At 45.1% G+C, this 72089-nt stretch overlaps 1 protein-coding gene across 2 annotated transcripts; it reads left to right on the plus strand.

Annotated features, from left to right (window-relative positions):
• The first annotated feature begins 21391 nt into the window (after nt 1-21391).
• Nucleotides 21392-50358, plus strand: LOC119288428 (fatty acid desaturase DES2-like). 2 transcript variants are annotated; one of them, XR_005141207.1, is made up of 3 exons: nt 21392-21572; nt 21804-21908; nt 50253-50358. XR_005141207.1 is itself a non-coding variant. In XM_037568079.1 (3 exons), the coding sequence occupies exons 2-3, from the start codon at nt 21871-21873 to the stop codon at nt 23221-23223; spliced, it is 342 nt and encodes a 113-aa protein (XP_037423976.1). In that variant the 5' UTR covers nt 21392-21572; nt 21804-21870; the 3' UTR covers nt 23224-23352. The 2 variants fall into 2 exon arrangements, 1 of the variants encoding a protein (XP_037423976.1); XM_037568079.1 differs by lacking the exon at nt 50253-50358 and adding an exon at nt 22920-23352.
• Nucleotides 50359-72089: the final 21731 nt, after the last annotated feature.

Below are 72089 nucleotides of genomic sequence, written 5' to 3' on the forward strand. Positions count from 1 at the left end.
ACTACATATGCATCATTATCAACAAAGGGATGGTGGGGTTTAACTGCAGCAAGCCAGCTTTGACTCGGTGGCTATCCTAAACTACGACTGCAAGCGACACTTTTGAGGTGGCGCACACGAGTCCACATATTCACCATATCAATACACCACTATGGATCCGCTCCCGTCTCCCTACGAGAACGCCATCCATAGCACTCACGCTTATCTTTCGTATTTTAGAGTATCCATTTTCACTTGTCTATGAACTGATATAAGCAACCCAGAAGTCCTTTACCGCGGACACGGCTATTCGAATAGATGATGTTAACCCTGCAGGGGTGTACTTCTTCATACATGTTTCCACCACTTAGCGTCTGCACACGACATGTGCTCGGCAGACTTCAAGCGAAAGCCGACGTGGGTGTAGACCACGACCTACCTAAACACTCAAGTCTCTAGTCCAGGTTTATTGCCTATTCGGGTTCCATCCATGAGGAGATCCGGCCGGAGTTTCGCTCACAGCCCCAAACGATGTGAACAGGGTTCCGTGACACCAAACGGGCGCCCGGTATACCCGGCCACGTGCCTACCGCATCACAGCCCACCCCTACGGTCAACGCTGTCCACGGCCTCCAGCATACTACAAACACCAGAAACTACTTGCAACTCCTGGACAGAGGACAAGGGTGAATAAGAAGTCGAGCGGGGTCATATTTCAGGGCCCAATGTATGGTAGTAGCTGAATCATGGATCACAAACACAGAACTCAGTTCCTGAGGACGGCTTCAATGAGACAACCCACCATGTACTCCTACATGGCCTCTCACCGACACCTTTTACCAAATCGTGTTCACACACTTAGCTCACACACAGTAGGACATGTTCACCCGCCTCTGATTCATCCCCGATGAATCAGACCTGACTCAACTCTAAGCAGTAGCAGGCATGACAAACAAGCATGAATGAGTAGGCACATCAGGGCTCAAACAACTCCTACTCATGCTAGTGGGTTTCATCTATTTACTGTGGCAATGACAGGTCATGCAAAGGATAAGGGGTTCAGCTACCGCAGCAAGTAACAAATATGTCGTTGTTGTCCTAATGCAGTAAAAGAGAGCAGGAGCGAGAGAGTGGGATTTTATCGGAATGAACAAGGGGGTTTTGCTTGCCTGGCACTTCTGAAGATAACATTGAGTCTTCATCAGTGTCAACGATCACATCATCGGTATCACGTCTATCGAGAGGGGACAAATACCGGCAACACAGAAAGGAACACAATCAATGCAATGCACAATATGATGCATGCTCATGACATGGCAATATGAATGTGTTTTGGGCTAATGCAACTAGCAACAGATTAAATGAAGTTGGTTTGAATACAAGATTCAAATTCAAACTCCATATGTGATTATTCAAATGCCATTTAATTGATTTGTGCTAAACAGCAGCTATAAGTTGTTCTAACATGCATGAAAATGGTACAGATGGATTCCTTGAATTTTTCTGATAATTTTTCATATATAAATTATTTAATTTGGAGTTACGATTGAATTTCTATGATTTTTAGAAGTTTATACAATTTTCTGGAATTTTCTGATTTATTTTAAATCCAGAAAATCATTTAATGCGTCAGCATGACATCACCTTGACGTCATCAGGTCAACAGGGCAGGTTCAGGTCAAACCTGACCAGTGGGGTCCACTGGTCAGTGACACAACTAATTAACCAAGTTAATTAGCCTTAAGTTAATTCTAACTAAACTGTTTGTGGGGCCGGGGCCCACTGGTCAGCGACTAATCAGCTAACTAACCTAGGTTAATTAGTGTTAAACTAATACTAACTAAAATGCCAGGGGGAGGTGGCCCACACGTCAGTGACACACGGGGAAGGTCAAACCTGGGTCAACTCGCCGGAGTTGACCCGCGGCTCGTCACCGGCGGAGCCAGAGACGGCGGAGGGGTGCGGTTTCCCTCCTCCGGCGACCAAATGGCCGGCGGAGGGCGTCTACGTGACGCAGGCACTCGTCCGCGTCGAGTAGTGGCAGCGGCTGGGCCTAAGATGGCCGGAGTCGTCACCGGCATCGACCGTGGCGGTCGTCGGAGCTCGGGCGAGCTCGGGGTCGACGCTACGGTGGCCGGGGAGGCTCGTGCAAGGCACCTACGTGCTCTAGGCAGCGCGGGGAGGAAGCTGAGCACGACAGCCGGGCCACTAGGTGGCCGGAGGCACGTCGGCGGCGATCACAGGCGGCGGCGGGTTTCGGTCATCAAGGGGGCGACGGCTACGGCAATCAAACAAAGAGGGAAAGAGGGGGAAACGGTGGCGGAGCTCACAGGGGTTGCGACGGTGGCCTCGGGGAGCTCGGGGAGGCGTCGGAGGCGGCGAATCGACAGCGGCGGTCCTCGGTGGCCGAGGAGGGGGAAAACGTCGGGACGGCGCTTCGAGGCTTCTCCGGTCGCGTGAGCCGACGGGGAGGTCGAGGGAGGCACTGCGGAGCTCAGGAGCGCGTCGGGGAGGAGAAGGGGTGGCGGTGGCCGCGAGGAAGCTTGTCGGTGGCGGCGGCTCCGTTCGGTCCGGGCGAGAGAGAGGGAACAGAGGAGAGATGGGGACGAGGGAGTGAGCGGGAGGGTTCCAGGGGTCGAGGCGGCGCCGAGGAGAAGGCGCGAGGCGTCGTGGTGGCCTCAGGCGAAGCAGACGAGCAGGGTGGTGGCGTGGCGAGCTCGGGCGCGTGCGCCGAGTCCCTCCTCTGCCTACTGGCGCGAGGAGGAAGGCGACAGGGAGGAGGAGGTGGGCTGGGCCGCACAGTGCTGGACCAGCACAGGAGCTGGGCCGGCTCTGGTGGGCTGCACGGGTAAGGCCAGGTAGGCTTTCTGCTCTGTTTTATTTAATTCTGTTCTGTTTTTTTCTTTTATTTAATTCTTTTGCCACTGTTTTGAATTAAAAATAATTCAAACAATGCCAAAAACTCCTCTGAATATTTTATATTGCTAGATGGATTTTTCCAAAAGCTTATAAAATATTTCAGGGGTATTTGAAATTATATTCTAATTATATGAATATAATTCAAATTCAAATAGCTAATGAATTAAATCCAAAGTCCCAAAAATAATTCCTTAAAAATGTTCAATATTTTGGTTGGGACCAGAACCCTTACCAAAAATTATCAAACATTTAAAAAGGCATTTTTGGAGCAATGAATGAGATTTCTAGGGGTTTTGCCCCTCTTTTATTTAGGGTTTTTTGAGGCTTCCAAAATTCCTCAGTTCAAGTTTTAGAAATATAGACATGATGCACACATGGAAGCAAGCACAGAACAGGCCAGAGCTAGGGATGTGACAACTCACCCCCACTAAACAAGAATCTCGTCTCGAGATTCAAGCGTAGGGTAAGGTGAAGGGGTAACGCAGACTAGTATAATCTTCACGATCCAGTTGCACTTCAAATGGACTTTGATTCGTCCACCATCATTGTCTCGAAGTCTTGCTCTGAGAACTCCAGCTACCCTAAAAGAATTGTTCCTCTCGAAGGTCGAACAACTCAGGATTAACCCACGGAATGAGACATAACAACATCTCTCGAGCTGAGAGACGAAGCACACCTCTAGAGGGATGGAGTGGAACAGATGACGAGGGTTCACTAGGTAGACAACAATTTCACGCTTAAGAGGGTGGTGAACGGTTGTCAACGTAGCGAAGAGTTGAGTTTCCATAATACCATAACGATGCACCTTAGGGAAGGTGACTCATAGAAATATCCCCTTAAGTGGCAAAAAGAATTACCTTTGATTCAGAGATCATTGAGACTCTTTAAACCAGCTTAAGGCAAATCATAATCGATCATTTAGAGGGGTTCGGTAGAATGGCATACCCGAACTTGGATGATGTGGATTACCTTGTTAAAGACAACGTAATGGATGATTTTTGCTTATCACCGGAAATGGAAGAGACCCATGGTAGAATGGCACAATGGCGGTGCAAGCTGGGAACAAAATGCAAATGCTGGGAATGATTCTGGTAACTGGGGAAGAACCCAACAATAGAGAGTTATCCCACTATTGGACTGGTTATAGCATAACCGAGGAAACTGAGAGCGCTATACAGTTAATGCCGACGATCAAACCTAGCACTTGCGCGTGCTCTCAAGAACTTGAGCAATTCCATAATCATCAAGGTTTTACCAATATCCGTGTCAAGGGTCCGGTAACACAACTTACTACCATGATGAATGGTGATGGAGGATGCAGATGCAAAGGAAGATAACACCTTCTCAGATTTCACCCTTGGCGGGGCCAAGAAAATAAAATCTGGATGATCGACCGAGAGACATTTAGCACTCCGCTTCTAATGTTCTCCTTGATGTGCTAGTGTAACCCATTCATAGATATGGTTTGATATCTAAAACATCAAGTAAAAAGGTCGGACTTCGGGAACACAAAAATCCATAGGGCAACTAGGGAGTAAATCCTACGAAATCCCTATGGGGGGGTGGCCAACTTCCTCAAACAAGATACTATAATAACAGGTCTACCGGATGGGTGTGTTGGCCACGACATCCACCTTACCGGTTATCGAGAGACCAATATTATAGTTCTTAGGGAAATGTTCCAACCATCATATCTGCCTGAGATTCAGCTCTGGTTGGTGTTAGGATATTCCAGGCTCATCGAGTCTTAGGAAGAAAAATGAAAGTTTGCAACACAAATCGACGAGATGACGTTGCGGGATTCTCGGGAGATGAACTACGATAGCAAGCTCCAAAACATGAGCTGGTTCTGCTACAAACATGTGAACACGTTGTCCCAGACAAGCATGACCACGTGGTAGTCTTATAATAAAACACTACCGAGTTCAGGAGGGGGAACCATCAACGAGGGTATCGAAGTCCTTACATAAGTCCGGATTAGCTCTTATGAAGGAACTCCTTCTCCTTGAACAAATCAATCAGTGGCTTGGTGTGCTAGGGATACATATAGATTGAAGGTTGCAAGTCTTCAAACCACAGCATTCTTCGCACGTGTGCATGACTGATTTGGAATGATTCCAAAGAAAGCAACATTGACTTTCTCGAATCCACGGCGGCAACTTGCATCAGATGCACATGAACTGGAGGAAGTCACTTCTTACATCCGAACATATGCTTCATGAACTAGCATGAACAAATGCTTTCAAAAGTTTCCAACACTAGCTTAATGTTCAACAAAATCATGGAGGAGATAAGGATGTTGTCAATGGGCTCAACAACAATTCATCCGGGTTTCCTTTTAAAAGGAATTCCATAGTTAAGTGAACACGGTGATAGCATTGGTCAGACCAAAGATGTAATGGTGTATGCTCGAGGGATCAACCACGAATAAGACAACATTACGAGCATCGTTGGTACTGATTTGACTTGACGATGGCCCACACTCAAATCAAAGGATTGATAAAGACAATAGGTCCAACAACTGATCACAGGGACCAATCGATGAAGATATCATCTTTCTTCAACACACACTACACAAGAATATCCCTTTGGAACGAACTAAGTCAGGCAAGATTTTATCTTCCAACTCTCCAAGTTGTTGTCTAGCTTAACCAACTAGCTCAGGGATATCTAACACCGATCTTGGAGAGAGGGTGGTTCACAAGAAACCAACTTGATCACGAACTCAACATAGCGGTCAGGTGACAACCCGGTAACACCTCCAAGAAGATATTTGGAAAGTCACGAACCACCGGTATGTTACTAAGCTCGAGAACAATCTTGCTTTTGAGGGCAAGACGATATGATCAAATGAGTGAGGACTTGACAAGATCCTAACTCATCAATCGAAGGGTGCACCGAAATAAGGACTAGGTAGCACGATCAGTCTTAGAAGGATGATTCGAAAACCAACATACTAAGAATGAAATTATTATCCTTTAACTACCAAGCAACAGAGTTGCTAGCAGTATTGATTTCACACATCACAATTCATTTGTCGGTATTCCGGTTGCATCAACACGAGGGCCGAGGAATGAACAGTGATGGCAAGAAGTATCACTGTACCAAGAGTTCATGGGATGGTGTGCAATTCCTATAACAATCTCGATATAAAATATGTAATACTCCAAGGTAGAGCAGAACCAAAAGCTGGATTGGCATTTGATCTGCGGAATACAACTACTTTGACCCAATCCTAGATATGGAAGAGGTACTGGAGTTTGTTTCTCCTAGTCATTCCGGAATAGAATGGCTTGACAGACCACAAGAGTCATAGGCATCGATAAACGAACGCACGCATACTCTTGACTATCAATTGATAGACGAGGGTCAGAATGCAACTAAAGAGAACAACTCAAAGGAACATATAACTTTCTGAGTTGTGGATGCATAGATTAGTATGTCGAACCAAGTTCAACATATTTCTTCCGGATAACCCATGCAGAAAGGTAGAACTGGCAGAGTCACGATTTATGAATGGAGAACTCCTCAAGAGTACTCTAATTGTGATGATTTTTTTTTGATCCAATAAACATCTGCCATAAGTAGTTCATGGTATTTGGAAGAAGAAGATACCACGGACTTCAAGGACTATCGCAAAGGTTACTAATATCCTAAAGGCACTAGCAATTACTATCCACATGAAGTAGGTAGAGTGAATCTCGGGTTCAGAACCCAGGAGTAGAATACCTACTACTAAGTAGCATCACGGGATGCTTCCGAGAATAAAGGCCAGAATCTTCACACTAGGACACAAATCATGGCTAGACCACTAGATGATCCCCTAAGCACTTAGGGTCATAATAATAATTCCAACATATATGTCGAGGCAATAATTACCTCAACACACCGATTAGTGTGGTTAATCTGGCCCATGGGAACATCGGAAACAGAAGGAAGGGATTTGCAAATGCATCGGACTATTTAGAAACCTGGGATGACTCGGACAGCATAACGGCTGTAAATGCTCAGAAAAGACTTGAGACATTCACAAAAATGGTGGCATAACCACTCAGAAGCACAATATCAAGATTTCGAGATCAACAATTAACATACGGAAGTAGTAGAAACTGAACTCAAGCTTAAATCCAACAATCTTATAAGTCTACGAATTAGTAACGCGTGATCCTAATAGAAAGAAGGGATAGCCTAGTTCTTAATCCCCGTAGAAGAGAAGATGATGACTCAGATCAGAAGGGCATGAGGTAAAGGAGTAAAAAGAGCCTTACGTTCCATCCCACAATCAATTCCCTTATATAACTAAAGAATTTCTAGACTCAACTTCGACCAGTTTGGCTTGGTAATCCTACAGGCAGTCAAGCTCTGATACCAATGCTGTCAGGACCCCGACTCAATGTCACATCGATCTAGCCGGTAACACCTCATATCACTTTGCGGCCTCACGCACGGTATCCCCACGGTGTCGCCTTACCTTTTCCCGGGACCGTTTGCGCATTTTGGCTCACGTATATAATAGTGTCGCTAGCATCCATATGATAAAGAGCCCGGGCTGACATGGCTAGTCGTAAACCCAAAGTGGCACAGACTTACAGGGACAGGCATCCATGACCCAGCATCGAACGTGTCGGTCATCAGCAAGTGGGTCCGGGCTGTAGCACTGGGCTAGCAGGACTCCGGTAAACCGGGCTGTAGCGGGCTAACAGGACTCCGGTACTCAATGCGTGACATTTCCCCGAAGGGACAGACACAGGAACGAAGAAGGACACATGCCGGCCAGCCTAAGTGTTCCAGAGCAGTAGCAAGCTACCATGGCTCAGCGGTAACACTAGGAGACATTTCCCGGTAAGAGAGGCTACTAAAGATAAACAACTAGGTAGTCAGATCTCACACATACCAAGCATTTCAGTAGCATACACACAATATGCTCGATATGTGCAAATACAACGAAGCATCACAACATGACTCTACGACACAAGTACTTATTCAATAGGCTCCGAGGAACGAGATATTACAAACAGGGGTCTCATGACCCAACAATCAGAGCATACAAGTCAAAGCACAAGCGGAAGCTATCATGTCTGGGTACAGACATCTATAAATGAAAAAGGCTGAGAAGCCTGACTATCTATCAGATCCTGCCGAGGGCACAAGATCGTAGCTGAGGTAACAAGCTAAACGTCGAAGTCCACGTGGAACTACTAGTGAGACCGAAGTCTCTCTGCAAAAACATAAAATAGGCAAACGTGAGTACAAATGTACCCAGCAAGACTTACATCAGAACTAACTACATATGCATCATTATCAACAAAGGGATGGTGGGGTTTAACTGCAGCAAGCCAGCTTTGACTCGGTGGCTATCCTAAACTACGACTGCAAGCGACACTTTTGAGGTGGCGCACACGAGTCCACATATTCACCATATCAATACACCACTATGGATCCGCTCCCGTCTCCCTACGAGAACGCCATCCATAGCACTCACGCTTATCTTTCGTATTTTAGAGTATCCATTTTCACTTGTCTATGAACTGATATAAGCAACCCAGAAGTCCTTTACCGCGGACACGGCTATTCGAATAGATGATGTTAACCCTGCAGGGGTGTACTTCTTCATACATGTTTCCACCACTTAGCGTCTGCACACGACATGTGCTCGGCAGACTTCAAGCGAAAGCCGACGTGGGTGTAGACCACGACCTACCTAAACACTCAAGTCTCTAGTCCAGGTTTATTGCCTATTCGGGTTCCATCCATGAGGAGATCCGGCCGGAGTTTCGCTCACAGCCCCAAACGATGTGAACAGGGTTCCGTGACACCAAACGGGCGCCCGGTATACCCGGCCACGTGCCTACCGCATCACAGCCCACCCCTACGGTCAGCGCTGTCCACGGCCTCCAGCAAGCTACAAACACCAGAAACTACTTGCAACTCCTGGACAGAGGACTAGGGTGAATAAGAAGTCGAGCGGGGTCATATTTCAGGGCCCAATGTATGGTAGTAGCTGAATCATGGATCACAAACACAGAACTCAGTTCCTGAGGACGGCTTCAATGAGACAACCCACCATGTACTCCTACATGGCCTCTCACCGCTACCTTTACCAAATCGTGTTCACACACTTAGCTCACACACAGTAGGACATGTTCACACGCCTCTGATTCATCCCCGATGAATCAGACCTGACTCGACTCTAAGCAGTAGCAGGCATGACAAACAAGCATGAATGAGTAGGCACAACAGGGCTCAAACAACTCCTACTCATGCTAGTGGGTTTCATCTATTTACTGTGGCAATGACAGGTCATGCAAAGGATAAAGGGGTTCAGCTACCGCAGCAAGTAACAGATGAATCGATGTTGTCCTAATGCAGTAAAAGAGAGCAGGAGCGAGAGAGTAGGATTGTATCGGAATGAACAAGGGGTTTTTGCTTGCCTGGCACTTCTGAAGATAACATTGAGTCTTCATCAGTGTCAACGATCACATCATCGGTATCACGTCTATCGAGAGGGGACAAATACCGGCAACACAGAAGGGAACACAATCAATGCAATGCACAATATGATGCATGATCATGACATGGCAAAATGAATGTGTTTTGGGCTAATGCAACTAGCAATAGATTAAATGAAGTTGGTTTGAATACAAGATTCAAATTCAAACTCCATATGTGATTATTCAAATGCCATTTAATTGATTTGTGCTAAACAGCAGCTATAAGTTGTTCTAACATGCATGAAAATGGTACAGATGGATTCCTTGAATTTTTCTGATAATTTTTCATATATAAATTATTTAATTTGGAGTTACGGTTGAATTTCTATGATTTTTAGAAGTTTATACAATTTTCTGGAATTTTCTGATTTATTTTAAATCCAGAAAATCATTTAATGCGTCAGCATGACATCACCTTGACGTCATCAGGTCAACAGGGCAGGTTCAGGTCAAACCTGACCAGTGGGGTCCACTGGTCAGTGACACAACTAATTAACCAAGTTAATTAGCCTTAAGTTAATTCTAACTAAACTGTTTGTGGGGCCGGGGCCCACTGGTCAGTGACTAATCAGCTAACTAACCTAGGTTAATTAGTGTTAAACTAATACTAACTAAAATGTCAGGGGGAGGTGGCCCACACGTCAGTGACACACGGGGAAGGTCAAACCTGGGTCAACTCGCCGGAGTTGACCCGCGGCTCGTCGCCGGCGGAGCCAGAGACGGCGGAGGGGTGCGGTTTCCCTCCTCCGGCGACCAAATGGCCGGCGGAGGGCGTCTACGTGACGCAGGCACTCGTCCGCGTCGAGTAGTGGCAGCGGCTGGGCCTAAGATGGCCGGAGTCGTCACCGGCATCGACCGTGGCGGTCGCCGGAGCTCGGGCGAGCTCAGGGTCGACGCTACGGTGGCCGGGGAGGCTCGTGCAAGGCACCTACGTGCTCTAGGCAGCGGGGAGGAAGCTGAGCACGACAGCCGGGCCACTAGGTGGCCGGAGGCACGTCGGCGGCGATCACAGGCGGCGGCGGGTTTCGGTCATCAAGGGGGCGACGGCTACGGCAATCAAACGAAGAGGGAAAGAGGGGGAAACGGTGGCGGAGCTCACAGGGGTTGCGACGGTGGCCTCGGGGAGCTCGGGGAGGCGTCGGAGGCGGCGAATCGACAGCGGCGGTCCTCGGTGGCCGAGGAGGGGGAAAACGTCGGGACGGCGCTTTGGGGCTTCTCCGGTCGCGTGAGCCGACGGGGAGGTCGAGGGAGGCACTGCGGAGCTCAGGAGCGCGTCGGGGAGGAGAAGGGGTGGCGGTGGCCGCGAGGAAGCTTGTCGGTGGCGGCGGCTCCGTTCGGTCCGGGCGAGAGAGAGGGAACAGAGGAGAGATGGGGACGAGGGAGTGAGCGGGAGGGTTCCAGGGGTCGAGGCGGCGCCGAGGAGAAGGTGCGAGGCGTCGTGGTGGCCTCAGGCGAAGCAGACGAGCAGGGTGGTGGCGTGGCGAGCTCGGGCGCGTGCGCCGAGTCCCTCCTCTGCCTACTGGCGCGAGGAGGAAGGCGACAGGGAGGAGGAGGTGGGCTGGGCCGCACAGTGCTGGACCAGCACAGGAGCTGGGCCGGCTCTGGTGGGCTGCACGGGTAAGGCCAGGTAGGCTTTCTGCTCTGTTTTATTTAATTCTGTTCTGTTTTTTTCTTTTATTTAATTCTTTTGCCACTGTTTTGAATTAAAAATAATTCAAACAATGCCAAAAACTCCTCTGAATATTTTATATTGCTAGATGGATTTTTCCAAAAGCTTATAAAATATTTCAGGGGTATTTGAAATTATATTCTAATTATATGAATATAATTCAAATTCAAATAGCTAATGAATTAAATCCAAAGTCCCAAAAATAATTCCTTAAAAATGTTCAATATTTTGGTTGGGACCAGAACCCTTACCAAAAATTATCAAACATTTAAGAAGAGCATTTTGGAGCAATGAATGAGATTTCTAGGGTTTTTGCCCCTCTTTTATTTAAGTTTTTGAGGCTTCCAAAATTCCTTAGTTCAAGTTTCAGAAATATAGACATGATGCACACATGGAAGCAAGCACAGAACAGGCCAGAGCTAGGGATGTGACAGTTAGGAACTCTTTTTACTCCTCAGTCCCTTCGTCGCTCTGGTGAGGCATCCTGACGTAGAGATTTGACTCTTCTCTTCTCAAATTTCACTAAAAAAAAATTAGGATCACACGGGTATCTTGGAATCGTTCTGATGGTTTTGTGACGAGAACATTGTTCTTGGTGCCTCCTGACATTTAGGGGTTGTGGCAGTGTCCCGAGGAGTTGAGCTCCGAGGTGTTGTCGTCACAATTTTATCGTTGCAGTTCTGGAATACCTGAGTTTAGTTTCGCCGACATCGAAAATCTCTTTTATGCAGTTGTTGGTGAGATAACCTCGACACCACCCAGTACTGGGCGGGAGTTCAGGAATATTGCCATAACTCGTATAACAGATGCTTTTCGAAGGTTGAGGTAGGCGCTTTCCGAAGGTTTCTTGGTTATGTGTTGAAGGATGGATACAGCTGGATGTAGGATTTGCTAGTTTGGGTGAGATTTTATGCTTCCCCTGTATCCCCAACACCCGATTGCATAGCCGAAAAATTTCGGGAGTTTATAAGTGGGAATTCAAGTAGCTCTTAGGATATCTTTCCGACAGATGTATGATATGAAATTGGGGTTCGACGTCTAGTGGTCCGCCTATTCACGGTTGGTTTTACAGTGGTCTCGTTGTGTCTTAAAGAGTCCTTGGCTATGTCGACTCGGGGACGCTTCGTATGTCATGTGCACTGCCTTGTACATGATGGTGCTGTACGATCGAGCCCATGTAGGCCCCACCATGAAAACTTCGGACGAAATCTCTATCATATGTTTGTTCCGGCTTATTCTGCAAGCCAATCCTTTGTTTTTGTTTTGAGTTGTGGTATTCGAGTTGCTTCGAAGTCAAATGTTGATTCCATACCTTTTCCTAAGCGGTGTTCTCATACCCCGATGTGAACACTAATCCTTCTCGATCATCGAGTTTTTCATGTCAATCCTTTTCAACCGGCATATTCCTCTTCAAGTGGATCCGATCAACATCCGCAAGTTCAACTCAAGTTTTTCTCAATGTTGTTTGTTTCATCCATCTCCAAGTTGCCTTTGTTTTCCTGCCCACCCACCCCTTTTTTATTCAAGGACTAAGATTTCTTTATCAAGTATTTATCTTATGATTATGAAGTCTCTCCATTCTTTTTTCGTCAATGTTCTTACCCGGTGATGCTCATGAAGATTCTAATGGAGCCTCAAGTTTATGATTCTTTGTTCATTTATGCTCTCCGATGGATTCAATTCAAGCTTTGTTGATCACATCCTTTCCTCGTTTCAATGCTTTCTCATGCCGGTGCACCTCTTAATCTTCCACTTCTCTCTATTCAATTGTTCCGGAGTGCTCAAGATATCTCGGAGATTCGTGTTTCCACTCTGTTTTCGTTCCAGCTCTTTCAAGGTTGTTATCTCATTCTAGCCATTTAATTCAACCGGTGCTTTCTCTCTTTTAAATCTTTCTACGGTGTTTTCTTTTGAGTGGGCCCTAACCCACAAGTCTTTTTCCAGGATCTTACCCGACTCTTCTAATTTTTACCAGAGTTATTCTCAAATCCATTTCGAAGTTTGACGTAAGAATGAATTATCATCAGTCAAATGTCTTCTCCAAGATCTTTCAAATTATTTTCATTGTTGGTTCAACCTTTATAATTCTCATACCGGAGTGTCTCAATAATTCATGGTGGTATTTTCTCGTCGTCACTCTCAGCATTTGAAGACCGAAGAAAAGTTTCTCTTTAATCTTGCTCAATTCTCCTCAAGATTCGTGATTCTAGTTTGAGGCCATCCTCTCATAATTGTTTTTGATTGTGGGAAATCTTTTCATCCTTCCGGAGCAATTCAAGAGTGTTCTCAGTTTGCTATTCGGAGTTGATCAGTTCAGGTTTATTCATTCTTAGCCTTCAGTTGTCATTCTCCAATCCTACCGGTGCATCGTTCAAGTGATCCCTAATCGGCTCGTGATCTCTTCGTTCTCATATATCTAAATCCTTTCAAGCATCTTCGTTCATTTTATAATTCTTCCCGGTGTTTCTTTATCTTCTGTTCGTTCATTTTCAATTCTTACGGTGGTTCGTTCAAGAGTTCCTCTTCCTTCGTTTATCATATCAATTCATTCGTTGTTTCCTAATCCTTCCGGTGGTTCGTTGGAGACCTTCTCAAGTTTATGTTATATCTCTCTTAATCTTTTCTACGAGAATAAGTAATATGTCAAATCCGTTCATTGTCATCATTTTAATTGATGAAGGATAAGCATAATGTAATTCTTATTCTTGTTTCATCCAAGAGATTAATTCCTTATTCCGGAGGCTTATCAAATTCTTAGTTTCATTTGTTTCATCTTTTCTTTCCCGGAGTTCCAAGCTCTAATTATCACGGAGATCCATCTAAATCATTGCAAGGATTCACCTTGTGTTTTCAATTTCTCTTTCTTTTCATTCCTTTGTTTACCGGAGTTCTTCATGGAGGCTCGACATGGTGATTCATCAAGGATTTAATTCCTTCTCAAAGTTTTCATCGAGATTCATTTCTAGGGAGCTCAAGCTTTCTTCATCTTGCAATCCGGAGTGCAATTTCTTTCTACCGTATCTTTGGAGGTGGTATTATGTCATTCTTGATAATTTGAGTTCATGTTTCATGATTCACATGTTATTAAGAATGAGGTATTTTAAATCCATCAATCTCGTCATTGGAGTTACCTTGGGTTATATTTCACCTAAGACTTTCCCTAAGGATTGTTGCTATCTATGGTGCTTATAAATGATCCAATTTCTTCATTGATCCTTTCCGGTGCGATATACTTTCTCGTCAATTTGTTCATATCAATCCAATTCTTTTCCCGTGAGTGGCAGGTTGTCACCTCATAATTTGAGATGTATTCCATAAGACCATATCAAGCTTATTATTTTCGTTGTTGGTTTTCCAACAACTCCGTTCTAGCTTTTGTTGTAACGTGCTACCTCGAGATCTTGTTTCCCTTCGTTCATCCCATTCCATTCTTACTTTTGTTCCGGAGGCATTGCGATGTTGCTCTTTTCAACCATCATCTTGTTTTGTCAAGATCATGCTTCTTTCTTTGCTTAACCATTTACCGGAGTGTTCTGTCCTTTTTACTCAAGTTCTTTTCGCCTTATCTATTCTTGCACCCCTTCTAAACCGGAGCGCTACCCGAATCGGTTCTTTCTTTTCCCTTTTCTTAACGGAGTGCTTTTAACTTTATTCTTCTCCGTTGCTTTTTTTCTTTCTATTTTCTCAACCTTTTCAAGGTTCTTTGGTTTCACTTGTTTGTCAAAGAAGCAACTTAGTTTTACCTATTCTATTTCTCTTCCGTTTGTCCCTCCGGTGCCATTCTATATCTCGAGACGAGATCCTCTCGTAGTGGTGGAGTGTTGTAACGCCCCGAGACCGATGCGCCAGGTGTATTCCAGTTATTCGTTGTTGTTGCCTTGTCATTGCTTGTGTGTCATGCATTGCATATCATGTGCATTTCATTTGCATACATGTTCGTCTCATGCATCCGAGCATTTTCCCCGTTGTCTGTTTTGCAATCCGGCGCTCCTATGTCACTCGGTGTCCCTTTCTACCTCTTTTCGAGTGTGGGTGCTAAACGTTTTCGGATTGGACCGAGACTTGTCATGAGGCCTTGGTTTACTACCGGTAGACCGCCTGTCAAGTTTCGTGCCATTCGGACTTCGTTTGATACTCCAATGGTTAACCGAGGAACTGAAAAGGCCTCGTGTGTGTTGCAGCCCAACACCCTTCCAAAGTGGCCCAAAACCCACCTAAACCCTCTCCATCATCTCGGTCGTTCGATCACGATCGCGTGGCCAAAAACCGCACCTCATTTGGACGCTCCTAGCTCCCTCTACCTATAAATAAGTGATCCCCTCCGAAATTCGTGGACGAAACCCTAACCTCCTCCTCCGCGCGCCGCCGGACATGTTCGCGCCGCCCGCCGCGGCCAACCACGGCGTGCCACATCAGCGCCGCCGTCCTCTCTCTCCTCCTCCACCGTGCCAGGCCCGCCGGGCCCGGATCGGGCCCGCGGAGCCCAAACGGCCGCCGCCGCCACCTGCGGGTGAGATCCCGCGACCCCGCCGCCATGGAGTCGTCGCCCCGCCGCCTCCGAGCCTCGTCACCGGCACCGGCCATCGCCGCCGAGCCCGCGCGCCACTGCGGCTCCTGCCCGAGATCCGCCCCGCGCTGTCGGAGCTCACCCACCGGAGCAGCCCGCGCCCACGGCCATCTTCCTCCGCCGCGCAGACCTCGCCGGTGACCGTCGCGCCCTCACCTCCGACCGGAGGCCTGCCGCCTCGCCGGACCTCGCTTTCCCCGCCGGAGTCTTCCAGCACCTCCGCCGCCATGGATCGGGAGGAGCCCGATCCAGTCATTCCCTCCCCGGCTCCGTTGACCTACCGCATGGGCCGGCCCAGCTCCCTGGCCCAACGCAGCGCGCCAGAGCAGGCCCAGCTCCATATCCGGCCCGTTGACTTTTCGTGGGGTATAATCTCACTAAGTCCCAGATCCTGTTAATTATTTTGCTATCTTCATCATGTCACAACTTATCACCCGTTGCTCCGATTCTTGCGTGTAGCATATCAAAATGTTCGTCTTGATGAGTATATCATTTCATCTCATTGCATCATTTTCATTTGAGCTCATCTTGATGCCCAAAATGCTGTTAGAAGAGGGCTATGTGAGGAATTTGTCAGATCTGTTTCAGCAAATGGCATTTTGTCATTTTTGCCATGATTAATGTGTGCATGCTATGATCCTGAGCTCTACATGTGTTTTGTTATATGCCATGCCATCTTTACAGAGGTGCTTGCCATGTATTTTTGTGATATTTGTGGTGACTAGCACAAGTTTGCAAAGTAGCGTAATCGGTAATGCTGATTTTAGGGACATAGAATTTCACTAAGTCCTTGTCCTGTTTTTGTTATTATGCCATATGTTCATGTTGTTTCCTAGTGATCCGTGCCTCTTTTGAGGATGACCAGTAAGGATGCTTTGTTAACATTATGGTGCTCTATCTATCGTTTCTTTGTTTGCAATTATGGAGCACCCTAGCTTGAGTCAATCGAGCTCTACTTTTGCTATAAAATGTTCCTGGCAGATCATTGACATGTTTAGCGATTTTGCCGAGGTCGTTGCTATTGATCCGTGCATGCTATGTTGTTGTTCTTGCCATGCCTAGCTTCTATGTATGTCTTCTTGATGGGTGTATGCTTAGTTTGTCATGCCATGCTTTGTAGTGAGTGCATCGAGCTCGTAAACATGCCTACTCGTTAATTGTTTTGCATGCTTCAGTTTTTCATAAAGTCTGAATCTGTTTATGTTTTTGCCATGTTCACATGCTTGCAATTGTATTTTCTGATCCCTTTTGGCTCAAGGTCACTAAGGGACTTTTGTTAAGTGCTCTGAGTAGCTTCATGCCATGCCTTGCTTTGCCATCTTATGTTCCTGTAGCTTGTACTTTCCATGCTCTAAAGTGTGCTTCCTGATGATAAATTCCATACTTGTGTTAATTTCACTAAGTCTGAAACCTGTTATCATTTGCACTTTTGCCATGCTTGTTTGCACCTGTTATTGAGTGATTTAGCCATAGCTCAGTGTTTATCTTTTGTTAAGCTTCTTGAGTGGATCCCTGCCATGTATTTTTTTGCCATGTTTGAGTGCTGTAGCATATTTAACATGTTGCATTTAGATGGCTACTTGCTGATTATCGCAGACCGGTGCCATATTTGTTTTGCTTGCCATTTCCAAACCGTGCATCCGATTCCGGTGATCTTTATATCGATTTGAACCGAAATCACCTCACCTTTCCAGTGGCACTCTTTGATTTCCAAGTTGAGGCCAGGTTCAATCATTCCTTTGCAATCATGCATATGCATCGCATACCGCATCCCGCATATCATACCATGTTCATGTGTTGGTTGTTTACTTTGTTGTGTGCTTCTTTCCGGTGTTGCTTCTCCGGGTTGGTTTCGATAACATCGCGTTTGTGAGGACCCGTTCGACTATGTCCGTTTGTCTTCTTCATGGACTCGTTCTTCTTCCTTGCGGGATTTCAGGCAAGATGACCATACCCTTGAAATCACTTCTATCTTTGCTTGCTAGTTGCTCGCTCTTTTGCTATGCCTATGCTGCGATACCTACCACTTGCTTATCATGCCTCCCATATTGTTGAGCCAATCCTTTAACCCACCTTGTTCTAGCAAACCGTTGTTTGGCTATGTTACCGCTTTGCTCAGCCCCTCTTATAGCGTTGTTAGTTGCAGGTGAAAATTGGAGCTTGTTCCATGTTTGGAACATGAATATTTTGTTGGGATATCACAATATCTCTTATTTAATTAATGCATCTATATACTTGGTAAAGGGTGGAAGGCTCGGCCTTATGCCGGGTGTTTTGTTCCACTCTTGCCGCCCTAGTTTCCGTTATATCGGTGTTATGTTCCCGGATTTTGCGTTCCTTACGCGGTTGGGTTATAATGGGAACCCCTTGATGGTTCGCTTTGAATAAAACTCCTCTAGCAAGGCCCAACCTTGGTTTTACCATTCGCCACCTAGCCTCTTTTTCCCTTGGGTTAGGCCAGCCCAAGGGTCATCTTTATTTTAACCCCCCCGGGCCAGTGCTTGTCGAAGTGTTGGTCCGAACTGAGTATACTGCGGGGCCACCTCGGGAAAACTTGAGGGCTGGTTTTACTCGTAGGATGTCTCATCCGGTGTTGCCCTGAGAACGAGATATGTGCAGCTCCTTTCAGGATGTCGGCGCATCGGGCGGTCTTGCTGGACTTGTTTTACCATTGTCGAGGATGTCTTGTAACCGGGATTCCAAGCCTGATCGGGTCTTCCCGGTAGAAGGAATATCCTTCGTTGACCGTGAGAGCTTGTGATGGGCTAAGTTGGGACACCCCTGCAGGGATTTGAACTTTCGAAAGCCGTGCCCGCGGTTATGGGCAGATGGGAATTTGTTAATGTCCGATTTTAGAAAACCTGAAGTTGATCTTAATTAAAATACATCAACCGCGTGTGTAACCGTGATGGTCTCTTTCCGGTGGAGTCTGGGAAGTGAACACGGTGTTGGAGTTATGCTTGACGTAGGTTGCTTTAGGATCACTTCTTGATCATAGTTTCTCGATCGTGCTTTGCCCTCTCTTCTCGCTCTCTTTTGCGTATATGTTAGCCACCAAATATGCTAGTCGCTTGCTGCAGCTCCACCTCATACCTTTTACCCTTCCTATAAGCTTAAATAGTTTTGATCGCGAGGGTGTGAGATTGCTGAGTCCCCGTGACTCACGGATACTTCCAAAACCAGTTTGCAGGTGCCGATGTTAGCGAGCAGGTGACGCAACCAAGCTCAAGGAGGAGCTCGATGAAGATCTTGTCCTTTGTCTTGTTTCATTTTCAGTTGATCAATAGTGGATCCCAGTTGAGGTCGATCAGGGGACCTTGTCGCATTTGGGGTTGTTCTTTATTTTGGTTCCGTAGTCGGACCTTGATTGTATTTGGATGTTGTAATGCTTTATTCATGTATTGTTGTGAAGTGGCGATTGTAAGCCATCTATGCATCTCTTTCCCTTATGTATTACATGGGCTGTGTGAAGATTACCTCACTTGCGACATTGCTTTCAATGCGGTTATGCCTCTAAGTCGTGCTTCGACACGTGGGAGATATAGCCGCATCGAGGGCGTTACAAGTTGGTAATCAGAGCCTTCCCCGACCTTAGGAGCCCCCTGCTTGATCGAATCGCTGGCGTTATTGAGCCTAGAAATGTTTTGAGTCACTTAGGAATTATATATATTGGAGAGTTAGGAACTCTTTTTACTCCTCAGTCCCTTCGTCGCTCTGGTGAGTCATCCTGACGTAGAGTTTTGACTCTTCTCTTCTCAAATTTCACTAAAAAAATTTAGGATCACGCGGGTATCTTGGAATCGTTCTGATGGTTTTGTGATGAGAACATTGTTCTTGGTGCCTCCTGACATTTAGGGGTTGTGGCAGTGTCCCGGGGAGTTGAGCTCCGAGGTGTTGTCATCACAATTTTATCATTGCAATTCTGGAATACCTGAGTTTAGTTTCGCCGACATCGAAAATCTCTTTTATGCAGTTGTTGGTGAGATAACCTTGACACCACCCAGTACTGGGGCGGGAGTTCATGAGTATTGCCATAACTCGTATAACGGATGCTATTCGAAGGTTGAGGTAGGCGCTTTCTGAAGGTTTCTTGGTTATGTGTTGAAGGATGGATACAACTGGATGTAGGATTTGCTAGTTTGGGTGAGATTTTATGCTTCCCCTGTATCCCCAACACCCGATTGCATAGCCGGAAAATTTCGGGAGTTTATAAGTGGGAATTCAAGTAGCTCTTAGGATATCTTTCCGACAGATGTATGATATGAAATTGGGGTTCGACGTCTAGTGGTCTGCCTATTCACGGTTGGTTTTACAGTGGTCTCGTTGTGTCTTAAAAGAGTCCTTGGCTATGTCGACTCGGGGATGCTTCGTATGTCATGTGCACTGCCTTGTACATGATGGTGCTGTACGATCGAGTCCGTGTAGGCCCCACCACGAAAACTTCGGACGAAATCTCTATCATATGTTTGTTCCGGCTTATTCTGCAAGCCAATCCTTTGTTTTTGTTTTGAGTTGTGGTATTCGAGTTGCTTCGAAGTCAAATGTTGATTCCATACCTTTTCCTAAGCGGTGTTCTCATACCCCGATGTGAACACTAATCCTTCTCGATCATCGAGTTTGGTATGTCAATCCTTTTCAACCGGCATATTCCTCTTCAAGTGGATCCGATCAACATCCGCAAGTTCAACTCAAGTTTTTCTCAATGTTGTTTGTTTCATCCGTCTCCAAGTTGCCTTTGTCGAGGACTTGTTTTACCATTGTCGAGGATGTCTTGTAACCGGGATTCCGAGCCTGGTCGGGTCTTCCCGCTAGAAGAAATATCCTTCATTGACCGTGAGAGCTTGTGATGGGCTAAGTTGGGACACCCCTACAGGGATTTGAACTTTCGAAAGCCATGCCCGCGGTTATGGGCATATGGGAATTTGTTAATGTCCGGTTGTAGAAAACCTGAAGTTGATCTTAATTAAAATACATCAACCGCGTGTGTAACCGTGATGGTCTCTTTCCGGCGGAGTCCGGGAAGTGAACACGGTGTTGGAGTTATGCTTGACGTATGTTGCTCTAGGATCACTTCTTGATCATAGTTTATCGATCGTGCTTTGTCCTCTCTTCTCGCTATCTTTTGCGTATATGTTAGCCACCAAATATGCTAGTCGCTTGCTGTAGCTCCACCTCATACCTTTTACCCTTCCTATAAGCTTAAATAGTCTTGATCGCGAGGGTGTGAGATTGCTGAGTCCCCGTGACTCACAGATACTTCCAAAACCAGTTTGCTGGTCCCGATGTTACCGGCAGGTGACACAACCAAGCTCAAGGAGGAGCTCGATGAAGATCTTGTCCTTTGTCTTGTTTCATTTTCAGTTGATCAGTAGTGGAGCCCAGTTGGGGTCGGTCGGGGGACCTTGTCGCATTTGGGGTTGTTCTTTATTTTGGTTTCATAGTCGGACCTTGATTGTATTTGGATGTTGTAATGCTTTATTCATGTATTGTTGTGAAGTGGCGATTGTAAGCCATCTATGTATCTCTTTCCCTTTTGTATTACATGGGCTGTGTGAAGATTACCTCACTTGCGACATTGCTTTCAATGCGGTTATGCCTCTAAGTCGTGCTTCGACACGTGGGAGATATAGCCGCATCGAGGGCGTTACAGCCTACTCCCCATCCTCCTGCGGTTCCCCTCCCTTTCTTCCTTGTCCTCCCTTATGACACACCGTCTGTCTCCATCCCACGTCCTCGTTGCCGCCATAGCCTCTCTAGGAGGCTCGCCCTCCGTGCTGCAAAGCAGGAGGCCCGGATCCGCAGGAGGAAGAGGAGATCCCTGGGTCCAGGCGGTGGCTCGGTCGATGCGAGGTGATGGCGAGCCGATGAGTGTGGGCGGTCAAGACTGCGGTCGCAGCTTTGGTGGTTGCGCACATGTCAGTGATTGCATCTGATGTCACACACCGAGGTGAGCTTCTCTCTCTCTCTCTCTCTGAACTTGTACAACACTGCATAAAAATAGCTTCTCTTTGGCCTTGTGTTATTTGGAGATTTTTGCTCCATGTTGTTTCCCTTGATTAGGTTTAGAAGATGATTGTAGCACTTTGTGCAATTAGTATTTTTTTTCATATGCTTTGAATAAAATTGTGTTCAGAGATCATGTTGTATACACTTAGGATGCATACAATCATTTTTGCAGGTTCAAACAAGAGAAGAAGTACTATCTTGCCTGCCTGAAATTAATAGGAGCTCAGCCTGAATGTTGGATGTTCTTGAAGAAATACCTGGAATGTAGGATGGAGAGGTTAGCATGCTTACTCCATGTGTAATAATTTTAGAACTACTGTGTTGTAGTAATGTGTTTAGCTAAACGTCTTATTTGGCACATCCATAATTCAAACCAGTTTATGCGTGATGATTTAGGGTGTGTTTTTCTTTTTTTGCTACTTTAAATTTAAATGCTCAAGAAATTTGATAAGCGTAGATTGCAGTTGCAGAGAGTATGGTCATAAAAGTTTTGAAGAAATTTGTGAAGGTTGTCATTAAGATCTTTTAAGAGAGATATCTCCTTGTACCAAATGAAGCAGACGCTACAGGGCTTCTACAGATGGGTGCATCAAATGGCTTCCCTGGTATTTGTGGAAGCATAAAATGTGAGGTGGAAGCGTTGCTAAAGATCTACATATTGTAGCAGTAGTTTTTACTGTGAAACATAAGCTCTTTTTACAGTGCAATTATTAAATTGTAGTAGTAGTTTTTCTTGCAGCTTGTAGTAGTAGTTTTTCTTGTCAAAATCAGTCCTTTCTCTGTACTTGTTGATCTTTTTAGTCTTAATTTTCTAGCCAATTCAGGATTTTTGTTTTGCAACATTATGGATGACGCATGTCTTTTATATTGGCTCAGATTGCAAGCTCTTCTTTACATTGGTGACACATATGACCTACAGTGTTGAATCAGTTGTATTTTTGGTTGAATTTCAAATCAAAAGTCTTGAATTACAGTTTCAGATCTTTTTTACTTAGCTTGGCAATCAGTTACAGTTTCAGTTCTTTTTTACTTAGCTTGGCAATCAGTTAACTATCCAAGTACAGCTTACTGAATGACATGTGTTGTCATGAATGAAAGCTGGTCCAGTCCAACCTGTCGTTTTTTTATTGGGTCTAAAACTTGATTGAACCTGAACTGAAGTTTAGCTCAGCCTCATTTGACAAACAGATACACACACAACGCAGAATATATATTCGTTCTTGAATTATATACTATATATATATACCTTCATCCACACTGTCTGATCACCAGTGCTTTTTCTTGTCAGCGACATCATGGCTGTTGGCGGCAGAATGATGGAGAAGGAGCGGGAGAAGCAGGAGATGCTCGGCCGCGCTAGCGCCAGTGAGATCTTCCAGTGTGCGCCGACGGACAAGCCGGCATTCACGCTGGCCCAGATCAAGAGGGCAATCCTGCCTCACTGCTTGCAGTGCTCGATGATCAGGTCCTTCTCCTATGTGGTCTATGACCTTGTCATCATCGCGTCCCTCCTATACGCCGCGTTGGTCTGGATCCCAGCACTCCCGAGCATGCAACAGCTGGGCGCCTGTCCGCTCTACTGGGTCGTGTAGGGCTGCGTCATGAACGGCATCTGGGTGATCGCCCACGAGTGCGGCCACCACGCCTTCTCCGACTACTTGCTGCTCGACAACATGGTCAGAAGCTCATTATCGTCTTGTCTAGCATTGCTATTATTCCGAACCTGGTATGGCCTCAAAATAAACTGTAATAGGGGAGTTGTTGGTCAAACAAATAATTCTGCATGTTTGGACACTCAGTTTTCTGCACTTTAGTCATCTATATGGGTTGGGTTCATGAATAATCAGTGGTTGGCATCATTTTACATTTGCATCGTTTGAGTGCTGATCACAGTAGGTCTACATTTTTTAATCAAAGTGTTTTTATGTTACTTTGTTCTTTCAGTTTTCTGTCAGTAGTTTGTTCAATTCGTACGCTTGGGATTTGTTTGATTGACGGACCTTAAAGCTGATGCAATAATGCATGAACTATATTCTGCCCTTTTTATGCCCAAGGTATAGTTCTCAAATTTTGATGCTATAAACATGACTACATGAGGGAGAGTAGAGAATACGACAAAGTTAGATGAGATTTGTAGTGAAAAGCTTTCTTTCTTTTGTTTACCTACATATCTTGATTGCATGATTGATTCTTTTGCTGGATGTTAGGAAGCTTGAAAGTTCGGTTTTCTGATGGTGAGTTATGTGTGGTTTCAGGGTTACAGATGCCACAAGGCTTGCATAACAAGGGTGGATTCCCTAAAAGGGAAGGCTTACCAACCAAAAGGTGGTTCTTTCTTCTGTTAATTGTTTCGATCCTATTTTTTTATTTATGCAAAAAGGAATGCTATTGCTTATGTTCTCTGACGAACTGTACCTTGAATTCTTGATTTTGCAATTCATTGAAGAATCGTCCATCACAAACTCTGTTCATTGAGAACTTTACCTGGATATGCTAAAGCTTGCACACTGACATTTGTTGTTTAGTTAGCGCTGGAGTTGTGCAACTCCCATGTAGTTTTCTAATGTGTCAACAAACCGAAAATTGTTGATCCTTCTCACTACAGATCGTGTCATGAGCTCGGAGACATTAAGGCACTGTTAGTTAGATGTTCCAATATTATCACGATCTTCCTTTTTTGTTTAGCCTAGCAAAGGTCAAATTGTTTCTTCTTTTCAAAATGTAAATTTTGGTGTCTGAAGTTCGTTTGGAACACTATGTTATGAATTTACTCTTAGTTCACAGGTTGTTGATTATCTATAGCCTACTCTGCTACGCAGTGATCCGGCCATTTTTTCTTCTCTTGCTGCCCTGGTTGTGCTTCTTCCTTATGGTAATGCATTGCTCCTTAGCTTCTTTCTTTGTTTTTCTTATGAGTGCTGCGTTTTGCGTATGCTGCTCCCTCTGTGTGCATATACCATGGGTTGTTCCCTTGTGTGCTGATGATGGATTAGCTTACAATCAGATTCGTGTAATGGAGCTAAAAATATATTGGCTGATTGTATCTCTTAGTTTGGCAGAAAGCACAGCATATCAAATTGATCGGTGACCATCTTCCTCAGTTTCTGCATATTTATTATTGGGAAGAGAACCAGGCTACTCATCGATTAATAAAAACTTTCTAGCTCTATTCTCCTTCAAATCATTTCTTTAGTATTATTCTCTTAGATTAAAGGTATTATTGTGATGTTGTGCTGTTGTTCTGTATGTATTGGATGGCCATTCAGACATGTTTTAATGCGCTAATAGATAGATGTGCTTTATGTTTGCACATTTGTTCCTGTGTTCTTGCCTTTTTGTTTGTGTTTATTTTGCAGGTTAGACGAAATGCTCTGTTCCTAGACCTGCAGCTTGTTTCTGCTCCTCAAGGTTTGCTCTCCTTTTCTGCATGTGCATTGTTTGTGGTTGTAGATACATTTATCTTCCTGTGCGTAACTGATGTCTAGCATTGCTGAAAACACCTTTATCAGAGCTGGTGTCCACGCCTTCATCATAGTTGGTGTCCACATGTTCATCAAAGATCGTGTCCACGGCTTTAGCGGAGCTGCTGTCCACACTTTCATCAGAGCTAATGTTCACGGGACCATCCATGCAAGCACTGGCGGAGCTACGTGTTACAAAAATAGGCCACGGCGTCCCGCCGGTAGCAAATGAAGTGGAGGATTGAGAGTAGGCTGACCTGTGAGAGAAAAATAGTGGATTCCTTTGTACTGGCATGCCCACCTTTGACAGTGTAGCTCCGCCACTGCATGCGAGCTCCCCTCATGCTCAGCCGTGCTGGAAGCCTAAAACAACATAGATTATCAATCAACACATACTAACCAAGTCACATTACTGTGATGATGTGTAAATCTGCCAGAGGTTTTGAATGGGACTTTACACCACCAAATTAGAATGTGTACAAGACACCATTTTTTCGACTAAAGGAGATTATGTTTATTATAATATGTACTTGCCCACTGTGGTCTTTTATCATTGGGACGACAAGCCATCATTTTTTCTTCTATTAAAGGAAATTAAATTTGCTCAATATATGCCTTCCCACAACTAATAAGCCAACTAAATCATGGATTTTGTTTCGGGTGCAACTCTGTGCTACCAAATTAAAATGTGCATATACGTCTCATTGTAGATAGAAGCCACCGTTTTATTTCTTGAAGGAGATTACAATTGTTGCCATATGTGCTTGCCCGCAACTAAACCAACAAACTACGGATTTTCTTTTCAATGTCCATATGGATTCAACGGGTCTCTGCACCATCTTAGACTTCATACAACCAAATAAGAATGTGTATATATCGTCTCATTGTACACGGCAACACACCATTTATGGGGCCAAAGTATATTTCATTTATTATCACACGTGCTTGCCCAGACATTTTTTTTAAATGAGACTCTATACTATCAAGTTAAAATGTGTTCATTCATCTCATTGTGCATAAAAATCCATCGTGTTTTGTATTAAAGGGGATTAAACCATGCAATTGTTTTTCATCGTGGACATGGCTTTAGCGTGCCTCTGCTAATTTAGTGACCACTCTATGATTTTTGTGAAGTTTGCAACTAAGAGAGATTAAATTTGTTGTCATGTGTGCTTGCCCGTAACAAAATCAATTGAACCATGTATTTCTTTTCATCGCTAACATGGAATCAGCAGGTCTCTGCGCCACTTGGCGTAAAAAAATCAACTAAACCATGTTTTTTCCCTTAGGTTTCTTATCCTTTTCCCTCTTTTTTGCAGGAAAATATGCATGGCCAGGTTTCTCATCATGATAACCAAGTTTTCAAACTTGCTAAAAAAATACAACCATGCCATCTTTACTCTATCATCATAGTGCCCATATTTTCAAACTGACCATATTCATATTATGCAAAGCTCCCCTTTTCCCAGACTATTATTTGACAACGTAATAAACATGTTTAAAAAATAGTATGATTTAGTTGAAGGTTCTTGCAGCATGAAACTATTTTCATCGACAACATGTCTTCAGTAGGTCTCTGTGCCATTTGGCGCAATGGGTCAACTAGTATTCCTTAATAAGAGCAAACTTCTCCGATATAGTGTAGTTTGGAGAATTCAAAAAGATAATAGGACTATCATGTGTGGGTGCATTAGCAACAATTTCATGTTTAACATAAGGAACTATAGCAAGTTCATCTCCATAAGCATAATTCATATTGGCATCTTGGCCACAAGCATAGCAAGCATCATCAAAAGGGATATTTCAAAAAAATCAACGGGATCATAATAATCATCATAGCAATCATCCTCCGGTAAGCACGAAGGGAAATTAAACAATGTATGAGTTGAAGAGTTACTCTCATTAGAAGGTGGGCCCGGGTATCTAACCCGCTCTTCCTCCTTTTGTTCTTCGCTCTCCTCCTCATCTTTTTCATCCAATGAGCTCACAGTTTCATCAACTTCTTCTTCCATATATTCCTGCAAAATATTAGTCTCTTCTTGGACAGCGGAGACTTTCTCAATAAGCGCATTAATTTCGTAATTGTATTCATAATTCTCATAACAATATTTCAAGATAGCTAAATTTTCAGGTCTATAAACAGCATCATCAAAATCTGCAAACTCTTTAAACATAGATTCAATTTCATAAGCACCCTTAAAAGAAACAAATTCTTCTATTTGTTCCACATCATAGTAATCATATATACCATAAACATAAGAAGCTAAGGTTTCATTATCATTAAATTCACATGAAAAGGGAAGGTGTGGAGCCTTCACCTTAGAGCAGCAAGTATAATCATATCTCAAGCATAGTTGCCTAGCATACCAATTCAATATATGAATTTGAACCCATAATAGTTTCCCTTTTTGTGTCAAGCGGTAATCCCTAAAGTATTCACGTTGATCCAACGTTACTCCCATTACATAATTGAATGGGGTTTTCTCAGGATTATTAAAGTAGTACATAATATTTTTCACATAACCAGCATCGAGGGTTTTAGGAGGTTCCCCATCTCCATGAGCAGAAAGTACACCTAATTTTTTTGGTATTTCGTGTTCCATATCCATAACAAAAGATAAAGAACAACTAAGAACAGCAAATAAAAATTACTTAGTGATAAAGCAAACAAGCACACACGAGAATATTCACCCCGCGCTATTGCTCCCCGGCAACGGCGCTAGAAAAAGTCTTGATAACCCACAAGTATAGGGGATCGCAACAGTTTTCGATAAGTAAGAGTGTCGAACCCAACGAGGAGCTAAAGGTAGAACAAATATTCCCTCAAGTTATATCGACCACCGATACAACTCTACGCACGCTTGACGTTCGCTTTACCTAGAACAAGTATGAAACTAGAAGTACTTTGTAGGTGTTTTTGGATAGGTTTGCAAGATAATAAAGATTACGTAAATAAAAAATAGGGGCTGTTGTAAGTAAAGAAGCAATAAAGTAAATATAGCGAGTGTGGAAAAGTGGTGGTAGGAGTTGCGAAATTGCCCCTAAGCAATTGACTACTTTACTAGACCGATAGCAAGTATTATGTAGGAGAGGCCACTGCTAACATGTCATCCCTGACTTGGAATTCTATGCACTTATGATTGGAACTATTAGCAAGCATCCGCAACTACTAATGTTCATTAAGGTAAAACCCAACCATAGCATTAAGATATATTGGTCCCCCTTGAATCCCGTATGCATCAATTTCTATGCTAGGTCGAAGCTTCTGTCACTCTTGCCATCCAATACATAGTCCTATCAACATACAACTAACCCTAGGGTGTGATCCACGCGCGCAATCATATGATGGGCACCAAAGGACAGCAACATAACCACAAGCAAATTAAATCAATCATAGCAATTCATCAACCACCGATAGGACAACGAAAATCTACTCAGACATCATAGGATGGCAACACATCATTGGATAATAATATGAAGCATAAAGCACCATGTTCAAGTACAGGGTACAGCGGGTTGCGGGAGAGTGGACCGCTGTAGATAGAGGGGGGAAGGTGATGGAGATGTTGGTGAAGATGGCGGAGGTGTTGGTGTAGATCGCGGTGATGATGATGGCCCCTGGTGGCACTCCGGTGCCAGCCCCCCTCCTTCTTATTCTTCCTTGACCTCCTCCCTAGATGCGAGAAGGGTTTCCCCTCTGGTCCATGGCCTCCATGGCGTGGGAGGGGTGAGACCCCCCTCCGAGATTGGATCTGTCTCTCTGTCTCTCTCTGTTTCTGCGTTCTCAGATTCTTCCCTTTCACCGTTTCTTATATTCCCGGAGATCCGTAACTCCGATTGGGCTGAAATTTTGATACGATATCTATCCAGAAATTAGCTTTCTTGCGGCGAAAGAAGGGAACCAAGCGCCTTACAGGTGGCCCACGAGGGTCAAGGGCGCGCCCAGGGGGCAGGCATGCCCCCCTGCCTCGTGGCCACCTCTGGCACCGTCTCACGTGGATTTTTCTTCCCAAAAATCATATATATTCCAAAAAAATCTCCATCAGTTTTATCCTGTTTGGACTCTGTTTGATATGGATATTCTGCGAAACAAAAAACATGCAACAAACAGGAACTGGCACTGGGCACTGGATCAATATGTTAGTCCCAAAAATAGTATAAAAAGTTGCCAAAAGTATATGAAAGTTGAATAATATTGACATGGAACAATCAAAAATTATAGATACGACAGAGACGTATCAGTCATCACATGGTCGTCTCGCCAAGTATTGCTTTTGCAACTATTGCTATCACATAGCGATAAAGTAAAGCAATTACATGGCACTTGCATCTTATGAAATAAAGAGACAACCATAAGGCTTCTGTCAGTTGCCAGTAACTTTAACAAAACATGATCATCTCATACAACAATTTATATCTCATCACGTCTTGACCATATCACATCACAACATGCCTTGCAAAAACAAGTTAGACGTCCTCTACTTTGTTGTTGCAAGTTTTACGTGGCTGCTACGGGCTGAGCAAGAACCGTTTCTTACCTACGCATTAAAAACCACAACGCGGTATAATGATTGCCTTTTGATCTTCAGAAAGAACCATGTTCATTGAATTCGATTCAACTAAAGCTGGAGAAACAGACACCCACTAGCCACATGTGTGCGAAGCACGTCGGTAGAACCAGTCTCGCGTAAGCGTACGCGTAATGTCGGTCTGGGCCGCTTCATCCAATAATGCCACTGAATCAAGAATCAACTAGTGATGGTAAGCAATATGTATATACCCACGCCCACAACTCCTTTGTGTTCTACTCATGCATATAACATCTACGCATAAACCTGGCTCGGATGCCACTGTTGGGGAACGTAGTAATTTCAAAAAAAATCCTACGCACACGCAAGATCATGGTGATGCATAGCAACGAGAGGGAAGAGTATCGTCCACGTACCCTCGTAGACCGTAAGCGGAAGTGTTATGAGAACGCGGTTGATGTAGTCGAACGTCTTCACGATCTGACCGATCCAAGTACCGAACGCATGGCACCTCCGAGTTCAGCACACGTTCAGCTCGATGACGTCCCACGAACTTCGATCCAGCAGAGCTTCACGGAGAGTTCCATCAGCACGACGGCGTGATGACAGTGATGATGTTGCTACCGACGCAGGGCTTCGCCTAAGCACCGCTACGATATGATCGAGGTGGATTATGGTGGAGGGGGGCACCGCACACAGCTAAGGGATCAATGATAAACTTGTGTGTTCTAGGGTGCCCTGCTGCCCCCGTATATAAAGGAGCAAGGGGGGAGGTCGACCGGCCCTCCTAGGGTGCGCCAGGAGGAGTCCTCCTCCTAGTAGGAGTAGGACTCCCCTTTCCTACTCCTAGGAGGAGGAAAGGAAGGGGGAAGGGGAGAAGGAAGGAGAGGGAGGAAAGGAGGAAAGGGGGGCCGGCCCCCTAGTCCAATTCGGTTTGGGCTAGGGGGGCCGTGCGCCATGCCTCCTCTCTTCCACCACTTGGCCCATGAGGCCCAATACTTCTGCCCCGTATTCCCGTAACTCCCCGGTTCTCTGAAAAATACCCGAATCAATCGGAACCTTTACGATGTCCGAATATAGTCGTCCAATATATCGGTCTTTATGTCTCGACCATTTCGAGACTCCTCGTCATGTCCCTGATCTCATCCGGGACTCCGAACTACCTTCGGTACATCAAATCACATAAACTCATAATACTGATCGTCACCGAACGTTAAGTGTGCGGACTCTATAGGTTCGAGAACTATGTAGACATGACCAAGACATGTCTCCGGTCAATAACCAATAGTGGAACCTGGATGTTCATATTGGCTCCTATATATTCTACGAAGATCTTTATCGGTTAAACTGCATAACAACATACGTTGTTCTCTTTGTCATCGGTATGTTACTTGCCCGAGATTCGATCGTCGGTATCTTAATACCTAGTTCAATTTCGCTACCGGCGAGTCTCTTTACTCGTTCCGTAATGCACTATCCCACAACTAACTCATTAGTTGCATTGCTTGGAAGGCTTATAGTGATGTGCATTACCGAGAGGGCCCAGAGATACCTCTCCGACAATCGGAGTGACAAATCCTAATCTCGATCTATGCCAACTCAACAAGTACCATCGGAGACACTTGTAGAGCACCTTTATAATCACCCAGTTACGTTGTGACGTTTGGTAGCACACAAAGTGTTTGTCTGGTAATTGGGAGTTGCATAATCTCATAGTCATAGGAACATGTATAAGTCATGAAGAAAGCAATAGCAGTAAACTAAAATGATCAAGTGCTAAGCTAACGGAATGGGTCAAGTCAATCACATCATTCTCCTAATGATGTGATCCCGTTTATCAAATTACAACTCATGTCCATGGTTAGGAAACATAACCATCTTTGATCAACGAGCTAGTCAAGTAGAGGCATACTAGTGACACTTTGTTTGTCTATGTATTCACACATGTATTATGTTTCCGGTTAATACAATTCTAGCATGAATAATACACATTTATCATGAAATAAGGAAATAAATAATAACTTTATTATTGCCTCTAGGGCATATTTCCTTCAATTACACCTCCAAGCCTAACTTGAGAGATTTTATTATGCATCACCTCGGTAGGTAGCACAAGCAACCGAGGGGAACTATTGTTGTGGGAGGCATAGTGACTCAGCTTGCCGAGCACTTCGGCCTCGATATTGATGCTATTCAACACGTCCCAGGAGCTACGAAATTCAACCGTTGAATTATGACATACACTCACTTCATTGGGACTGTGCAAGGCGAGCATTGCTACAAATGCCCCCTACCTAACACACAAAGTGTTGATGTTCGTTTGCCCTTACTGTTTCTACGCGAGATATGTGGGTACTCTCTATTGACGAGATCAACGAGTAACGCCATAAGGCTGGTTTCGGGAACATCGCTCAACTCGAACCCGCTCCAAAGTGGGACACTGCAGCAGCAGGTCCGGTCCAAGGTTGGGATGCATGGGGAAATGCACCTTAGCGCGCACCCAACTTTCCACCACAATATGCACCGCAGGTTCATTTTTGGTAGCCTCATGACCATGTGCTTAGGTTTGAGTTTCAACAGCTACAACAGCAGGTAGGAGGGATCCGTACGGACCTCCGTGAGGCCAACAACAACATTAACCTACTGAGTGGGAACATGCAGTCCCTCTTTTCTTTCTGGCAGCCACACCCTGGAGCAGGAGGTCCGTCCTCTAGTGGCCCATCCTTCCAGTGGCCACACTTTGGCCAAGGGGACAACGATGACAAGGACATGGACTAGATAGTAGGCCAAGAGTCTAAGCTTGGGGGAGCTCATCCCCTAGTTATCCATGCATGCATATTTATTTTTCTTTTATTTGTTTTGTATTTTTAATGTTTATTTTCAGTTTGCGTAATAGGATGAGGAGCACATTTTGGTCTTGCCTTGTTGTAGTTCTCTTTGGTTTGTTTTCTTGGAGCCTACAGGTTTGTTCTCCGCTAGCGAGAGGAAATGAAGAAGATGAATTGGGACTTGATGAAGGGGAAGAATGAGCCAGCGTGAGAAGGTATAACATATACATAATCCCCTGTCTCGCAATATTATTTGAGAAGGAATTTTCAGTAGACTGGCTGCACTTGAATTAGTTCCCCGTGTTAGTTGAATATCATCTAGTCATAACTCCCAATTCTAGATTTTGCTAGTCAAACCTTGTGGGAAAACATGTTTTATTTAATGAAAGATTAATAAAAAATAGAGGACGGGAGCTTTCGAAGAGAACAAGTACTTAAACAATTCAACTCCACACGCTGATTTTGATTGACTTGATGACACCTATTGATGGAGTTGTTTAAAGGGCTAAATATTTGAAGTGGTTGAGGTTATGCCAAAATTTATTTGCAATACATAAATCATGGAGCTCCAGCCCAAGGCTGGCTTTATGTCTCATTGCTATATGTTGAGATAATCCGCATAACTGGAGCTCTATCACAAACTTGGGGATTGTGTGGTAAATGATCGACCTTCCCCAAGGAAGTGTGTAAGTGGTAAATAAAAGCATTGATCACTAAGCTCGAAAGAGACAACCATTCTTGATCCATAGTGCATGAAATTAAACCATGACGGAACCCAATTGCATATAGTGAATGTTGGCATAACCTCGTTACCTAGAGTTGAAATCTTGAAGAATAATAACTGAGAGAAGTGTCGGAGAGCCATGACTAGGAGGCATTAGTGGGTGGTAATGAAAAACTTGAGTTTGCTATCTTCGATCTCCAAACCTTTTAAATGTATTTTGACAATTAAGCTTAAGTTGAATATCAATCTAATTGAAGAACACCTTCATTTTCCTAAAAACTTGGTTAGCGAAGAAAAAATGTTTTAAGAAATTATAACTAATGGTATGAGACTATACGTGGTTAGGCAACGAGTTTAGGTGCAGCTATTCAATTGCAAATATTTTCTTTAATGACCTTGCAGGATAAGAGAGGATGGATATGGTGTATTTTCCTGAGTCGGTAAAGTTCTTTCCATTCAACCAAGCTCCTGTTCACTCTCTTGATTTCTTGTTTGCTCAGGGACGAGCAAATCTTGAGCTTGGGGGAGCTGATGGCTCGAGAATTTACGATGTTTTTCATAGTGATTTCCATTTGGTTTCATCGGATTTTTGTTATTCTTTGGATATTTATAATGCTAATCAAACAAAAGGGAGGAAGATCTACTTTGTCCTTTGGATGGTAGAAAATATCACATTTGGAAGGAAATCAAAGGAGATTGGTGCAAATCAAGTCAATTGGAGCAACTTTTCTGAAGAGAGCACTGTCAACAGGTGTACCAGAGTGAAAGATGACGTTTCATACAACTGCACGTGCTCATTTGAGCGGTCGTTTGGAGTGCCCACGACCCCTCCTCATCTATACAAGTAACTTTCGTGAAGGGGCCATGAGGAGAAGAGAACTCTAGCCGGCGCCACACCATCCAGAATAGGAGAGGAGAAGATCATCGTAGTTTTTGGTCCTTTCATCTCCATCATCATCATCATCACCTCCTTCACAATCGTAAGAGGGATTGGAACTTGTAATCTCTGCTCCATCTCATCTCAGATCAAGACTATTTGAGTACCATTTTATCTCATTGTGGATCCCCTCAATATTATCGATATGGTTTTCATGGTTTTTCTTTCTGTTGTGATTGACTCCCCTCTTATGTTGTGTGAGTAATTCCCGTAGGTGAAGGAGATATAGGTGAGTGGTAAGATTCTTATGTGCCTATCTTATATGTTTTCATTTGAATTCGTAGTAGTACAGTCTATTTAGTATGCTGTTATATTGTGGTGAACTCTATGCGTGTTGCCAATTTAAGGGCCCAGGCAACATGATCTCAACACCTACACATGTAACACATATTGTTTAGGAACTCCGTGATCTCTGGTGTGATGGGTAGAGATATCTATGAGAACTGAAGAAAATATGAGATAACAACTATCCACTGAACTTAATGCTTGGTTCCGGTCTTATGACCTTAATTGTGGAAACGACCACTTTGTGGCAGCGGAGAAGCGGGACCATAGAATGAAATGTAAGCCTTAGTGGAGGAGTTTCATGACTCTAGGGAGAATAGCCTATGGAAAGTTTATATCAAATACCATGAGTACAATACAAGGTAACTGGTATTACCGTCGCACTGCCAAAATTCATATATTCTTACCATGAACTGAAATCTCTCCGCACCTAATCTCTTCATTGCAGGAAACACCATTTACATTCTAAGCTCTTGTTATTTACTTTTATTAGTTATTTAGTAGACACCTGTAAATCCTCTTTTTACTAGCATATTTAGTTTATCGTTTACCAATGATAGTAATAGTATTTGTAGAAGCTCAAGCGATACTTCACACTAGAACTATGATACCTTGTGTGTGATAGAAATGCCTCCATAAATACTCTCCTCCGCTCTTTGTTTGGACGGTTACTCATTGGGATACTTCTGCGAAAGTGCTACATTACCCTGTTTGGTGTGCAGGTACCAGGTCGCTCATGCCCTCGTATATATACATAGGCCTCACCCTCTCCCAAAGTGGCTGATAACGACGAATGATAAAGACCTCCAGCAGGTCAATACCATCAACGCCAACCCTCTTTATGCCGACAAAAGCGTCCAGCAGGATATCAACTTTAGTTTTTTCGATCTTAGCAAGCCTAAGCATTTTCGGAGGCTCAACTCTATTGCAAGTATAGATCGGGAGACCTATTTGAGAATCACTGGTCAGAATGTCCTTGCTGTAGAACCAGGTATTCTGCCACAACTTGATAGTCCCCGGAAATCTAATTGCCGGAAAAGTGCATGAGCTCTTCACTTGGACTCCTAACCCGCGCATAATTGGATAACTTTGGTCTTATCATCACTCGGACAATTTTGTCTTATCATTTGTCCTCCCCATTCGGCCTTTGATGGTTTGAGATTGACAAGAGAAGATATGTTTGAAAAAGGCCCAATGGGGAGGACATCCGATGTATTTTTTGCAAAGAGAACTGAATGCAAACAGATAAACCATGGCATTCGGGGGAATGTGATGGAGCTGCGATCCGAAGTAATTCAGAAATTCACAGAGGAATGGATGCGGAAGCAACTAGAAGCCCCTATCTATATTGGAAGTGAGGAGTGATGGAAATATGCCCTAGAGGAAACAATGAAATGGTTATTATTATATTTCCTTAATCATGATAAAAGTTTATTATTCATGCTAGAACTATATTGACCAGAAACTTAAATACATGTGTGTGGATACATAAATAAATACTGTTTCCCTAGTGAGCCTCTACTAGACTAGCTCATTGATCAAAGATGGTTAAGGTTTCATAACCATAGACATGATTTGTCATTTGATAACGGGATCACATCATTAGGTGAATGATGTGATGGACAAGATCCATCTATTAGCTTACCATAATGATCGTTCAGTTTATTGCTACTGCTTTCTTCATGTCAAATACATATTCCTTCGACTATAAGATTATGCAACTCCTGGATACCGGAGGAATACCTTGTGTGCTATCAAAGTCACAACGTAACTGGGTGATCATAAATATGTTCTATAGGTATCTCTGAAGGTGTTTGTTGAGTTGGCATAGATCGAGATTAGGATTTGTCACTCCGAGTATCGGAGAGGTATCTCTGGGCCCTCTCGGTAATACACATCATAAGAAGCCTTGCAAGCAAAGTGACTAATGAGTTAGTTGCAGGATGATGTATTACAGAACGAGTAAAGAGACTTGCCAGTAACAAGATTGAACTAGGTATGAAGAATGATACGTCTCTGGCATATCTATAATTTTTGATTGTACCATGCTATTATATTATCTGTTTTGGATGTTTTATATGCATTAATATGCTATTTTATATTATTTTTGGGACTAACGTATTAACCTAGAGCCCAGTGTCAGTTTCTGTTTTTCCTTGTTTTTGAGTTTCGTAGAAAAAGAATACCAAACGGAGTCCAAACAGAATAAAACCTTCGCGATGATTTTTCTTGGACCAGAAGACACCCAGGAGACTTGGAGTTCAAGTCAGAGGAGCCACGAGGCGGCCACGTGCCCAGGGGGTAGGGCGCGCCCCTGCTTTGTGGGCCCCCCCCTGTGACTCCCCTGACCTAATTCTTTCGCCTATATATTCACATATATTCCCAAACCACCAGAAGCATCCACGAAAACACTTTTCCACCGCCGCAACCTTCTGTACCCGTGAGATCCCATCTAGTGGCCTTTTCCGGCATCCTGCCTGTTGAGGATATAACCTCTGAGGGTAAACCGCCCAGGAGGGGCCGGTTCACCTTCAGCTATACTGAAGCCCAAGGAAACCCATAAGATGGCGCTTTACGTATGAAGCTTAGAGGCCCAGAGCCCGCAGGCGATTTAGGGCCCATGATAGTAAACCGCCATGATTGTATAAACTTGCATTGTAAGATAGGAAAGAAGAGACCAAGGCGGACACTTGTATGAGCCAGCCTCGGGACTCTGTAGACCGGCCGGGGTCCTCCCGAGTATATAAAGGGGTGACCCGACGGCGGTTTAGGGACAGAAAAACAACAACCCGAAGCCAGACAAAGCGGATTCGCTCCCTGGCCTTCGAAACCCCAGCAATACCAATCAAACTAGATGTAGGCTTTTACCTTCATCGAAGGGGCCGAACTAGTATAAAACTCTCGTGTCCCCTTGTCCAGTTTAACCCCTTCAAGCTAACCCGTAGTGATGGCTCCACGACTAAGTCCTTTCATGAGGACATGTGCCGTGACAATTCCATGACAGTTGGCGCCCACCGTGGGGCTATCGCATGGTGGTTTGGAGTTCTTGAAGGGCAGCTTCGATGGACTCAAGGGATACGCCATGGGTCGGATGACGAAAAGCTGCCGTGGAAAGCTCTACATCGACAACGCAGGATGGGGTCCCGAGGCCGATTTAATCGAATACGGGTACCGGGTCCCCTTTGGTGGGATTCACGTCTTCATCGGCAAGATCGGTGAACCGGCCCCCGAGCCGGGCACCTGCACCGACATCATCGAAACGGCTCGGCGTGCAAGTTCTTCACCGATTCAGCCTGAGGCAAGGCATGTTTTCGTAGGTGTCATCCATGGTTCGGGGTATGAGGAGGAGTCGGTCTCCGATGGAGAAACCATAGTCCGCAGCGGTGACGAGTCTTCTGGAGAAACCGAATCGCTTTACCAGTTGCAGGACGGCCGGATTGAGGGAGGACCCGAGGGAAACAGTATTCCGGATTCCCCTGGTCCGCCAAACCGGGTCGCTGTCTTCATGGCCGGCACACGACCAGCACCTCATTCATCTATCGCCGCAGCAATGCTCTCCGGTTCAACGATGGCCATGCCAGCAGGGGCAGGAAGCTCGGCGCCGCCTCCGGCCCAAGTTTTGTCTGATTTGTTTGACGCTCTAGCGGCATTGATGTCCGCGGAGGTAGAGGCAGAAGCCCGGGATCAACACGATGCGAAGATTCTAAAGGTGAAAGATCAGATAGCCCAGGCTAAAGCGGACCTGGCAGCAGAGAACGCCAGGATGGCCACAGAGCGGGCCGAGTTGGAAGCACAGGCTTATCGGATTAGACTGGATCAGGATGCTTCAGAGGAGGTCATGAGAAGAAGGTACCGATCGCGTCTCCCGTCGGTTTATGAGCCGCAGAATCTTTTCAACATGCCAGGTGCAGGAGCTGGTAACCAGCCCGTGCCAAACCGGGCGGGGGCACCGGAAGCAGGAGCACCGGTTCAGCCACACGCAACAGACCTGCCTCGCTAGAACAACATTGTATCATCAACGCCGCCCGGGCATTATTCCAACCCGTTGGATAATATTGTGGCCGCCGCTTCACGCCTGGCGGCTCTCCCAACTGACGGCGAATCACCAGTTGCAGTGGAAGCGCGTTGGGCCAGGGATCTCCTTCAGACAGCACTGAATCAACAGCAAGCGTATTCACACAGCCATGAGAGGATTCATTCCACTCCCCGCCCAAGTCGTAGTTATAGCAGACACGTGGAAGACGAACCGGCCGTGTCCAGTAGTGCGCGTCACCGAGATTCTCCACGGGGGAACAACCCGGCCGGGGAAGGTGCTAATGCGCGAGATGTTGTCGATCCAAAGGGAGCTAACAAAGTGTGCAAGCTCCAGCGATCCATTTATGGACTGGTGCAAGCCTCTCGGAGTTGGAATAAACGTTTTGATAGTGTGATCAAAGCATTTGGTTTTATACAGACTTTCGGAGAAGCATGTATTTACAAGAAAGTGAGTGGGAGCTCTGTAGCATTTCTGATATTATATGTGGATGACATATTGCTGATTGGAAATGATATAGAATTTCTGGATAGCATAAAGGGATACTTGAATAAGAGTTTTTCAATGAAAGACCTCGGTGAAGCTGCTTACATATTAGGCATAAAGATCTATAGAGATAGATCAAGACGCTTAATTGGACTTTCACAAAGCACATACCTTGACAAGATTTTGAAGAAGTTCAAAATGGATCAAGCAAAGAAAGGGTTCTTGCCTGTGTTACAAGGTGTGAAGTTGAGTCAGACTCAATGCCCGACCACTGCAGAAGATAGAGAGAAAATGAAAGATGTTCCCTATGCTTCAGCCATAGGCTGTATCATGTATGCAATGCTGTGTACCAGACCTGATGTGTGCCTTACTATAAGTTTAGTAGGGAGGTACCAAAGTAATCCAGGAGTGGATCACTGGACAGCGGTCAAGAACATCCTGAAGTACATGAAAAGGACTAAGGATATGTTTCTCGTGTATGGAAGTGACAAAGAGCTCACCGTAAAAGGTTACGTTGATGCAAGCTTTGACACTGATCCGGACGATTCTAAATCGCAAACCGGATACGTGTTTACATTAAACGGTGGAGCTGTCAGGTGGTGCAGTCCTAAACAAAGCGTCGTAGCGGGATCTACATGTGAAGCGGAGTACATAGCTGCTTCAGAAGCAGCGAACGAAGGAGTCTGGATGAAGGAGTTCATATCCGATCTAGGTGTCATACCTAGTGCATCGGGTCCAATGAAAATCTTTTGTGACAATACTGGTGCAATTGCCTTGGCAAAGGAATCCAGATTTCACAAAAGGACCAAACACATCAAGAGACGCTTCAATTCCATCCGGGATCTAGTCCAGGTGGGAGACATAGAGATTTGCAAGATACATACGGATCTGAATGTTGCAGACCCGTTGACTAAGCCTCTTCCACGAGCAAAACATGATCAGCACCAAAGCTCCATGGGTGTTAGAATCATTACAGTGTAATCTAGATTATTGACTCTAGTGCAAGTGGGAGACTGAAGGAAATATGCCCTAGAGGCAATAATAAAGTTATTATTTATTTCCTTATATCATGATAAATGTTTATTATTCATGCTAGAATTGTATTAACCGGAAACATAATACATGTGTGAATACATAGACAAACATAGTGTCACTAGTATGCCTCTACTTGGCTAGCTCGTTAATCAAAGATGGTTATGTTTCCTAACCATGAACAAAGAGTTGTTATTTGATTAACGAGGTCACATCATTAGTTGAATGATCTGATTGACATGACCCATTCCATTAGCTTAGCACCCGATCGTTTAGTATGTTGCTATTGCTTTTCTTCATGACATATACATGTTCCTATAACTATGAGATTATGCAACTCCCGTTTACCGGAGGAACACTTTGTGTGCTACCAAACGTCACAACGTAAAAGGGTGATTATAAAGGAGCTCTACAGGTGTCTCCAAAGGTAGATGTTGGGTTGGCGTATTTCGAGATTAGGATTTGTCACTCCGATTGTCGGAGAGGTATCTCTGGGGCCCTCTCGGTAATGCACATCACATAAGCCTTGCAAGCATTGCAACTAATGAGTTGGTTGCGGGATGATGTATTACAGAACGAGTAAAGAGACTTGTCGGTAACGAGATTGAACTAGGTATTGGATACCGACGATCGAATCTCGGGCAAGTAGCATACCGATGACAAAGGGAACAACGTATGTTGTTATGCGGTCTGACCGATAAAGATCTTCGTAGACTATGTAGGAGCCAATATGGGCATCCAGGTCCCGCTATTGGTTATTGACTGGAGAAGTGTCTCAGTCATGTCTACATTGTTCTCGAACCGTAGGGTCCGCACGCTTAACGTTACGATGACAGTTATTATGAGTGTATGCATTTTGATGTACCGAAGGTTGTTCGGAGTCCCAGATGTGATCACGGACATGCCGAGGAGTCTCGAAAGGGTTGAGACATAAAGATTGATATATTGGAAGCCTATGTTTGGATATCGGAAGTGTTCCGGGTGAAATCGGGATTTTTACTGGAGTACCGGGAGGTTACCGGAACCCCCCGGGAGCTAAATGGGCCTTAGTGGGCTTTAGTGGAAAGGAGAAAGGGGCAGCCCTAGGTGGCCGCGCGCCTCCCCCTCCCCTAGTCCTATTAGGACTAGGAGAGGTGGCCAGCCCCCCTCTCTCTTCCCCCCCCTTGAGGATTCCTATTCCAACGAGGATTGGTGGGGGGGAATCCTACTCCCAGAGGGAGTAGGACTCCTCCTGGCGCGCCCCAAGGCTGGCCGCACCTCTCCCCCATTGCTCCTTTATATACAGGGGCAGGGGGCACCTCTAGATACACAATTGATCCCCGTGATCGTTCCATAGCCGTGTGCGGTGCCCCCTGCCACCATATTCCACCTCGATCATATTGTAGCGGTGCTTAGGCGAAGCCCTGCGACAGTAGAACATCAAGATCGTCACCACGCTGTCGTGCTGGCGGAACTCTTCCCCGACGCTTTGCTGGATCGGAGCCCGGGGATCGTCATCGAGCTGTACGTGTGCTAAGAACTCGGAGGTGCCGGAGTAACGGTGCTTGGATCGGTCGGATCGGGAAAACGTACGACTACTTCCTCTATGTTGTGTGATCGCTTCCGCAGTCGGTCTGCGTTGGTATGTAGACAACACTCTCCCCTCTCGTTGCTTTGCATCACCATGATCTTGCGTGTGCGTAGGAATTTTTTTGAAATTACTACGTTCCCCAACATATTCATCAAAATCATCATGTGCAACCGTAAAAGGCAACCCATCAATATTTAAAACTATACAGAGGCTAGCCAACTCGCTCCTAGGAGGCTCCCTCGATTCGGCCTTCGTCAGCCGTCGGATCTGGCTTTATGGCGTGTCTAGGCCGTCAGATCTTCACCTCATGGTCAAACACGATTTTCACCTCGCAGTTGTTTTGACCGGCCAATGACGAGTGGGCTCGTCTCACGCACTTGTTGGCTGGGTTGGCGGTGGCCGCGTGCATGAGGTTTTGGCCAATCTACACCCCGCACCGCGCATCCCGCAGCCAATCCATCCTCGCCTCTTCCCACTCCCGCACCAGCCACCACCCAAACCCTACCCCCCTTTCCCCTCGGTCCCCACAGCCTCTCCCGCCTCCTCCATCCCTCCTCCTTGCCTCGCCACGGCCTTCCCCAGGAGCCTCACCGCCGCCTGCTATTCCTCGCCGCCCTTGTGAGCTCGGTGGCGGGATGAATGGACAGGGGAGGTGGGCGATGAGGGCTACTCCATCCACCAGATCCGCGCCGCCCCTGCCCAAATCCTCTCCGCGTGCGCCGCAACAATTCCCGTCCTTGCTTGTCTCGTCTCACGGCCAGTGTAACGCCCCGAGACCGATGTGCCAGGTGTCTTCCAGTTATTCGCTGTTGTTGCCTTGTCATTGTTTGCGTGTCATGCATTGCATATCATGTCATCATGTGCATTTCATTTGCATACATGTTCGTCTCATGCATCCGAGCATTTTCCCGTTGTCCGTTTTGTAATCCGGTGCTCCTATGTCACCCGGTGTCCCTTTCTACCTCTTTTCGTGTGCGGGTGCTAAACATTTTCGGATTGGACTGAGACTTGTCATGCAGCCTTGGTTTACTACCTGTAGACCGCCTGTCAAGTTTTGTGCCATTCAGACTTCGTTTGATACTCCAACGGTTAACCGAGGAACCGGAAAGGCCTCGTGTGTGTTGCAGCCCAACACCCTTCCAAAGTGGCCCAAAACCCACCTAAACCCTCTCCATCATCTCGGTCGTTCGATCACGATCGCGTGGCCGAAAACCGCACCTCATTTGGACTCTCCTAGCTCCCTCTACCTATAAATAAGTGACCCCCTCCGAAATTCGCGGACAAAACCCTAACCTCCTCCTCCGCGCGCCGCCGGCCATTTCTTCTTGGCCGACGGACATGTCCGCGCCGCCCGCCGCGGCCAACCACGGTGTGCCACGTCAGCGCCGCCGTCCTTTCTCTCCTCCTCCATCGCGCTAGGCCCGCCGGGCACGGATCGGGCCCGCGGAGCCCAAACGGCCGCCGCCGCCACCTGCAGGTGAGATCCCGCGACCCCGCCGCCATGGAGTCGTCGCCCCGCCGCCTCTGAGCCTCGTCGCCGGTGCCGGCCAACGCCTCCGAGCCCGCGCGCCACCGCAGCTCCTGCCCGAGATCGGCCCCGCGGTGCCGGAGCTCACCCACCGGAGCAGCCCGCGCCCGCGGCCATCTTCCTCTGCCAGGCAGACCTCGCCGGCGACCGCTGCGCCCTCACCTCCGACCGGAGGCCTGCCGCCTCGCCGGACCTCGCTATCCTCGCCGGAGACTTCCAGCGCCGCCGCCGCCATGGATCGGGAGGAGCCCGATCCAGCCGTTCCCTCCCCGGCTCCGTTGACCTACCGCATGGGCCGGCCCAGCTCCCTGGCCCAATGCAGCGCGCCAGAGCAGGCCCAGCTCCAGATCCGGCCCGTTAACTTTTCGTGGGGTATAATCTCACTAAGTCCCAGATCTTGTTAATTATTTTGCTATCTTCATCATGTCACAACTTATCACCCGTTGCTCCGATTCTTGCGTGTAGCATATCAAAATGTTCGCCTCGATGAGTACATCGTTTCATCTCATTGCATCATTTTCATTTGAGCTCATCTTGATGCCCGAAATGCTGTTAGAAGAGGGCTATGTGAGGAATTTGCCAGATCTGTTTCATCAAATGGCATTTTGTCATTTTTGCCATGATTAATGTGTGCATGCTATGATCCTGAGCTCAACATGTGTTTTGTTATATGCCATGCCATCTTTACAGAGGTGCTTGCCATGTATTTTTGTGATATTTGTGGTGACTAGCACAAGTTTGCAAAGTAGCGTAATCGGTAACGCTGATTTCAGGGACTTAGAATTTCACCAAGTCCTTGTCCTGTTTTTGTTATTATGCCATATGTTCATGTTGTTTCCTAGTGATCCGTGCCTCTTTTGAGGATGACCAGTAAGGATGCTTTGTTAACATTGTGGTGCTCTATCCATCCGTTTCTTTGTTTGCAATTATGGAGCACCCTAACTTGAGTCAATCGAGCTCTACTTTTGCTATAAAATGTTCCTGGCAGATCGTTAACATGTTTAGCGATTTTGCCGAGGTTGTTGCTATTGATCTGTGCATGCTATGTTGTTGTTCTTGCCATGCCTAGCTTCTATGCTTGTCTTGTTGATGGGTGTATGCTTAGTTTGTCATGTAATGCTTTGTAGTGAGTGCATCGAGCTCGTAAACATGCCTACTCGTTAACTGTTTTGCATGCTCCAGTTTTTCACAAAGTCTGAATCTGTTTATGTTTTTGCCATGTTCATATGCTTGCAATTATATTTTCTGATCCCTTTTGGCTCAAGGTCACTAAGGGACTTTTGTTAAGTGCTCTGAGTAGCTTCATGCCATGCCTTGCTTTGCCATGTTATGTTCCTGTAGCTTGTACTTTCCATGCTCTAAAGTGTGCCTCCTGATGATAAATTCCAGACTTGTGTTAATTTCACTAAGTCTGAAACCTGTTATCATTTGCACTTTTGCCATGCTTGTTTGCACCTGTTATTGAGTGATTTAGCCATAGCTCAGTGTTTATCTTTTGTTAAGCTTCTTGAGTGGATCCCTGCCATGTATTTTTTTGCCATGTTTGAGTGTTGTAGCATATTTAACATACTGCATTTAGATGGCTACTTGCTGCTTATCGCAGACCGGTGCCATATTTGTTTTGCTTGCCATTTCCAAACCGTGCATCCGATTCCGGCGATCTTTATATCAATTTGAACCGAAATCACCTCACCTTTCCAGTGGCACTCTTTGATTTCCAAGTTGAGGCCAGGTTCAATCATTCCTTTGCAATCATGCATATGCATCGCATACCGCATCCCGCATATCATACCATGTTCATGTGTTGGTTGTTTACTTTGTTGTGTGCTTCTTTCCGGTGTTGCTTCTTCTGGTTGGTTCCAATAACATTGCGTTTCTGAGGACCTGTTCGACTACGTCCGTTTGTCTTCTTCATGGACTCGTTCTTCTTCCTTGCGGGATTTCAGGCAAGATGACCATACCCTCGAAATCACTTCTATCTTTGCTTGCTAATTGCTCGCTCTTTTGCTATGCCTATGCTGCGATACCTACCACTTGCTTATCATGCCTCCCATATTGTTGAGCCAAGCCTCTAACCCACCTTGTCCTAGCAAACCGTTGTTTGGCTATGTTACCGCTTTGCTCAGCCCCTCTTATAGCGTTGTTAGTTGCAGGTGAAAATTGGAGCTTGTTCCATGTTTGGAACATGAATATTTTGTTGGGATATCACAATATCTCTTATTTAATTAATGCATCTATATACTTGGTAAAGGGTGGAAGGCTCGGCCTTATGCCGGGTGTTTTGTTCCACTCTTGCCGCCCTAGTTTCCGTCATATCGGTGTTATGTTCCCGGATTTTGCGTTCCTTACGCGGTTGGGTTATAATGGGAACCCCTTGACGGTTCGCTTTGAATAAAACTCCTCCAGCAAGGCCCAACCTTGGTTTTACCATTCGCCACCTAGCCTCTTTTTCCCTTGGGTTAGGCCAGCCCAAGGGTCATCTTTATTTTAACCCCCCCGGGCCAGTGCTTGTCAAAGTGTTGGTCCGAACTGAGTAGACTGCGGGGCCACCTCGGGGAAACTTGAGGGCTGGTTTTACTCGTAGGATGTCTCATCCGGTGTTGCCCTGAGAACGAGATATGTGCAGCTCCTTTCAGGATGTCGGCGCATCGGGCTGTCTTGCTGGACTTGTTTTACCATTGTCGAGGATGTCTTGTAACCGGGATTCCAAGCCTGATCGGGTCTTCCTGCTAGAAGGAATATCCTTCGTTGACCGTGAGAGCTTGTGATGGGCTAAGTTGGGACACCCCGCGGTTATGGGCAGATGGGAATTTGTTAATGTCCGATTGTAGAAAACCTGAAGTTGATCTTAATTAAAATACATCAACCGCGTGTGTAACCGTGATGGTCTCTTTCCGGTGGAGTCCGGGAAGTGAACACGGTGTTGGAGTTATGCTTGACGTAGGTTGCTTTAGGATCACTTCTTGATCATAGTTTCTCGATCGTGCTTTGCCCTCTCTTCTCGCTCTCTTTTGCGTATATGTTAGCCACCAAATATGCTAGTCGCTTGCTGCAGCTCCACCTCATACCTTTTACCCTTCCTATAAGCTTAAATAGTTTTGATCGCGAGGGTGTGAGATTGCTGAGTCCCCGTGACTCACGGATACTTCCAAAACCAGTTTGCAGGTGCCGATGTTACCGAGCAGGTGATGCAACCAAGCTCAAGGAGGAGCTCGATGAAGATCTTGTCATTTGTCTTGTTTCGTTTTCAGTTGATCAATAGTGGAGCCCAGTTGGGGTCGATCGGGGGACCTTGTCGCATTTGGGGTTGTTCTTTATTTTGGTTCCTTAGTCGGACCTTGATTGTATTTGGATGTTGTAATGCTTTATTCATGTATTGTTGTGAAGTGGCAATTGTAAGCCATCTATGCATCTCTTTCCCTTATGTATTACATGGGCTGTGTGAAGATTACCTCACTTGCGACATTGCTTTCAATGCGGTTATGCCTCTAAGTCGTGCTTCGACACGTGGGAGATATAGCCGCATCGAGGGCGTTACAAGTTGGTAATCAGAGCCTTCCCCGACCTTAGGAGCCCCCTGCTTGATCGAATCGCTGGTGTTATTGAGTCGAGAAATGTTTTGAGTCACTTAGGAATTATATATATCAGAGAGTTAGGAACTCTTTTTACTCCTCTGTCCCTTCGTCGCTCTGGTGAGTCATCCCGACGTAGAGTTTTGACTCTTCTCTTCTCAAATTTCACTAAAAAAAATTTAGGATCACGCGGGTATCTTGGAATCGTTCCGATGGTTTTGTGATGAGAACATTGTTCTTGGTGCCTCCTGACATTTAGGGCTTGTGGCAGTGTCCTGGGGAGTTGAGCTCCGAGGTGTTGTCGTCACAATTTTATTGTTGCAGTTCTGGAATACCTGAGTTTAGTTTTGCCGACATCGAAAATCTCTTTTATGTAGTTGTTGGTGAGATAACCTTGACACCACTCAGTACTGGGGCGGGAGTTCATGAGTATTGCCATAACTCGTATAACGGATGCTATTCAAAGGTTGAGGTAGGCGCTTCCCGAAGGTTTCTTGGTTATGTGTTGAAGGATGGATACAGCTGGATGTAGGATTTGCTAGTTTGGGTGAGATTTTATGCTTCCCCTGTATCCCCAACACCCGATTGCATAGCCGGAAAATTTCGAGAGTTTATAAGTGGGAATTCAAGTAGCTCTTAGGATATCTTTCCGACAGATGTATGATATGAAATTGGGGTTCGACATCTAGTGGTCCGCCTATTCACGGTTGGTTTTACAGTGGTCTCGTTGTGTCTTAAAGAGTCCTTGGCTATGTCGACTCGGGGATGCTTCGTATGTCATGTGCACTGCCTTGTACATGATGGTGCTGTATGATCGAGTCCGTGTAGGCCCCACCACGAAAACTTCGGACGAAATCTCTATCATATGTTTGTTCCGGCTTATTCTGCAAGCCAATCCTTTGTTTTTGTTTTGAGTTGTGGTATTCGAGTTGCTTCGAAGTCAAATGTTGATTCCATATCTTTTCCTAAGCGGTGTTCTCATACCCCGATGTGAACACTAATCCTTCCCGATCATCGAGTTTGTCATGTCAATCCTTTTCAACCAGCATATTCCTCTTCAAGTGGATCCGATCAACATCCGCAAGTTCAACTCAAGTTTTTCTCAATGTTGTTTGTTTCATCCGTCTCCAAGTTGCCTTTGTCGAGGACTTGTTTTACCATTGTCGAGGATGTCTTGTAACCAGGATTCCGAGCCTGGTCGGGTCTTCCCACTAGAAGGAATATCCTTCATTGACCGTGAGAGCTTGTGATGGGCTAAGTTGGGACACCCCTGCAGGGATTTGAGCTTTCGAAAGCCGTGCCCGCGGTTATGGGCATATGGGAATTTGTTAATGTCCGGTTGTAGAAAACCTGAAGTTGATCTTAATTAAAATACATCAACCGCGTGTGTAACCGTGATGGTCTCTTTCCGGCGGAGTCCGGGAAGTGAACACGGTGTTGGAGTTATGCTTGACGTATGTTGCTCTAGGATCACTTCTTGATCATAGTTTATCGATCGTGCTTTGTCCTCTCTTCTCGCTATCTTTTGCGTATATGTTAGCCACCAAATATGCTAGTCGCTTGCTGTAGCTCCACCTCATACCTTTTACCCTTCCTATAAGCTTAAATAGTCTTGATCGCGAGGGTGTGAGATTGCTGAGTCCCCGTGACTCACAGATACTTCCAAAACCAGTTTGCAGGTGCCGATGTTACCGGCAGGTGACGCAACCAAGCTCAAGGAGGAGCTCGATGAAGATCTTGTCCTTTGTCTTGTTTCGTTTTCAGTTGATCAGTAGTGGAGCCCAGTTGGGGTCGATCGGGGGACCTTGTCGCATTTGGGGTTGTTCTTTATTTTGGTTTCGTAGTCGGACCTTGATTGTATTTGGATGTTGTAATGCTTTATTCATGTATTGTTGTGAAGTGGCGATTGTAAGCCATCTATGTATCTCTTTCCCTTTTGTATTACATGGGCTGTGTGAAGATTACCTCACTTGCGACATTGCTTTCAATGCGGTTATGCCTCTAAGTCGTGCTTCGACACGTGGGAGATATAGCCACATCGAGGGCGTTACAGCCAACTCCCCATCCTCCTGCGGTTCCCCTCCCTTTCTTCCTTGTCCTCCCTTACGACACGCCGTCTGTCTCCATCCCACGTCCTCGCTGCCGCCATAGCCTCTCTAGGAGGCTCGCCCTTCGTGCTGCAAAGCAGCAGGCCCGGATCCGCAGGAGGAAGAGGAGATCCCTGGGTCCAGGCGGTGGCTCGGTCGATGCGAGGTGATGGCAAGCCGATGAGTGTGGGCGGTCAAGACTGCGGTCGCAGCTTTGGTGGTTGCGCACATGTCAGTGATTGCATCTGATGTCACACACCGAGGTGAGCTTCTCTCTCTCTCTCTCTCTCTCTCTCTCTCTGAACTTGTACAACACTGCATAAAAATAGCTTTCTCTTTGGCCGTGTGTTATTTGGAGATTTTTGCTCCATGTTGTTTCCCTTGATTAGGTTTAGAAGATGATTGTAGCACTTAGTCCAATTAGTATTTTTTTTCATATGCTTTGAATAAAATTGTGTTCAGAGATCATGTTGTATACACTTAGGATGCATACAATCATTTTTACAGGTTCAAACAAGAGAAGAAGTACTATCTTGCCTGCCTGAAATTAATAGGAGCTCAGCCTGAATGTTTGATGTTCTTGAAGAAATACCTGGAATGTAGGGTGGAGAGGTTAGCATGCTTACTCCATGTGTAATAATTTTAGAACTACTGTGTTGTAGTAATGTGTTTAGCTAAACCTCTTATTTGGCACATCCATAATTCAAACCAGTTTATGCGTGATGATTTAGGGTGTGTTTTTCTTTTTTTGCTACTTTAAATTTAAATGCTCAAGAAATTTGATAAGCGTAGATTGCAGTTGCAGAGAGTATGGTCATAAAAGTTTTGAAGAAATTTGTGAAGGTTGTCATTAAGATCTTTTAAGAGAGATATCTCCTTGTACCAAATGAAGCAGACGCTACAGGGCTTCTACAGATGGGTGCATCAAATGGCTTCCCTGGTATTTGTGGAAGCATAAAATGTGAGGTGGAAGCGTTGCTAAAGATCTACATATTGTAGCAGTAGTTTTTACTGTGAAACATAAGCTCTTTTTACAGTGCAATTATTAAATTGTAGTAGTAGTTTTTCTTGCAGCTTGTAGTAGTAGTTTTTCTTGTCAAAATCAGTCCTTTCTCTGTACTTGTTGATCTTTTTAGTCTTAATTTTCTAGCCAATTCAGGATTTTTGTTTTGCAACATTATGGATGACGCATGTCTTTTATATTGGCTCGGATTGCAAGCTCTTCTTTACATTGGTGACACATATGACCTACAGTGTTGAATCAGTTGTATTTTTGGTTGAATTTCAAATCAAAAGTCTTGAATTATAGTTTCAGATCCAAGTACAGCTTACTGAATGACATGTGTTGTCATGAATGAAAGCCGGTCCAGTCCAACCTGTCATTTTTTTATTGGGTCTAAAACATGATTGAACCTGAACTGAAGTTTAGCTCAGCCTCATTTGACAAACAGATACACACACAACGCAGAATATATATTCGTTCTTGAATTATATACTATATATATACCTTCATCCACACTGTCTGATCACCAGTGCTTTTTCTTGTCAGCGACATCATGGCTGCTGGCGGCAGAATGATGGAGAAGGAGCGGGAGAAGCAGGAGATGCTCGGCCGCGCTAGCGCCAGTGAGATCTTCCAACGTGCGCCGACGGACAAGCCGGCATTTACGTTGGCCCAGATCAAGAAGGCAATCCCGCCTCACTGCTTGCAGTGCTCGGTGATCAGGTCCTTCTCCTATGTGGTCTATGACCTTGTCATCATCGCGTCCCTCCTATACGCCGCGTTGGTCTGGATCCCAACACTCCCGAGCATGCAACAGCTGGGCGCCTGTCCGCTCTACTGGGTCGTGTAGGGCTGCGTCATGAACGGCATCTGGGTGATCGCCCACGAGTGCGGCCACCACGCCTTCTCCGACTACTTGCTGCTCAACAACATGGTCAGAAGCTCATTATCGTCTTGTCTAGCATTGCTATTATTCTGAACCTGGTATGGCCTCAAAATAAACTGAAATAGGGGAGTTGTTGGTCAAACAAATAATTCTGCATGTTTGGACACTCAGTTTTCTGCACTTTAGTCATCTATATGGGTTGGGTTCATGAATAATCAGTGGTTGGCATCATTTTATATTTGCATCGTTTGAGTGCTGATTACAGTAGGTCTACATTTTTTAATCAAAGTGTTTTTATGTTACTTTGTTCTTTCAGTTTTCTGTCAGTAGTTTGTTCAATTCGTATGCTTGGGATTTGTTTGATTGACGGACCTTAAAGCTGATGCAATAATGCATGAACTATATTCTGCCCTTTTTATGCCCAAGGTATAGTTCTCAAATTTTGATGCTATAAACATGACTACATGAGGGAGAGTAGAGAATACGACAAAGTTAGATGAGATTTGTAGTGAAAAGCTTTCTTTCTTTTGTTTACCTACATATCTTGATTGCATGATTGATTCTTTTGCTGGATGTTAGGAAGCTTGAAAGTTCGGTTTTCTGATGGTGAGTTATGTGTGGTTTCAGGGTTACAGATGCCACAAGGCTTGCATAACAAGGGCGGATTCCCTAAAAGGGAAGGCTTACCAACCAAAAGGTGGTTCTTTCTTCTGTTAATTGTTTCGATCCTCTTTTTTTATTTATGCAAAAAGGAATGCTATTGCTTATGTTCTCTGACGAACTGCACCTTGAATTCTTGATTTTGCAATTCACTGAAGAATCGTCCATCACAAACTCTGTTCATTGAGAACTTTACCTGGATATGCTAAAGCTTGCACACTGACATTTGTTGTTCAGTTAGCGCTGGAGTTGTGCAACTCCCATGTAGTTTTCTAATGTGTCAACAAACCGAAAATTGTTGATCCTTCTCACTACAAATCGTGTCATGAGCTCGGAGACATTAAGGCACTGTTAGTTAGATGTTCCAATATTATCACGATCTTCCTTTTTTGTTTAGCCTAGCAAAGGTCAAATTGTTTCTTCTTTTCAAAATGTAAATTTTTTTGTCTGAAGTTCGTTTGGAACACTATGTTATGAATTTACTCTTAGTTCGCAGGTTGTTGATTATCTATAGCCTACTTTGCTACGCAGTGATCCGGCCATTTTTTCTTCTCTTGCTGCCCTGGTTGTGCTTCTTCCTTATGGTAATGCATTGCTCCTTAGCTTTGTTTTTCTTATGAGTGCTGCCTTTTGCGTATGCTGCTCCCTCTGTGTGCATATACCATGGGTTGTTCCCTTGTGTGCTGATGATGGATTAGCTTACAATCAGATTCGTGTAATGGAGCTAAAAATATATTGGCTGATTGTATCTCTTAGTTTGGCAGAAAGCACAGCATATCAAATTGATCGGTGACCATCTTCCTCAGTTTCTGCATATTTATTATTGGGAAGAGAACCAGGCTACTCATCGATTAATAAAAACTTTCTAGCTCTATTCTCCTTCAAATCATTTCTTTAGTATTATTCTCTTAGATTAAAGGTATTATTGTGATGTTGTCCTGTTGTTCTGTATGTATTGGATGGCCATTCAGACATGTTTTAATGCGCTGATAGATAGATGTGCTTTATGTTTGCACAGTTGTTCCTGTGTTCTTGCCTTTTTGTCTGTGTTTATTTTGCAGGTTAGACGAAATGCTCTGTTCCTAGACCTGCAGCTTGTTTCTGCTCCTCAAGGTTTGCTCTCCTTTTCTGCATGTGCATTGTTTGTGGTTGTAGATGCATTTATCTTCCTGTGCGTAACTGATGTCTAGCATTGCTGAAAACACCTTTATCAGAGCTGGTGTCCACGCCTTCATCATAGCTGGTGTCCACATGTTCATCAAAGATCGTGTCCACGGCTTTAGCGGAGCTACTGTCCACACTTACATCAGAGCTAATGTTCACGGGATCATCCATGCAAGCACTGGCGGAGCTACGTGTTACAAAAATAGGCCACGACGTCCCGCCGGTAGCAAATGAAGTGGAGGATTGAGAGTAGGCTGAGCTGTGAGAGAAAAATAGTGGATTCCTTTGTACTGGCATGCCCACCTTTGACAGTGTAGCTCCGCCACTGCATGCGAGCTCCCCTCATGCTCAGCCGTGCTGGAAGCCTAAAACAACATAGATTATCAATCAACACAGACTAATCAAGTCACATTACTGTGACGATGTGTAAATCTGCCAGAGGTTTTGAATGGGACTTTACACCACCAAATTAGAATGTGTACAAGACACCATTTTTCGACTAAAGGAGATTATGTTTATTATAATATGTACTTGCCCACTGTGGTCTTTTATCATCGGGACGACAAGCCATCATTTTTTCTTCTATTAAAGGAAATTAAATTTGCTCAATATATGCCTTCCCACAACTAATAAGCCAACTAAATCATGGATTTTGTTTTGGGTGCAACTCTGTGCTACCAAATTAAAATGTGCATATACGTCTCATTGTAGATAGAAGCCACCGTTTTATTTCTTGAAGGAGATTACAATTGTTGCCATATGTGCTTGCCCGCAACTAAACCAACAAACTACGGATTTTCTTTTCAATGTCCATATGGATTCAACGGGTCTCTGCACCATCTTAGACTTCATACAACCAAATAAGAATGTGTATATATCGTCTCATTGTACACGGCAACACACCATTTATGGGGCCAAAGTATATTTCATTTATTATCACACGTGCTTGCCCAGACATTTTTTTTAAATGAGACTCTATACTGTCAAGTTAAAATGTGTTCATTCATCTCATTGTGCATAACAATCCATCGTGTTTCGTATTAAAGGGGATTAAACCATGCAATTGTTTTTCATCGTGGACATGGCTTTAGCGTGCCTCTGCTAATTTAGTGACCACTCTATGATTTTTGTGAAGTTTGCAACTAAGAGAGATTAAATTTGTTGTCATGTGTGCTTGCCCGTAACAAAATCAATTGAACCATGTATTTCTTTTCATCGCTAACATAGAATCAGCAGGTCTCTGCGCCGTTTGTCGTAAAAAAATCAACTAAACCATGTTTTTTCCCTTAGGTTTCTTATCCTTTTCCCTCTTTTTTGCAGGAAAATATGCATGGCCAGGTTTCTCATCATGATAACCAAGTTTTCAAACTTGCTAAAAAAATACAACCATGCTAACTTTACTCTCTCATCATAGTGCCCATATTTTCAAACTGACCATATTCATATTATGCAAAGCTCCCCTTTTCCCAGACTATTATTTGACGATGTAATAAACATGTTTAAAAAATAGTATGATTTAGTTGAAGGTTCTTGCAGCATGAAACTATTTTCATCGACAACATGTCTTCAGTAGGTCTCTGCGCCATTTGGCGCAATGGGTCAACTAGTATTCCTTAATAAGAGCAAACTTCTCCCATATAGTGTAGTTTGGAGAATTCAAAAAGATAATAGGACTATCATGTGTGGGTGCATTAGCAACAATTTCATGTTTAACATAAGGAACTATAGCAAGTTCATCTCCATAAGCATAATTCATATTGGCATCTTGGCCACAAGCATAGCAAGCATCATCAAAAAGGGATATTTCAAAAGAATCAACGGGATCATAACAATCATCATAGCAATCATCCTCCGGTAAGCACGAAGGGAAATTAAACAATGTATGAGTTGAAGAGTTACTCTCATTAGAAGGTGGGCCCGGGTAGCTAACCCGCTCTTCCTCCTTTTGTTCTTCGCTCTCCTCCTCATCTTTTTCATCCAATGAGCTCACAGTTTCATCAACTTCTTCTTCCATATATTCCTGCAAAATATTAGTCTCTTCTTGGACAGCGGAGACTTTCTCAATAAGCGCATTAATTTCATAATTGTATTCATAATTCTCATAACAATATTTCAGGATAGCTAAATTTTCAGGTCTACAAACAGCATCATCAAAATCTGCAAACTCTTTAAACATAGATTCAATTTCATAAGCACCCTTAAAAGAAACAAATTCTTCTATTTGTTCCACATCATAGTAATCATATATACCATTAACATAAGAAGCTAAGGTTTCATTATCATTAAATTCACATGAAAAGGGAAGGTGTGGAGCCTTCACCTTAGAGCAGCAAGTATAATCATATCTCAAGCATAGTTGCCTAGCATACCAATTCAATATATGAATTTGAACCCATAATAGTTTCCCTTTTTGTGTCAAGCGGTAATCCCTAAAGTATTCACGTTGATCCAATGTTACTCCCATTACATAATTGAATGGGGTTTTCTCAGGATTATTAAAGTAATACATAATATTTTTCACATAACCAGCATCGAGGGTTTTAGGAGGTTCCCCATCTCCATGAGCAGAAAGTACACCTAATTTTTTTGGTATTTCGTGTTCCATATCCATAACTAAAGATAAAGAACAACTAAGAACAGCAAATAAATATTACTTAGTGATAAAGCAAACAAGCACACACGAGAATATTCACCCCGCGCTATTGCTCCCCGGCAACGGCGCCAGAAAAAGTCTTGATAACCCACAAGTATAGGGGATCGCAACAGTTTTCGATAAGTAAGAGTGTCGAACCCAACGAGGAGCTAAAGGTAGAACAAATATTCCCTCAAGTTATATCGACCACCGATACAACTCTACGCACGCTTGACGTTCGCTTTACCTAGAACAAGTATGAAACTAGAAGTACTTTGTAGGTGTTTTTGGATAGGTTTGCAAGATAATAAAGATTACGTAAATAAAAAATAGGGGCCGTTGTAAGTAAAGAAGCAATAAAGTAAATATAGCGAGTGTGGAAAAGTGGTGGTAGGAGTTGCGAAATTGCCCCTAAGCAATTGACTACTTTACTAGACCGATAGCAAGTATTATGTAGGAGAGACCACTGCTAACATGTCATCCCTGACTTGGAATTCTATGCACTTATGATTGGAACTATTAGCAAGCATCCGCAACTACTGATGTTCATTAAGGTAAAACCCAACCATAGCATTAAGATATATTGGTCCCCCTTCAATCCCGTATGCATCAATTTCTATGCTAGGTTGAAGCTTCTGTCACTCTTGCCATCCAATACATAGTCCTATCAACATACAACTAACCCTAGGGTGTGATCCACGCGCGCAATCATATGATGGGCACCAAAGGACAGCAACATAACCACAAGCAAATTAAATCAATCATAGCAATTCATCAACCACCGATAGGACAACGAAAATCTACTCAGACATCATAGGATGGCAACACATCATTGGATAATAATATGAAGCATAAAGCACCATCTTCAAGTAGAGGGTACAGCGGGTTGCGGGAGAGTGGACCGCTGTAGATAGAGGGGGAAGGTGATGGAGATGTTGGTGAAGATGGCGGAGGTGTTGGTGTAGATCGCGGTGATGATGATGGCCCCTGGTGGCACTCCGGTGCCAACCCCCCTCCTTCTTATTCTTCCTTGACCTCCTCCCTAGATGGGAGAAGGGTTTCCCCTCTGGTCCATGGCCTCCATGGCGTGGGAGGGGCGAGACCCCCCTCCGAGATTGGATCTGTCTCTCTGTCTCTCTCTGTTTCTGCGTTCTCAGATTCTTCCCTTTCACCGTTTCTTATATTCCCGGAGATCCGTAACTCCGATTGGGCTGAAATTTTGACATGATATCTATCCGGAAATTAGCTTTCTTGCGGTGAAAGAAGGGAACCAAGCGCCTTACGGGTGGCCCACGAGGGTCTAGGGCGCGCCCAGGGGGCAGGCATGCCCCCCTGCCTCGTGGCCACCTCTGGCACCGTCTCGCGTGGATTTTTCTTCCCAAAAATCATATATATTCCAAAAAAATCTCCGTCAGTTTTATCCCGTTTGGACTCTGTTTGATATGGATATTCTGTGAAACAAAAAACATGCAACAAACAGGAACTGGCACTGGGCACTGGATCAATATGTTAGTCCCAAAAATAGTATAAAAAGTTGCCAAAAGTATATGAAAGTTGAATAATATTGGCATGGAACAATCAAAAATTATAGATATGACAGAGAAGTATCAGTCATCACATGGTCGTCTCGCCAAGTATTGCTTTTGCAACTATTGCTATCACATAGCGATAAAGTAAAGCAATTACATGGCACTTGCATCTTATGAAATAAAGAGACAACCATAAGGCTTCTGTCAGTTGCCGGTAACTTTAACAAAACATGATCATCTCATACAACAATTTATATCTCATCACGTCTTGACCATATCACATCACAACATGCCTTGCAAAAACAAGTTAGACGTCCTCTACTTTGTTGTTGCAAGTTTTATGTGGCTGCTACGGGCTGAGCAAGAACCGTTTCTTACCTACGCATGAAAAACCACAACGCGGTATAGTGATTGCTTTTTGATCTTCAGAAAGAACCATGTTCATTGAATTCGATTCAACTAAAGCTGGAGAAACAGACACCCACTAGCCACATGTGTGCGAAGCACGTCGGTAGAACCAGTCTCGCGTAAGCGTACGCGTAATGTCGGTCTGGGCCGCTTCATCCAATAATGCCACTGAATCAAGAATCAACTAGTGACGGTAAGCAATATGTATATACCCACGCCCACAACTCCTTTGTGTTCTACTCATGCATATAACATCTACGCATAAACCTGGCTCGGATGCCACTGTTGGGGAACGTAGTAATTTCAAAAAAAATCCTACGCACACGCAAGATCATGGTGATGCATAGCAACGAGAGGGAAGAGTATCGTCCACGTACCCTCGTAGACCGTAAGCGGAAGTGTTATGAGAACGCGGTTGATGTAGTCGAACGTCTTCACGATCCGACCGATCCAAGTACCGAACGCACGACACCTCCGAGTTCAGCACACGTTCAGCTCGATGACGTCCCACGAACTTCGATCCAGCAGAGCTTCACGGAGAGTTCCGTCAGCACGACGGCGTGATGACTGTGATGATGTTGCTACCGACGCAGGGCTTCGCCTAAGCACCGCTACGATATGATCGAGGTGGATTATGGTGGAGGGGGGCACCGCACATAGCTAAGGGATCAATGATAAACTCATGTGTTCTAGGGTGCCCCGCTGCCCCCGTATATAAAGGAGCAAGGGGGGAGGCCGACCGGCCCTCCTAGGGCGCGCCAGGAGGAGTCCTCCTCCTAGTAGTAGGACTCCCCTTTCCTACTCCTAGGAGGAGGAAAGGAAGGGGGAAGGGGAGAAGGAAGGAGAGGGAGGAAAGGAGGAAAGGGGGCCGGCCCCCTAGTCCAATTCGGTTTGGGCTAGGGGGGCCGTGCGCCATGCCTCCTCTCTTCCACCACTTGGCCCACGAGGCCCAATACTTCTGCCCCGTATTCCCGTAACTCCCCGGTACTCTGAAAAATACCCGAATCACTCGGAACCTTTCCGATGTCTGAATATAGTCGTCCAATATATCGATCTTTATGTCTCGACCATTTCGAGACTCCACGTCATGTACCTGATCTCATCCGGGACTCCGAACTACCTTCGGTACATCAAATCACATAAACTCATAATACTGATCGTCACCGAACGTTAAGTGTGCGGACCCTATAGGTTCGAGAACTATGTAGACATGACCAAGACATGTCTCCGGTCAATAACCAATAGTGGAACCTGGATGTTCATATTGGCTCCTGTATATTCTACGAAGATCTTTATCGGTTAAACTGCATAACAACATACATTGTTCTCTTTGTCATCGGTATGTTACTTGCCTGAGATTCGATCGTCGGTATCTTAATACCTAGTTCAATTTCGCTACCGGCGAGTCTCTTTACTCGTTCCGTAATGCACTATCCCACAACTAACTCATTAGTTGCATTGCTTGGAAGGCTTATAGTGATGTGCATTACCGAGAGGGCCCAGAGATACCTCTCCGACAATCGGAGTGACAAATCCTAATCTCGATCTATGCCAACTCAACAAGTACCATCGGAGACACTTGTATAGCACCTTTATAATCACCCAGACGTTGTGACGTTTGGTAGCACACAAAGTGTTCGTCCGGTAATTGGGAGTTGCATAATCTCATAGTCATAGGAACATGTATAAGTCATGAAGAAAGCAATAGCAGTAAACTAAAATGATCAAGTGCTAAGCTAACGGAATGGGTCAAGTCAATCACATCATTCTCCTAATGATGTGATCCCATTTATCAAATTACAACTCATGTCCATGGTTAGGAAACATAACCATCTTTGATCAACGAGCTAGTCAAGTAGAGGCATACTAGTGACACTTTGTTTGTCTATGTATTCACACATGTATTATGTTTCCGGTTAATACAATTCTAGCATGAATAATAGACATTTATCATGAAATAAGGAAATATATAATAACTTTATTATTGCCTCTAGGGCATATTTCCTTCAATTACACCTCCAAGCCTAACTTGAGAGATTTTATTATGCATCACCTCGGTAGGTAGCACAAGCAACCGAGGGGAACTATTGTTGTGGGAGGCATAGTGACTCAGCTTGCCGAGCACTTCGGCCTCGATATTGATGCTATTCAACATGTCCCAGGAGCTACAAAATTCAACCGTTGAATTATGACATACACTCACTTCATTGGGACTGTGCAAGGCGAGCATTGCTACAAATGCCCCCTACCTAACACACAAAGTGTTGATGTTCGTTTGCCCTTACTGTTTCTACGCGAGATATGTGGGTACTCTCTATTGACGAGATCAGCGAGTAACGCCACAAGGCTGGTTTCGGGAACATCGCTCAACTCGAACCCGCTCCAAAGTGGGACACTGCAGCAGCAGGTCCGGTCCAAGGTTGGGATGCATGGGGAAATGCACCTTAGCGCGCACCCAACTTTCCACCACAATATGCACCGCAGGTTCATTTTTGGTAGCCTCATGACCATGTGCTTAGGTTTGAGTTTCAGCAGCTACAACAGCAGGTAGGAGGGATCCGTACGGACCTCCGTGAGGCCAACAACAACATTAACCTACTGAGTGGGAACATGCAGTCCCTCTTTTCTTTCTGGCAGCCACACCCTGGAGCAGGAGGTCCGTCCTCTAGTGGCCCATCCTTCCAGTGGCCACACTTTGGCCAAGGGGACAACGACGACAAGGACATGGACTAGATAGTAGGCCAAGAGCCTAAGCTTGGGGGAGCTCATCCCCTAGTTATCCATGCATGCATATTTATTTTTCTTTTATTTGTTTTGTATTTTTCATGTTTATTTTTAGTTTGCGTAATAGGATGAGGAGCACATTCTGGTCTTGCCTTGTTGTAGTTCTCTTTGGTTTGTTTTCTTGGAGCCTACAGGTTTGTTCTCCACTAGCAAGAGGAAATGAAGAAGATGAATTGGGACTTGATGAAGGGGAAGAATGAGCCAGCGTGAGAAGGTATAACATATACATAATCCCCTGTCTCGCAATATTATTTGAGAAGGAATTTTCAGTAGACTGGCTGCACTTGAATTAGTTCCCCGTGTTAGTTGAATATCATCTAGTCATAACTCTCAATTCTAGATTTTGCTAGTCAAACCTTGTGGGAAAGCATGTTTTATTTAATGAAAGATTAATAAAAATTAGAGGACGGGAGCTTTCGAAGAGAACAAGTACTTAAACAATTCAACTCCACATGCTGATTTTGATTGACTTGATGACACCTATTGATGGAGTTGTTTAAAGGGCTAAATATTTGAAGTGGTTGAGGTTATGCCAAAATTTATTTGCAATACATAAATCATGGAGCTCCAGCCCAAGGCTGGCTTTATGTCTCATTGCTATATGTTGAGATAATCCGCATAACTGGAGCTCTGTCACAAACTTGGGGATTGTGTGGTAAATGATCGACCTTCCCCAAGGAAGTGTGTAAGTGGTAAATAAAAGCACTGATCACTAAGCTCGAAAGAGACAACCATTCTTGATCCATAGTGCATGAAATTAAACCACGACGGAACCCAATTGCATATAGTGAATGTTGGCATAACCTCGTTACCTAGAGTTGAAATCTTGAATAATAATAACTGAGAGAAGTGTCGGAGAGCCATGACTAGGAGGCATTAGTGGGTGTTAATGAAAAACTTGAGTTTGCTATCTTCGATCTCCAAACCTTTTTAATGTATTTTGACAATTAAGCTTAAGTTGAATATCAATCTAATTGAAGAACACCTTCATTTTCCTAAAAACTTGGTTAGCGAAGAAAAAATGTTTTAAGAAATTATAACTAATGGTATGAGACTATACGTGGTTAGGCAACGAGTTTAGGTGCAGCTATTCAATTGCAAATATTTTCTTTAATGATCTTGCAGGATAAGAGAGGATGGATATGGTGTATTTTCCTGAGCCCGTAAAGTTCTTTCCATTCAACCAAGCTCCTGTTCACTCTCTTGATTTCTTGTTTGCTCAGGGACGAGCAAATCTTGAGCTTGGGGGAGCTGATGGCTCGAGAATTTACGATGTTTTTCATAGTGATTTCCATTTGGTTTCATCTGATTTTTGTTATTCTTTGGATATTTATAATGCTAATCAAACAAAAGGGAGGAAGAGCTACTTTGTCCTTTGGATGGTAGAAAATATCACATTTGGAAGGAAATCAAAGGAGATTGGTGCAAATCAAGTCAATTGGAGCAACTTTTCTGAAGAGAGCACTGTCAACAGGTGTACCAGAGTGAAAGACGGCGTTTCATACAACCGCACATGCTCATTTGAGCGGTCGTTTGGAGTGCCCATGACCCCTCCTCATCTATACAAGTAACTTTCGTGAAGGGGCCATGAGGAGAAGAGAACCCTAGCCGGCGCCACACCATCCAGAATAGGAGAGGAGAAGATCATCGTAGTTTTTGGTCCTTTCATCTCCATCATCATCATCATCATCACCTCCTTCACAATCGTAAGAGGGATTGGAACTTGTAATCTCTGCTCCATCTCATCTCAGATCAAGACTATTTGAGTACCATTTTATCTCATTGTGGATCCCCTCAATATTATCGATATAGTTTTCATGGTTTTTCTTTCTGTTGTGATTGACTCCCCTCTTATGTTGTGTGAGTAATTCCCGTAGGTGAAGGAGATATAGGTGAGTGGTAAGATTCTTATGTGCCTATCTTATATGTTTTCATTTGAATTCGTAGTAGTACAGTCTATTTCGTATGCTGTTATATTGTGGTGAACTCTATGTGTGTTGCCAATTTAAGGGCCCAGGCAACATGATCTCAACACCTACACATGTAACACATATTGTTTAGGAACTCCGTGATCTCTGGTGTGATGGGTAGAGATATCTATGAGAACTGAAGAAAATATGAGATAACAACTATCCACTGAACTTAATGCTTGGTTCCGGTCTTATGACCTTAATTGTGGAAACGACCACTTTGTGGCAACGGAGAAGCGGGACCATAGAATGAAATGTAAGCCTTAGTGGAGGAGTTTCATGACTCTAGGGAGAATAGCCTATGGAAAGTTTATATCAAATACCATGAGTACAATACAAGGTAACTGGTATTACCGTCGCACTGGCAAAATTCATATATTCTTACCATGAACTGAAATCTCTCCGCACCTAATCTCTTCATTGCAGGAAACACCATTTACATTCTAAGCTCTTGTTATTTACTTTTATTAGTTATTTAGTAGACACCTGTAAATCCTCTTTTTACTAGCATATTTAGTTTATCGTTTACCAATGATAGTAATAGTATTTGTAGAAGCTCAAGCGATACTTCACACTAGAACTATGATACCTTGTGTGTGATAGAAATGCCTCCATAAATACTCTCCTCCGCTCTTTGTTTGGACGGTTACTCATTGGGATACTTCTGCGAAAGTGCTACACTACCCTGTTTGGTGTGCAGGTACCAGGTCGCTCATGCCCTCATATATATACATAGGCCTCACCCTCTCCTAAAGTGGCTGAATACGACGAATGATAAAGACCTCCAGCAGGTCAATACCATCAACGCCAACCCTCTTTATGCCGACAAAAGCGTCCAGCAGGATATCAACTTTAGTTTTTTCGATCTTAGCAAGCCTAAGCATTTACGAAGGCTCAACTCTATTGCAAGTATAGATCAGGAGACCTATTTGAGAATCACTGGTCAGAATGTCCTTGCTGTAGAACCAGGTATTCTGCCACAACTTGATAGTCCCCGGAAATCTAATTGCCGGAAAAGTGCATGAGCTCTTCACTTGGACTCCTAACCCGCGCATAATTGGATAACTTTGGTCTTATCATCACTCGGACAATTTTGTCTTATCATTTGTCCTCCCCATTCGGCCTTTGATGGTTTGAGATTGACAAGAGAAGATATGTTTGAAAAGGCCCAATGGGGAGGACATCCAATGTATTTTTCGCAAAGAGAACTGAATGCAAACAGATAAACCATGGCATTCGGGGGAATGTGATGGAGCTGCGATCCGAAGTAATTCAGAAATTCACGGAGGAATGGACGTGGAAGCAACTAGAAGCCCCTATCTATATTGGAAGTGAGGAGTGATGGAAATATGCCCTAGAGGAAACAATGAAATGGTTATTATTATATTTCCTTAATCATGATAAAAGTTTATTATTCATGCTAGAACTGTATTGACCAGAAACTTAAATACATGTGTGTGGATACATAAATAAATACCGTTTCCCTAGTGAGCCTCTACTAGACTAGCTCATTGATCAAAGATGGTTAAGGTTTCATAACCATAGACATGATTTGTCATTTGATAACGGGATCACATCATTAGGTGAATGATGTGATGGACAAGATCCATCTATTAGCTTACCATAATGATCGTTCAGTTTATTGCTACTGCTTTCTTCATGTCAAATACATATTCCTTTGACTATAATATTATGCAACTCCTGGATACCGGAGGAATACCTTGTGTGCTATCAAAGTCACAATGTAACTAGGTAATCATAAATATGTTCTACAGGTATCTCTGAAGGTGTTTGTTGAGTTGGCATAGATCGAGATTAGGATTTGTCACTCCGAGTATCGGAGAGGTATCTCCGGGCCCTCTCGGTAATACACATCATAAGAAGCCTTGCAAGCAAAGTGACTAATGAGTTAGTTGCAGGATGATGTATTACAGAACGAGTAAAGAGACTTGTCAGTAACAAGATTGAACTAGGTATGAAGAATGATATGTCTCCAACGTATCTATAATTTTTGATTGTACCATGCTATTATATTATCTGTTTTGGATGTTTTATATGCATTAATATGCTATTTTATATTATTTTTGGGACTAACCTGTTAACCTAGAGCCCAGTGTCAGTTTCTGTTTTTCCTTGTTTTTGAGTTTCATAGAAAAAGAATACCAAACGGAGTCCAAACAGAATAAAACCTTCGCGATGATTTTTCTTGGACCAGAAGACACCCAGGAGACTTGGAGTTCAAGTCAGAGGAGCCACGAGGCGGCCACGTGCCCAGGGGGTAGGGCGCGCCCCTGCTTTGTGGGCCCCCCGTGACTCCCCTGACCTAATTCTTGCGCCTATATATTCACATATATTCCCAAACCACCAGAAGCATCCACGAAAACACTTTTCCACCGCCGCAACCTTCTGTGCCCGTGAGATCCCATCTAGTGGCCTTTTCCGGCATCCTGCCTGTTGAGGATATAACCTCTGAGGGTAAACCGCCCAGGAGGGGCCGGTTCACCTTCAGCTATACTGAAGCCCAAGGAAACCCATAAGATGGCGCTTTACGTATGAAGCTTAGAGGCCCAGAGCCCGCAGGCGATTTAGGGCCCATGATAGTAAACCGCCATGATTGTATAAACTTGCATTGTAAGATAGGAAAGAAGAGACCAAGGCGGACACTTGTATGAGCCAGCCTCGGGACTCTGTAGACCGGCCGGGGTCCTCCCGAGTATATAAAGGGGTGACCCGACGGCGGTTTAGGGACAGAAAAACAACAACCCGAAGCCAGACAAAGCGGATTCGCTCCCTGGCCTTCGAAACCCCAGCAATACCAATCAAACTAGATGTAGGCTTTTACCTTCATCGAAGGGGCCGAACTAGTATAAAACTCTCGTGTCCCCTTGTCCAGTTTAACCCCTTCAAGCTAACCCGTAGTGATGGCTCCACGACTAAGTCCTTTCATGAGGACATGTGCCGTGACAATTCCATGACAGTTGGCGCCCACCGTGGGGCTATCGCATGGTGGTTTGGAGTTCTTGAAGGGCAGCTTCGATGGACTCAAGGGATACGCCATGGGTCGGATGACGAAAAGCTGCCGTGGAAAGCTCTACATCGACAACGCAGGATGGGGTCCCGAGGCCGATTTAATCGAATACGGGTACCGGGTCCCCTTTGGTGGGATTCACGTCTTCATCGGCAAGATCGGTGAACCGGCCCCCGAGCCGGGCACCTGCACCGACATCATCGAAACGGCTCGGCGTGCAAGTTCTTCACCGATTCAGCCTGAGGCAAGGCATGTTTTCGTAGGTGTCATCCATGGTTCGGGGTATGAGGAGGAGTCGGTCTCCGATGGAGAAACCATAGTCCGCAGCGGTGACGAGTCTTCTGGAGAAACCGAATCGCTTTACCAGTTGCAGGACGGCCGGATTGAGGGAGGACCCGAGGGAAACAGTATTCCGGATTCCCCTGGTCCGCCAAACCGGGTCGCTGTCTTCATGGCCGGCACACGACCAGAACCTCATTCATCTATCGCCGCAGCAATGCTCTCCGGTTCAACGATGGCCATGCCAGCAGGGGCAGGAAGCTCGGCGCCGCCTCCGGCCCAAGTTTTGTCTGATTTGTTTGACGCTCTAGCGGCATTGATGTCCGCGGAGGTAGAGGCAGAAGCCCGGGATCAACACGATGCGAAGATTCTAAAGGTGAAAGATCAGATAGCCCAGGCTAAAGCGGACCTGGCAGCAGAGAACGCCAGGATGGCCACAGAGCGGGCCGAGTTGGAAGCACAGGCTTATCGGATTAGACTGGATCAGGATGCTTCAGAGGAGGTCATGAGAAGAAGGTACCGATCGCGTCTCCCGTCGGTTTATGAGCCGCAGAATCTTTTCAACATGCCAGGTGCAGGAGCTGGTAACCAGCCCGTGCCAAACCGGGCGGGGGCACCGGAAGCAGGAGCACCGGTTCAGCCACACGCAACAGACCTGCCTCGCTAGAACAACATTGTATCATCAACGCCGCCCGGGCATTATTCCAACCCGTTGGATAATATTGTGGCCGCCGCTTCACGCCTGGCGGCTCTCCCAACCGACGGCGAATCACCAGTTGCAGTGGAAGCGCGTTGGGCCAGGGATCTCCTTCAGACAACACTGAATCAACAGCAAGCGTATTCACACAGCCATGAGAGGATTCATTCCACTCCCCGCCCAAGTCGTAGTTATAGCAGACACGTGGAAGACGAACCGGCCGTGTCCAGTAGTGCGCGTCACCGAGATTCTCCACGGGGGAACAACCCGGCCGGGGAAGGTGCTAATGCGCGAGATGTTGTGGACCACGGCCGCGCACGACGGGAGGCCGAGTTGACAGCTCGACACGAGGCACGACAACATTCTTCGGTTCACCCCACGGCCTTCGTGGAGCCAAGGGTAATGTTCAGTTCCCTAGGGGTACCATGCTTAACTCCCGCATTGCGTAATGTGCGATTGCCCAAGGATTTCAAGGGACCTCGTAAGGTACCAAATTACACCACCGATTTGCAGCCAGAGGCGTGGGTGGAGAGCTATGAGATGGCAATGGAGATGTTAGATGTGGATGAGGCAGTATGTGCTAAATATTTCACCATGATGCTAGAAGGAACAACTCGCACTTGGTTGAAGAGCTTGCCAACCAACTCTATCGATTCATGGGCCGAATTAAAGCGCCGGTTTATCCAGAACTTCAAGGATACGTGCAAGCAGCCGATGTCGATTGTAGATCTGGCCGCTTGTGTCCAAGAGGAAGGGGAGTCCACGACCCATTGGGTTAAACGGGTCTCAAGGATTTTGCATTCATCAGATCATATTAATGCAGACACCGCAGTATTAACGTTAGACGGCAATTGCCGTTTCAAGCCATTGAAACAGAAGTTGGGAAGGCTCAAACATCATTGCAACGACATGTCAACACTCATGGCCGCTTTAGTTAAGTATGCCGATTCAGATAATACCAAGGATCCGTATTCAGAGGAGGACAAACCAGAGAAGGGAAAGAAGAACGGCGGTGCAAAAGGGCAGCACCACAACCAAGGGGGCCATGGGAATAACAGTAAGCGTAAAGCGGATAATTTAGATTTGGTGGCTAACACAAATATGCAGCGCCGCAAAGGTAAACCGCCCCAGCGCGGTGGAGGCATGAATCTGGAGCGTTTGTTAAACCGGCCTTGCCCGAAGCATGGGACCAAGGAGGCCCCTTCCACACATCTTTGGAAAGATTGTCACATAATGAGGGAGTTCAAAAATTCTGATTTATACCGGTATGATCAGGATACACCGGGCGGTTCCGGCCCAGGTTTCCATGGGGGCGGCGGTTCAAGCTCTGGATTTCAGAACAACCAGGGCCATCAGAACAACCATGGTAATAACCAGCAGAATAACCAAGGGAATCAGCAACAGTCAGGTTACCAGAGTCACCCCAAGCAGTTGAACAGCGGACAGTATCATGTGTTCACTACCAGCCTGTGCAAGCAGGATCAGAAACTTCACGAGAGGGCAGTCAATACTGTTGAACCGGCCGTACCACATTATCTACGATGGTCGGAGCAGCCTATTGTGTGGAGCAGAGAGGATCACCCGCCCCGGGTTGACAATCCGGGCCAACTAGCCTTGGTGGTAGCGTCTCAGGTGGGGGGCTATAAGTTTATCAAGGTTTTGATGGATGGAGGGAGCAGTATCAACATCCTGTACTATGAGACTTTCCATCGCATGGGTTTGACGGGTAAGAATCTTAAACTGTCAAACACTATTTTTCATGGTGTGGTACCAGGTAAATCGGCCTACCCTGTGGGAAAGATTGCATTGGAAGTTGTGTTTGGAGATGAGATTGATTCTAGGTCTGAGACTTTGACCTTTGAGGTGGTGAAAATCCAGAGTCCATATCACGCACTATTTGGACGGACGGCTTACGCGAAATTCATGGCGAGACCCTGTTATGTCTATCTACAGCTCAAAATGCTAGGTTACAAGGGGACAATCGCAGTACATGGGAGCCGAAAGATTGCCTTGGATTGCGAGGAAGGTGAAGCGGCCTATGCAGAATCGGTTTGTGCCACAGAGGAGCTGAAATTCTATAAGGACAATGTTGATCCGGCGGATATGACCCCTCTGAAGAAACCTACGACTGAACATGACCCGGCCCTGACGTTCAAACCGGCTAATGAGACTAAGCTTGTTGACTTCGTCCCTGGTGATTCATCCAAGCAGTTTAGTATCAGTACAAATCTGGATCCGAAATAGGAAAGCGCGCTCATCGAGTTCATCCGTGAGAATCGGGACATCTTTGCATGGAAACCTTCTGACATGCTAGGTGTACCGAGGGAACTCGCTGAGCACACTCTAAATATTGATCCTAAGTTTAAACCGGTCAAGCAGTACCTTCGCCGCTTTAACGAAGAAAGACGCAAGGCCATCGGCGAAGAGGTAGCCCGGCTACTAGCAGCTGGGTTTATTGTCGAAGTGTTTCATCCCGAATGGTTGGCTAATCCGGTGCTTGTTCTTAAGAAAAATGGCACTTGGCGTATGTGTGTGGACTACACTGATTTGAATAAAGCTTGCCCGGCAGATCCTTTCGCTCTCCCGCATATTGATCAGATCATTGATGCAACGGCGGGTTGTGAGCGCCTGAGTTTCCTGGATGCTTATTCAGGTTATCATCAGATTAATATGGCAGTTAAGGACCAGGAGAAGACATCCTTCATCACTCCCTTTGGAGCCTTCTGCTATGTTTCTATGCCCTTTGGGCTCAAAAGTGCCCAAGCAACCTACCAGCGTTGTGTGCAAAATTGTCTTCACAAGCAGATCGGGCGTAATGTTCATGCCTATGTGGATGACATTGTGGTGAAATCCAGGAAGCAGGAAACCCTGATAAATGATCTCAAGGAGATGTTTGACAATCTTCGGGTTTACAAAATGATGCTCAACCCGGACAAATGTGTTTTTGGTGTTCCGGCAGGCAAACTCTTGGGTTTTCTTGTGTCTAACAGAGGTATTGAGGCAAATCCGGAAAAGATCAAAGCAATCACATCCTTGGCTAAACCGGCATGTATCAATGATGTTCAGCGTCTGGCGGGCCGGATTGCAGCCCTCAGCCGATTTATCAGCCGTTTGGGAGAGAAGGCGATTCCCCTGTATCAGATGTTGAAGAAAACAGATAAATTCGTCTGGAGTGACGCCGCTGATGCGGCATTCGAGGAGTTGAAGCGGCAGCTAGGTGAACCGCCAGTCCTTGCTGCTCCAGTTGTTAATGAACCTCTATTGTTGTACGAGGCTGCCAATGCCCGAGCAGTCGGTGTGGCGATTGTGGTTGAGCGTAAGGAGGCCGGAAAAGAATATCCGGTTCAACGACCAGTCTATTATATCAGTGAAGTACTGATCGAATCAAAGCAAAGATATCTGCATTGGCAGAAGCTAGTGTATGGAGTTTTTATGGCAAGTAGGAAACTCAAGCAATATTTTCAAGGCCATCCTATTACAGTGGTTAGTTCTGCTCCCTTGGGCGATATAATCCAGAATAGAGAGGCAACTGGCCGGGTTGTGAAGTGGGCAATCGAGCTTGGTCCCCATGGTTTGAAGTATACACCCCGAACAGCCATCAAATCTCAGGCGCTTGTGGACTTCATCAATGATTCGACCGAGTTACAGGCACCAGAAGACAAACCGGATAATACATACTGGACCATTCACTTTGATGGATCCAGGCAGCTGGAAGGCTCGGGGGCTGGAGTTGTCCTCACTTCCCCTCGAGGAGATAAGATTTGTTATGTTCTCCGCTTAATGTTTCCTTGTACTAACAATGCAGTGGAGTACGAGGCCTTGCTCCACGGCCTTCGTGTAGCTAAGGAAATGAACTTAAGCCGGGTTCGATGCTTTGGAGATTCTGATTTGGTGGCTCAGCAAGTTTCTGGTACTTGGGATTCTAAGGACCCGCTCATGGCGGCTTATAGGCGCGAGGTGGATATTGTGGAAGGTCACTTTAAGGGTTATCAGGTGGAGCACATCGACCGGCGCAAGAACGAAGCAACATATGCTCTAAGCCGGCTGGGATCTCAGCGTAAGCCGGTACCACCTAATACCTTTCTAGATATCTTGCATAACCCATCTGTAAAGTTGCCTACAGAGGAGGATTTAGTTGTTCCTGATCCGGAGGCCCAGTTGGTAGCTGTTTTGCATGCCACTCCGGATTGGACGGTTCCATATTTGGCGTATCTGAACCGGGGCGAATTACCAGAAGACGAACTTTTCGCCAGGCAGATAGTCCGGCGGTCCAAGTCTATGGTTGTTCACAATGGTGAGTTGCACCGTTCTAGCGTTTCAGGCGTATTCCAACGTTGTGTTTCTCCAGAAGAAGGACAAGAGATTCTACGGGAAATCCATGAAGGGGATTGCGGTCACCATGCCGGCTCAAAGTCCTTGGTTGCTAAGGCTTTCCGACACGGGTTCTACTGGTTGACAGCTCATTCTAATGCGGAAGACTTGGTAAAGCGGTGTGACGCTTGTCAGAAATTTTCACGTCGAGCTCATGTTCCTGCTTAGGAGTTACGCATGATCCCCATCACTTGGCCATTTGCTACTTGGGGGCTGGATATGGTTGGACCTTTTAAGCGTCCTAAGGACAAGAAGACCCACCCGTTGGTGGCGGTTGACAAGTTCACCAAATGGGTTGAAGCGGAGCCCGTTAGTAAATGTGATGCAGCCACGGCGGTTCAGTTTCTCAAAAAGATTATTTTCCATTTCAGCTTTCCACATAGCATTATCACAGATAATGGTACGAACCTTTCTAAAGGTGAGATGGAGGAGTTCTGCCAACGAGAGCACATCCGGCTTGATGTAGCGTCCGTGGCTCACCCCCAGTCTAATGCTCAAGCTGAGAGGGCGAATCAAGAAATCCTGAAGGGTATCAAGCCTCGGCTCATGGTCCCTTTGAAGCGGACGCCGGGTTGTTGGGTGGAAGAATTACCATCTATGTTATGGAGCATAAATACCACCCCAAACCGATCTACGGGATATACACCCTTTTTCCTGGTCTATGGGGCTGAGGCTGTCCTCCCAAGTGATATTCGTCATGACTCGCCCCGGGTCACGAATTATGTGAAGCGGACAACGAGAAAGCACGCCAAGAGGCGCTGGACCTGTTAGATGAGAAGCAAGACATGGCTTTGGCTCGGTCGGCGGTTTATCAACAAGACCTGCGGCGTTATCACAGCCGCCGGGTTAAGACAAGAACCTTTCAAGAAGGCGATTTGGTACTTCTGCTCATTCAAGACCAGACGGATATGCACAAGTTATCCCCACCTTGGGAAGGGCCTTTTGTGGTCAGCAAAAATCTGCACAACGGATCATACTACCTCATTGACGTTCGAGAAGACTCACGTAGCTCTGAGGAGGAGACCCGACGGCCATGGAACATAGCTCTCCTACGGCCTTATTACACTTGAAGCCACAGGCTTTTCATATGTACATATTTCAACAATGTATATATTATGATCAATATAATAAACCGGCATCCTTGCTATCAAGCAGGGCCTCCGCCGTTTTTCCTTTAAATATCTGTTAACTTGGGGGCTTCCTTGCTATCAAACATAGGTGTATTCAGCAAAGAGAACATGGCGTTACTACCCTCTTGATGCGGCTATCACGTCACAACAAAGCTTGGGAGCTTCACACCCAAGGGGCCAAAGAGAGTCTTGTTGCTACGCACAACTCAAACATAGGCACCCATTGAGCACAACTCAAAAAGTTACTTGGGGGCTCTTTGTGTCAAATACCAAAGAGTTTGAAAGGACCCTTGTAGCTGGGTATCGACCCACGGCTTGGAAGCCTGGTGCATTCACCTAAAACCCCGGGTTAACCTGCCTTCATCAAGTAAGCCACTCCTATCCAGGTAATCCTGGCACGACCCGTCGAACGTTTGACAGTTACTCTCATTGAGGCCCTGAACTTGTCAAAGTTAAAACGATGATTGGTTAGTTGGAGGGCCATCTTAAAAGGCTTTGTCAAAATGGTTTAACTCAGTGGCCTGGCAGCCCATGAAAAGCCTCGATTTGGGCCTGGCAGCCCTTGAAAAGCCTCGACTACGGTTTTTTGTTTGCTTTTTGCCAAGATTTTGTTTTTCGTGAGGTCTATGTTAAACCGGAGTTTTTTAACCCGGAATGGCTTATGGATCTTCTGTTAAAGTATACAATTAAAGGTAATCCGGCATCCTTCAAAACCGGTCTGGCTTTGACACTTTGTCTCCAGCAATCACCCGGTGTTCATCACAACCCGGTTCTATATCATATATATATATATACCAACATGGCATGGTGGAAGTTGGGTTTTCACCTTTCTTCAAATCACAATT

Source organism: Triticum dicoccoides, chromosome 1A (genome assembly GCF_002162155.2).
Source record: "Triticum dicoccoides isolate Atlit2015 ecotype Zavitan chromosome 1A, WEW_v2.0, whole genome shotgun sequence".
Taxonomy (NCBI): domain Eukaryota; kingdom Viridiplantae; phylum Streptophyta; class Magnoliopsida; order Poales; family Poaceae; genus Triticum; species Triticum dicoccoides.

Bases quoted from the DNA above. Each gene is read 5' to 3' on its own strand.
- LOC119288428 (XM_037568079.1), top strand. From the start codon at position 21,871: ATGTTCTTGAAGAAATACCTGGAATGTAGGATGGAGAG. The intron at 21,909-22,919 runs GTTAGCATGCTT...TTTTCTTGTCAG, and splicing joins CTGGAATGTAGGATGGAGAG to CGACATCATGGCTGTTGGCG.